A 56648-nucleotide genomic window follows, 5' to 3' on the forward strand; every position below is an offset into this window, starting at 1 on the left:
CTAATACAAAATACCAAACCAACCTGTGGCTTCTCAAACAAATCCTTGCAATTTTTGAAATTAGTTTTATTAAATCTTTTTATTTTTTACTTAAAGAGCCACCCAATTTGATATTTTATCATTTATGCTATACCTAGCTTTTGAACTCTGGGTAAAGTGTCTAATTTTGCAGGCTCACTAAAGTCTGCTTATGAAAAGCTTCTACACTGACTGAACCTCTAAAGACATATTTGACTGCTCGTGATAAGCCTCCTGTCCGGGTGGGAGGGTCCGAGGGGGCCATCGCCCCGCCCACATTACCATGACAACCAGCTGATCAGCGGCAATCTGATCCGCGATGGGAGGAGCCGCGGTCCAGGTGCTCCAGCCAACCGTGTTCTCAGCCGTTCATCAGAAGAAGACAGTGGCCCGGAGGAAAGTGTGCGTGTGGGGTATCGCGATCACAGACGGGTCATTGTTCTGATTTAACCGCTGCCTCCTCGCGATCACCTCGCCCTCAGTCTTCACTCGCATCCCATGGGCTTGGAAAACCCCGTGCTTCCGAGATACAGCTGAACTCCCTAGGCTCATAATGTTCAAGAAGAGCAAGAGCAAAGTTCTGGTGGATGAAGCGTCAGAGGAGGAGGAAGACGTGTCGTGGCATCACGAGCACGCGAGGAAGGTAAGCTGGGATGTTGCCCGTGGGCTCCAAACCTGAGAGATCAGATGTGTTCGAGTCGAATAGTTTGGCTGTGTCGCAGCCTGTAGCGTTACAGTAACTGTATTGTTTACAAAGCGGATGCGCTCCCGAGTCAGTAAATGATAAAGTCAGATTATAAAAACAGCAGCGAAATAATAATTATCTCCCCCTATAATTTAATCCCCTTATTAATGTGCCACCCTACTTTTGAAATCGCTCCTGTTTGACAGTATGAAGTTCTGGAGGTATTCAAGTATGAAGCATATGGATCATGCGATGAAGGGAAAATTGAAATATTTTGATTATGCAAGTAGAGGAAAAAAGACTTTAAAAAAATGAGAATATACATAGGAATGTGTGATTAAAAATATCTGCCTTTAAAAGCTTTTGGTGGTCATATTTTGGATATTTAAATGTAATTTACATTAACCAGATTTCCGTATCTAGATAAGGCCACATTTTGGTTTTATAAATTAGAATAGAATCAGATGGCCCGTTTTAATCCGAATTTGGGTCATGGAAACGCATTCCGAGAATGGCAGAATGTGATGAGTGTAGAGAACACAAGTGTGTTTTTGGAATATACACCATAGCTGAACGTTCTATTCTTTTTGCTTACGTCATCGGCTATTGATAAACCCATATCTGTTGACCAGTATGAATATGGGAGGAGAGAAATGGAAAATGAAAATATAGCAAAATGAGAGTATTTGTATTTATGCAGATATAGGAGAATGAGAATATAAATTGGAATATTACAATAAGAGAACTGAGGGACTGAGCACGTGATACAGTATCTGTGTTTACAATCTGTTTTGGGTTATATTTTAGTTATTTAATTGGCTTTTGGTTTTAGAAATTAAAATAGAATCAGCTGGCCTGTTTTAATCAGAAATTTCGGTCATGTAAACACCTTATTTGCATATGCATCATCTGCTTAAGTCATCGACCATTAATATCTGTTGAGCAATATGAGTGTGGAATGAAAGAATGGCAATGAAAATATATGTAAAATACCAGCAGAATTGGAGTCTACAAGAGTCTGAGAATGGCAGAATGTGAGGATCACATGAGAAGTGTATTTATTGGTTCCCACTGGAGTTCAGATCAGTCATGAGAAGTGAGTGCATGACATATCATACCATACTTTGAGTTTTATATGAATGTTTCTCTATTTTTCTGAGCCAGTGCTGCGATATTAATGATCATGTAGTTTGATTGTGGTGGATTAAATGTGGCTTTGCTGTGGCTGAGTTTAAATACAGATTCATGGCATTTCAGATCTAATGTTCTGTCAGCTGTATGACTGCAGGAGTCAGATAAGGTTTCTACAGCGTAACAGCAGGAGACGGTTGCTGATAAGCATTCTGTCTCTCCCCCTCACCCTTTTTTTTAAATGTATTTTAGAAACTTGCAGTAAAAAGTTAAAGATTCCCAGTTCCCACTGCGTTCTGTGGCAAGTGTGGTTTTAGACGGCCTTGATTGAATAAGAACACTCATGTTCTTATTTAATTAATTTATGCAAAAATTAAGATGATGGGATGACTATCACACGTACCAAAAATACCATGGAATTTTCAAAGTTTCATAGTATTTTATATACATTTTATAAATATTTGATAACATCTGATACCATCTCTGTACCATGGCATTGCAACACTAACGTAAGTAAAGGAAAAGGCTTCAAGGAACTCCATTGTACTTTTATATAAAGGAAAATAAAAATTTTAGTAGTATTAAACCATATGAATAACTAAAAACACATTATTACCAAGATAGTGGCAAAAAAAATTAACATTTCCAAAGATATTGCAATATCTTGGTATTTTAGTGTTTATACTGAATGTTTACCATTGGTATTTACACGCTTTTTAAAAAGTACTGGAAACCTACCATGGCACTATCATGTTATTCGGATGTGTACCATGGTTTTACCTTGGAGTACCATCATTCTATGATACTTACATTTTATTTGATAGCATCAAATATGCATGCGAGGTTCTTCAAAAAAACATCATGGTATTATCATAGTACCTGTCCACTAAAACACAGTATTACTGAGGTAAATATTCAAATAACCATTATTACCATTTCCAAACATATTGTACTTTGCAAAAAATACTGAAAATGGTTCTGAATTAGTATTTACACAGTATAAAAGTAAGGAAAATACCATCATAATTAGTATTGTTGGAACTACCGTGGAATACCATTATGCAACAAACCAGGGTACATTAACTTATGGACCTTAAAATATGTCAAAGTACCATAGCATTACCATTTGATACTGTACCATGTTCTATCACAGTAGTTTTTTTGTAGTTTATGCAAGGTACAGAGACTACCATTGTGTACTATCAAAGTACAAAAACATGATATGGCTGTTGTAAACTATTATTTCTATGGTAATTTGTTAGTGAAGCTTCTAGCTCATTCTAACAGTGGTACTAGGCTTGTGGATTGTGTGTTGGAGAGGGAAAGGAATGTTCTGATGTTGTTCGCTCTACAAAGGGATATTTCGGTGAGATCCGACCGCTTCCTTCAGCTGCTAGTCAGTTTGTTCACCCAGAACTTGGTATGTAGAGCAGGAAGCCCTACGGATGAGGACAAACGGACCTGCACTTACAATCAGATCCTCTCAGGACTTCAAATTTAGTAAAAAGTTTAGATTATCCTTTGATAAACAAGGTTTCCTCAAGATGAACATCCCTCTCTGGTTTATATGAAGCTGTTTCACGAGTGCCGGTTGTATTTGGTTGCCAGTAGGTAAACATCTTTATTCTGAGGTACAGTCTTGATGATATTTTGGTTAGTTCCTTCATAAATCAACTGATGGCAGAATAAATGGACTCCTATGACCCTGTGTTCTTCAGTCACCGGCTTGTTTTCAGTAAAGTCAGGTCTGAGCGTCTCTAATATGCCACAGTCATAGTCATAGAGGGTAAAAGACTTCAATTATCCCATATATTGCTCTTTGCTCAGTCTCAGCTTCACTCTTTCATTTATAAATGAGCACTCGAGAGAGTATTCGCACTGTAATCAGGCCAAGCGCTTTGGTAAGATGGGGTGGAGGTGTGTGGCAGTGAGGGGGAGTCGAAATGAAGGAGGTAGAGGGAGGAATGACATGGACACTGCAGAACAGAGGTTGATCTTTCTCTCTTTCTCTCTGTTTGTATGAATCATATTCTGCCTTCAAGCCATTTCAGAATAAAAGTGTTTCCTCTGGATTTGCTCTTTAAACCTTGTCTTATTGGCATAAGTGTTGGCCATAATCAAGGGGTATATATTTTACATTTTAAAACATTTTGAGTGTAAAATTATTTAAAATTTTTGAAATTAGTTGCTTCTGCTCACAAAGTCTGCCTTTATTTGATCGAAAAATACAGTAAAGCAGTAATAATATGGAATATTATTACAATTTAAAATAAAATAATGTTTTCTGTCTTAATATATATTAAAATGAATTTCAGCAGCCATTACTCCAGTTTTCAGTGTCACATGATCTTTCAGAAATCATTCTAATATACTGATTTGGTGCTCATAAAACATTTCTTATTCTTATTCTTATTATTATCATTGATGAAAACAGTTGTGCTGCTTAGTATTTTTGGGGAAACTGTGATAAAGTTTTTTGTTTTGAGGATTCTTTGATGAATAGCAGTTATTTGAATTAAAAACCTTTTGTAAGATTATGAACGTCTTTGCTCTCTATTTTGATTAATTTAATGCATCCTTGCTGAAAAAAAAAACTATGTATTAATAAATACAAAAATGAAATTTACTAACCCTAAACTTACAATTATTTTCATAATATTGTTAAGTGATTGACTTAAAAAAGTAGTCAGATATATTATTAAATATCCAGATAGTCATAATTAGGTTTTCATCATGAATGTGTGTTTGTATTTTGTGTACTGTTAATGAAGAATAATGATAAAACATTACCAAAATATACATCAGTTCATGAGAGTGAAAGTATTGTGATGACTACATTTCCCATAATTCCCTATGGTGGTAAAGCATCATTTACACACCTAATGTGCATGCTTTGCTCTTGGGTTTGTAGGGCAGTGAAAATGTGAAGTGAGTAAGAACTTTCCAAAAGGCGGCAGTGGTGCAGGTGGGGCAGGAAGGAAGGGGAAGAGGTCAGAACCTTAACAGGAAGTTGAATGCCAGAGCAGTTCTGATTGATCACCCAAAATAGACAGCATCAATGATTACATTAACACTAATAGATCGGATTATTAGAGGGACATCCATACAAGGAGTTTATAATTCCTAACCATATTTGTGTTTATGACAGAAAACAAGATTATTTTTAAGTCCCTCCTCAAATGTACAAGACCTTGTTAAAGTTAGCTTGCTAAAAATATTCCTTGCATTTGTGTGTGTGTGTGTGTGTGTGTGTGTGTGTATACATTATCAAGTGTGTGCGCATGTTCTCATTGTTTTGTTCTCCTTGGCCTTTGCTTTTCAGGATAAAGACTCTGAGGGAACAGAGGAAGTTCTGAGTCCCTCGACAAAGGTAAACACACACCTATACACACACGCATAACATTTTGTTGCTTTGAACAGAAATGCCAACATTTATTGACCGTGTCAGAAATAAAACCATTGCAGCATGGTTAGGATGTGACGCGAAAAGCCTGCTATGAAACACTGAGTTTCTGTTGTCTTTTCATTTTTGGTAGTTCTTAGTGAATGGACGGATTGAATGACAAGAAGTTAAACATGAAGAGAGGATGTGACGCATTCTTTCAGAACAATCTGGACAATAGCAAAAGCCGTCTTGAGACTAGCAAACATTCAGTGGCATGCTTTCCTTCAGTGGACTGCTGCTGTCATCTCATATTTTGAATTGTCAAATAAATATCTGAACTATTCTGTGAACAGTAGAATTAAACAGTTGTGAAATCAGGGGTTAACCTTTGTATTGTTAGCATGAGCAGCTGGTAGATAAATACCAAATATTTAGTTTATGTTATAGTGAGTGTTTATTTATTTATTTTCATTTATTTCAATTTTTTAATTGTATTTTTTTATTTGAATTTCCATTAGTTTTTCCCAAAGAGAAACTGATTTCAGGATTCCATAGAATCCCAAGTATTTAAGTGTTAGATGAACATACTATATAAAAAAATAAAATAAATATATATATATATATATATATATATATATATATATATATATATATATATATATATATATATATATATATATATATATATATATATATATATATTTGTAGCACCATTCCATGATTTTTTTATTTGCTAGTCATATGATTGTAGTTCATTCCTTCATAAAATATTTTTCTCTTGATTTTTAACTTTACCCCTTAAAATCAAAGGTTGTAATGTTGATACATTTTCGGTATGTTTATTGAGCTTGACAACATATAGAGATGTCTTCCCAAAGAAGATTTTATTATTATTATTATGCCCAGGAGTGAAAATGGCTAAAGTAATAGCTCTTTTTGTGAGTTTTGTGTTCTGAAAGTTACAGTATGTTTTCACAGCACAATGAACTCTTTTAATCCCAGTGGATCATGAGAAATCAGTTTTCCTTGATATGAACACTTTATAGAGGATAAGAGATAGAGAATTTCACAGTTAGCTTTGCAGAGAGCTTTCCTCCAGCGACGGCAGGAGCTCCGTCTCAAGTTAAAGCGACAGTTGTTTATTTCCACTGCGTGCTTTACCTAACCAAGCAGAGAGAGAGGAGGACAAGACAGATGGAGCGAGTGTTGTGCTTTATTTGAGGTCAAAGACGAGTCCGATAGTAACGTCTGTTTACCCGATGGAACGAATAATGTGCCCTAAGACTCCTAATGCTCATAGATGCTAAATAAATGTGCTGGTACACATTATAAGAACCGGTCCCGACATATCAAGCGTTTATGTGTTAGTGCATAATCAGATGGCATGTTTTAGCACAGCGGTGTGACCTAACACAAAGGTCTTTAGTTTTAGACAAGACAGAGACTGCCGAATAAAAATAACCACATGCTTTTACCTTTTTTTATGTTTGGTACATTTTAATTCTTCCAGACAAGCAGCACAACTACTGAATATCTGGATCATACACAAATGAATGCAATGTGACTTGTAGATCTTGATTGTAGATATTTCAGAATCAAACCAACTTTTTTAATTAACATAAACAATATTGTAGCTATTTTTATGCTACAATACAGTTTAAATCCTACTGTAAATTATAAACATGGGGGAAAAATTTAGAAATCTGACAGGGAATGTTTTGGAAACATTTAAGAAAGTAATCATTTTAGTCACATTTTAGTAAGTTGTTAAAATATTCTCCTTTGGATGTTTGAATGATTTAGATTTTTTGTTATTTTATGTTTTTTTTTTCAAAGAGGTTAATGATTTACCATATAAAATTTGAAACTTGTTTTTTAGATGCACAGCAAAACATTATGATAACCATAATGCAGAAAAAAACTCTTATTTCTGTAAAGAAATATAAAATAATAATAATTGAGTGCAACTATATATATATATATATATATATATAAAAAATTAATGCATTAAAATAATTGTCATTAAAAGTATATCATATGCAAAAGAAAAAATGTCTTAACCAACGTATTCTCTAAAAATAAATTTCATTTTGATTGTGGAGTCAAATATGGCCCAATATATGGTGTGATCAAATATTATTTACATTTTGTTTTCTATTTAAATCAAGGGAGAGCATTCTGTACGAGGCCAGGTCAGAAAAAAAGAAAAAACTTATAAAAGGGAGCAAGAAATTGTGTCAAAGGTTCTCTCCTGTATAATAAGCTGCAAAGCTGGGCCGGTATTTCAAATCCTGAGGGTCACACTGAACGCAGGCAGGAGGGAGTCTGAAGGAATGTGTCAGATTGCCAAATGACCCAAAACATGCGCACACACACACACACACTGCTCAGAGATCTGTCCATGCAGCCAGCTGTAATCAACATGGGCCTTTCCTGTTTTTACTGCATGATGCCTTCTGTCCATCAGAAACAGCTTTTTGCTCCTGCGTTCAAGATGAAGTGTGTCTTTGTGATTAGTTTTCTTAGTTTGTGCCAGGCCTAAGCCTGCAATCATCTCTTACCATCTGTATTTCTCTCTCACTGAGAGTCTTTCTGACACATAACACACTAACAGTTGTTTTACCGTGCGCAGAGCCCCGTTGTATAAATAAACAAGTGATTTCAGGATGGTTTCTGACTCTGTTTTTGACCTTTTGTAGGATTCAAAACTAAAGAAGGTTAAATCAAAGCGAGAAAAAGGAGACAAGAAGTTGTTTCCATCTCAGGACGATGAACACATCTTGCTGACAGGAGTCACGGTCTCTCACAGAAGAGGGTAAGCTTAAGCTAAATGAAGCATGTCTTGCAAGCCTTTAGAATTCCAATATGTATTTTTTAGATGATTACAATAATTTTAGATGATTATACCCAGTAAGTAGGGCTAGGTGGGACAACCAAAATCATATAATTTAAATGTATGAGTAATTTTATATTACAGTAGCAGTATGCCATAGTTATCTTTTCTGAAAGTTAACCTACATTTTGTTTTATACTTAATCATGTTTTGATTGCTTTTTTATTGTTGTAGTTATTATAAGTATTTGTATTTTTTTCATTACACCTTCCAAATGATAATATAGACATGGGTGAATTATTATTATATTGTTTTAAATTAATTATTATTATTTATTTTTTACTTCTAGTAATTTTAGTAGCTTAAATATGACCCGTTGGTGTTTAAATGATGTTTAAGAGATCGAATGTAAGTCATTTCAATGTTTTGAGATGATTATCTCACACACACGCACACACACACACACACACAAGTTCATGCCATTTTGGGCTGCTGAAACAAACAAAGCCATGTTGTAAGTGCAGCACAGGGCCGCAGTGTTTACAGTCTGTTTTTGGGGGAAATGAACCAATGGCTTGCTTATAGTTGACTCTGCATATTAAAGTTAGTTTAGGAAGAAGTATTTTAACACCAGAGATCCACACACTGCACCTTTGAGTGCCTAGAAAGGAACATATCCATACTTTCTGCCATAAAAATAGAGATAAATATATATTTACATAGCAATGGAATATCTCGCATATATGTTTTTGTACATAAATATAGTGTAACTTTAAATAAGCAAGTCAACCAGCAAGTAAGTGTCTGAAATGGACACCACACCCTGCGGCCCGGCCTCTGTCCTTCTGCTGAAGCATATGTGACTGCATTGTGCATTATGACACAAAACTAAACACCATAATATACGTACAGATAATAAATTCATATCTTTTCATATAAACAAAATAAATAAATATATGTGTATAAACTATATTGCCAAAGGTTTCGGGACACCCCCTTTTAATGAACAGGTTTGACTACTTTGGTATATTCCATGTGTACAAATCTGAAAGGTTTAGTTCACCCAAAAAAACAGTGGAATTTGGAATGTTGTTCCAAACCTAAGACCTTTGTTGGTCTTCGGAACACAAATTAAGATATTTTTGATAAAATCTGAGAGCTCTCTGACCCTCTGTGGATAAAAATGCAACTGCAATGTTCCCAGGTCTAGAAACGTAGCAAGGACATCAGTAAAATTATCCATGTGACATCAGTGGTTCAAATGTAATTTTACACAGCTAGGAGAATAATTTGTGTGCAAAGAAAATAATATTAATTTATTCAGCAATTAATTATAAATTAGAATTCTATTTTAATTATAAATGAATTATATATTATTATTATTTTAAAATTACTAGTAAAATTATTGTTGACCGATTATATATTATATAAATATATGCATATGTATTTGCAGAAATTTCTTGGAATTCGTTTAATTTGTTTAATTATATATATATATATATATATATAATTTTTTTTTTTTTTTTAAGTCATCCAAGCAGTACCAGAGGTATTAATACTTTTTATGGTAAAAGATTTTCACCTATAATAAATCAGGCTTCTTCATTGTCTCTAAGGTCTGCTAAGAAAAACTGGGAGGACGACAAGAGTAAAGTGCACCCAGAAAAAGACAAAGCACACTGTCTGTGGGACAGCATCACAATGACGATGAAGCAAATCACACCCACAAAGAAGATCGACAAGATTGAGGGCTGGGAACCTCCTCAGCTGAACGACGGATTGGAGGAGGAAAACAAGGAGCCAGAGAAGAAGAGGAGCGACTCGTCCCCGCTGTCCTCCCCTCTGACACTGTCTCTGCCTCATTCTCTGGGTCTGCCGTCCTGGGTCGGTTTGGGTTCGGAGGAGGACTCGTCTCGTTACGCTAGTCTGACTGAATCACAGACGGGTGGCCCTGCCCAGTGGGCGGCTCGGGCGCGAGATAAATTAGCAGCCGTTCGTCGCCGAAGTCCGGCCAGCCTATCAGAAAATAATTGGGAGGGGCTAAAATGATTTACATATTAATGTCTGTGAGGATGGCCAACCAACTCTAATTGGACAGCCCACCTATGTGAAGATGTGAAGAGTAGGACCCTCAGACCAAGAGTGCCTGCGTCAATGATTTATTGTCACTTTTTCATTTGATATAAAATGCGTGTCCAACTTTTGAATGGAGCTCCTTTGGAAAAATCACTGGATGTACTCAGTTAATAACCACCCATTACCTTTAAAGGCTATAAAAGACATTTAAACACTCAAAGGGAGAGTTCAACCAAAAACGAAAATCATTTATTCAATCTCATTCCAAACCTTTTTAATGTTCTTTAAACCTGTCACGTTGAACACAAAAGATGAAGAATAGCAGAATGTCCCAAGAACCATAAACCTCAGTCAGACGCCATATTGAATTTAATGCAGATGATGATGTGGCTGTGAGGGATAGACTTTGCAGTCTTTACAATGGTATGTACTGTATAAAGGTCCTAATCGCATTAATTTCACATCTTTCAGAACTGGTTTATTACGTTTTTGTCTACCAAAAGTTTTTCAGAAAGACATTTTGAAGGCTTTACAATCGGCATTTTTTTGTGCTACTTCTATCCCTCACAATCCCGTTTTTATCCCCGATAAAAAAATTAATATGGCACTATCCTGACCAATGTCTATTCGCTTGTTAAGTCCGACGTCACGTAGCAGCGCTTTCGTGTCCAAACGCTCTATCAGTTACCACGAGAAAACAACAAACAGTGCTAATATAAACTCACAATGTGATAGAATACTAGCGAAAAAGTTATAATCTTAACCTTTTACTCCATACCGAAGTCCCAGATGGGCAGAAAATGAAAATTTAAATATAAAAAAATATATATAAATATTATTTGTGTTTGGGACGCTGTGAGCACGGAGACTGTAGTGTATACCGTAAGTTTGAAAGCGTTTAGCTTAAATGATTAATATGAATTAACAGTGCTCATAAACGGCTGCTGAGGTCGTATTCTCAAGTGAAGCGAGTTGAGGCTTGGACCCAGAAACAGCGCTTCTTACGTCATCACTTAACAACCGAATTGTCCATTCAGTAGACATGGTAGCTGCTAAAATTACAATAAAGTATCATAATACATATTTTGTAAATTACAGAGAAACAGCAATAAGTCTCCATTCATCCTTCTCCAGTCATTGTATGAAAAGTCAGTCAGGACATCCTGCCAAACTTCTCTTTTTCACAGAATAAAATCAAACTGGTTTTGGTTGACATACGGGTGGACGACAGAACATTATTTTTTGTAGGGGAACGCTGTGTCTTTAAATCAATGTTTTATTAGTGCACCCTTCAGTACCCATCATCATAGACAGAGGAACTCACTCCTGACAAGAGAGCGATGCTTTGAATGAAGTGCTTGAATCTTCGATTCACTTGTGACTTGTGGTTAATTTATTCTGCTATGTAGTTGAAGGGTGAATGTGAAATGATGTAGAAATGCCTTCCACTGCTCAGTGTAGATTTACTGCCTGCTGTTTCACAATCATAATGCACTGTAATAACTCTATGCAATGATTTTCTTACTATAATCCTAAACATCATGCTTACAATTTAAGCCACTATTTAGTCACAAGAAGAATTACTGTGACTTGAGACATACAGGGAACAGCTATAAATTGAATATGTATGTGCTCGGTCCTGTCCTGTTGCTGGAGATTTTGAGCTTTAATCAAACAGATTATAGTTATTGGATTTATTTGGGAAAGACATAGTCTTCTAGGATTAAAACTAAATTCTGAAGCCGGTTGGATTGAGGATCCAGATTTCTTATGGTAACGATTACTGATACAAACCTTAATATTTGAATCCTTCCAAAGACCTCAAGAGCTGTGCCATTTTATCATCTTTGCTGTGCCTCGATTTAAAATTCATTTTGTAGTGTGATCACCACATGTTAATTACTTAACCCCCAATATGATAAAAATGACAATCCTCATTTACAAGTCCAGTTTTAAATGTATTTTCTAACCCTTTGGCTGATGCCATTGATCTGCCTAAGATCTTTGGTTTCTAGAGGAACATGCCTGAGTGTCTTATTGCTGATTTTAGAAGATTATTTATAATCGCATTCTGAAAGTACAGTGTGTTTGCTGCTCTTAGTTGTTCATAGTAGCTTTATATAATCGGTCTACCAGTGTGTTTAACTTTGAAAGATGATTACAAATTGTTAGTTTCAGATTTTGCTCTTTATATGTTGGGCCTTTGCAAGAATCTTATTATCTCGATACTACTGAATGATTTATTTTTTCTGTATTATGATTTTCAATGTAAATGATAAAATGTTGTTCCAAGGGTTCAGAGAAGTTGGTGAATCTGAATAAAAAGTTACTTTGTACTCAACCCTTTTTCCCCCCATAAAAAGTGTTAGTTCGGTAAGATTGTTTAAAATGTTTTTGAAAAACAATATCCACTTATTTTATTTAGAGCTATTTTGGACTGTTTTCCCAGTTAAATCAAGCACGGTTTGTTCAAATTTCTCTCCTGATTCAGACAACATGACATTTTCACTGAAGAAAGCAATATTTTGGATGAACAACTTGAATTTTAAACAACTTTTGACAACAAGACATTCATTGATGGACTGTATTGATGTGGACTATCATGATGTTTTTATCAGACTCCCGTTCTGACGGCACCCATTCAATCTGTTCTGATGAAGAAACAAACTCACTTACATCTCGGATGGCCTGTGGAGTTATAAATGTTAAGCAAATAATCATTTTTGGTGAACTATTTCCAGACCTTGGTCTCCATCAGCATTTTTTCTGGGCACCAAAAAAAAAAAAAAAAAAATCACAAGACCGAGGCAATTTCCCAAAAGTTTTAATTATTTTAGGTAACGATGTTTCTTGCAAAGGCTTGATAGTACCAAACACATCCTACATTTAACCCATTTCAGTGACATTTATATTACTGGAATAGTAAAGGAATATTACAAAGTTCAAAGAAAGGATATAAAATACATTTGTTCATAAATAGCAAAGCCTACATTAGATTTTACGTCTGCCCTCGCAACAGATTTGACAAAAGTGTATCGTAAAAAGTTGTTTTGTGCAGAAAATGTACACTTTAGTGTTAACGGATCAAATATACACGCACAGCATGACAAAAAACCACGAGAACCCACGTAAACATTAACGTACGACTACTTCTGACGTGCATTTCATTGGTATAGAAATGAAAACACATACATGAATAGACAAGATAACCTCTGCTTAGGATCTCCCACTTTTCGCTTCAGTTCTTCTTTCCCCTAAAGCAAGTTTGTTTTTCTTTTCTTTTCTTTTTTTTTAACAAACAATCCTTCACATATACTGTACCACCTCTTTGCTGTTCATCTTTCTGTGCTTAAAGAACAAATGAATGAAACAAAAAAAAGAGGACAATACAAAATAAACATTAATATTATGACATCTTTCCATAAGCCCTTAAAGTTTTGGTGAGGCAACAGAAAATTCAATTATTAGTTACATTTTCGGGTATTTGAACGTTGACTGTCTGGGCAACGTAAAAGAAACGCACATGGTTTGGAGCACAGAGTTGAAAAGTCGAAAACATTTGATCAGTTCAGAGTCTTGCTTAGAGGTGATGGTCAGATGTCCGAGAACATTCTGAATTTCAGAACTTGAAGAGGTCTATGAAGTGCTGAGGAGAGACGGGGGTGAGGCAGCTGTCTGGATCGTTCGCTGTGCAAGGATGTCCCGAGTCCTAAGATGGAAAGAGAGAATCAGTTTAAAGGGGGGGTGAAATGCTATTTCATGCATACTGAGTTTTTTTACACTGTTAAAGAGTTGGATTCCCATGCTAAACATTAAGTTGTACGTTTGAAGGAGTATTTATGTTCCAAACATACTCCTTCCGGTTTGTCACAAGTTTCGGAAAGTTTTTTTCGAGTATGGGTCTGTGTGACGTTAGATGGAGCAGAATTTCCTTATATGGGTCCTGAGGGCACTTCTCCCGGAAGAGCGCGCGCTCCCGTATAGCAGAGCACTGAGAGCACAGACATTCACTGATCAGAGCGAGAGCGTAATGTCACAAAAGAAGTGTGTTTTTGGTTGCCAGGGCAAGACAACCCTGCACAGATTACCAAAAACATTAAGGGACCAGTGGACGGAGTTTATTTTTACAGAGCATCAACGGAGTTGTGCAAGTTTTTTGTTTGTTCCCTGCATTTCGAAGATGCTTGTTTTACAAACAAGGCCCAGTTTGACGCCGGATTTGCACATCGTTTATTTCTTAAGGATGATGCAATCCCAACGAAAAAGGGTCACGATCGTGTGTTGGAACCGTAGGCGGTGAGTAAAACTGCTTAAAATATCCCTGCCTCCTTGTTAGTGCGTCCGCCTCCCATGCCGGAGACCCGGGTTCGAGCCCCGCTCGGAGCGAGTCGTTGCTGCTGCTGCTCTCGTTCAGTTTCAGCCTCGGGATCTGATTCTGGATCATAAATAAACGGCTGAATCTGACTGTTAGCCATGGTTTGTTTTGGATGATGTTTTTTTTTCCTCACGGTAATGTCACAACTTCCAAACGCTCTCAACGCAAAAGCCTACTCGCGCTCGTGATTCTTTAGCTCCGCCCACACGTTACGCCTCCAGCGGCTCGTGTTTTTCCGAAAAAAAATCGGCACTATTTTTCTCTTATAAATATAATAAAACTAAAGACTTTTTGGAGTTATGAAGGATGCAGTACTACTCTATAGGTACTCAAGATTAACAGGAGATTGAGTGAAAATGAGCATTTCACCCCCCCTTTAAAACATTTTCTGATTAAGTCGCTCTAACATTGGTTGGTTGCTAATGTCCTTTCTTCTCTCTTAAAAATAAACAGTTCCAGTGAAAAACCAGTTTGGGTTTCCCGAAGAGGATTTCAGTGAACAGTTCTTAAAATAACCTTTTTTTTCTTAGTGTGACAAACATCTTAATAGTCTAGAAGATGAGTTACCAGTGCTTGGTAAATTACTCACAAATTGTAGCCCATTACTGATTTGTACTTAGTAAAATTGTAGTAGATATTACATTGCACATTTTAGATCATGTATTTGGGCTACTTTTATATTATTTTTGACAAATTACTTTATATTATTTAACAGACACTGTAACAAAATCCAGATTACATATAACCAGTTACTATCTAGCACTGTAAATTACACACCGCAGTGTAATGCATGAGAGGTTTGTTTACATTCCTAATTAATAAATATTAGCAAGAATAATGGTCACTGTATGTATGTTCATGTGATTAGCATTAGTGTATAACGTTGTGGAACATACTGATGACATAAAAAAAGCAAATGGAAAAAAAGAACACATTTGGATACAAAGGTCCACACAAAAGACAGATGAAGTGCAGCTGATTTGAATGGACTGGAGTGCAAGACAGAATGATGGACAGAAACGGTGATGAGAAAAAGAAAAATATGACAAAACGCTGGCACACTCATATAAGATTTAGCATGTACCTTAAAGATCAAAGCCAGGTGTCTGTCCTTTAGGAGATAAGGGACCAGGAGGAGAACAGGAAAAAAATAAAAGGTCAAAGGGTACAGGTAGAGGGCTGATATTACGGAGTGTAAACAGAATAGAAATAACCCATTGAAATTCATCTTTTTCACCTGTGAGCCTTCCATTTCTCAACTTCTGTCATTTATGTTAATTCTATTCTTTTGAATACCCTACTGTTCAAACGTTTGGGGCAGCGTTTGTTGAACTTTTTTCAACAAGAGATGCATTCATTTGACCAAAAGTGACAGTACTGACAATGTTACAAAAGATTTCTATTTCAAATAAAGGCCTTTCGTTTGACCTTTGTATTCATCAAGGAATCCTGAAAACATATCACAACAGACATATTAAATGTTTTCAACACTGATAATACTGCAAAAAGTTTCTTGAGCAGCAAATCAGTATATAAGAAGGATTTCATTGCTTCAGTCACAAGGATTTGACACTTATGACTGAAGCAATGACTGATTTTGCTTTGACATCACATAAATAAATGGCATATGAAAATATAAATCAACCCTTATTTAAAAATTAATTTAAACTTTGCAAAATACTACTTCACTTTTTTGTGCCCAGTAAAAAGGCTTATAAAGACTGAGGCCTTAAAGGAATAGTTCACCAAAAAATGAACATTTGCTCAGTCTTGCTAAACATTTCAAAAACATTTAACAAATCTTACTGACCCCAAATGTTTTAACAGTATAAAATATACCGGTCCCCTATATTTTAAATAAAGATGACTGGAACAAACTGATGCTTGTATGGTGATAATTGTGGCTATAAAACCCACAAACTGCAATTATAGAAGATATTTGCACACACAAAAAAAATCATGCAAGTGTGGAAGCAATCAAGTGTGCACATACTGTACAGGGCTTCAACAAGAGAAGTGTTTGAGAAGAGCACTTAAATCTAAATAGTAACAACAAGGAGGGATGTCTTGCTGTTTATTTTCAGACCAGAATATCTGACATTTACATAAGGATTTCTTACATTCCAGAAGAGGATGCTACAGTGCTTGCAGAACTGCAGCGTGTCTCCGTACTGTTCTCTCTGAGGGTAGTACTTCTGAAGTGTGAAGAACATCAGCTTCCAGTCCACATGGCCCTTCTCTGACATTATCAAGTGCCTGCAGAACTGAACACACGAACAGAGTGCTCCGTGAGGAACGAGTCTGACTGCCATCTCGTGGTCAAATTAGGTCACTGTCCCAACTTTCACTTATTTTTAATCTCCAAACAGATTCATAATAAACAATCTCAGATAAATGATTATTATTAAGTGCTTCAACAGACAATCATATATGGGCAATTCTACAATTTGAAGCACAACTACTTGAAATATTGATATAGTATGAGGATTTGCGTGTGATGGTAAAGACTGTATCTCTACTTGATGAATCATCCCATTAGGCCTGTTTATGAGTGACTTCCTAAAGTCTTATTCCTCACCTGTTTCTCAGCAAAATGAAACTTGCAGAGTTTCTTCCACAGTTGCCGGTCCTCACTGAGCATGTGCAGTGTAGGTGTGGCTTCCCCCAGATTGATGATGTCACAGGCATCACTAAACTTATACAGGATGTTGCTTTGCATGTGCAAGGGGAGGTCACTCAGTGTCATGCCATTTGAAACTTGCTGCAACAAAAAAAGATTTTAACGCTACATGACGTACAATAATAATTTAATCATACAATTTATTATTATCATCCCACTCCTCACAACTAGATGAGTGTTGACTGTGAAACTGATCTGTGCATTTATACAAATTCATTTATTTGTATTTTTATTGGTGCTCATTCAGCAAACCCACTGACCCACTTTTTTCCCATGCCGATCTCTTAAGAAAATTAGGAAAAGACTACCTTTGGAATTTGTAAGTTGTTGAGCTGTTGCTGCCAGTTCAAGATGGTTTCTAAACGGCAGACCCAAATGTTGATGTTGCCAATCAGCACAGACTTCCCAACTTCTCGGATGAGGATGCAGAGTGTGGAGCTTAGATCCTGCAGCAACGCCTTGACCAGTCGTGGGTTCTGATGGTCATCCAGAACTGCTCGATTCAAAACAAACAAACAAACATACATGTATATTTGTATAAGCACATATATCAGGACAACATGTCTTCCACATGTTCTATGCAATTAGATAAAGTAAAAAAAAAAAGATCATCTCACCTTTTCTCACAATCTTCTCCAGGACATTGAAATAGTTTTTCTGAGCAGCTCCGCTCAAAGACGTCAGCTGGGATTTGGCAATCAACTGCAGAAGCTAAGAGAAGTAAACAAAGTGGATTAAGTGAGAGAGGATACAGAAGGAAAGCAGAGTACGTAAATCAAATAGAGAGAGGCATTCTTGCAATTGTTCAGCGAAGGGCGGAACTTTCTTACTTTGACCACATAGTCGAATCGCCTCACATCCTGAATGGCGCTGGAAAAGTCTAGACGATTGAAGGCCTCACCAAGCGTACAGTACCCATGCCTCTGCAACAACAAACACACGGTTCACATTTGACAAAAGATAGAAAACACTACCGATGGGAAACTGTGGTACTGTATATAAACAATGACATTAAATGTTCTATGACTCATGTTGTTTGTTTGCTTCTCTTCGAGTCTTGTACACGTTGATGCTATGACATTATTCATCTCACCTCTCGCGTACTCTCCTTCTGAACGTAGATCCACCTCTCCTGGAACAAAACTGAGAGAAACAAAAAAAATACATTTCATCTATATGCTAGAACTTTAAAAGGTGTGTGAGTCTCTCACTTATTCACCCCTGTATTGTTCCAGACGTGTATGGCATTCTTTTTTCTGTGGAACGTAAAAGAAGATATTTTGAAAAATGTTGGTGACCAAACAGTTTCAAGTTGGGAACTGCAACTGTGTGGTTGCCAAATGTCCTTCAAAACATGTTCTTTTGTGTTCCACAGAAGAAAGAAATGCACAGTTGTCTAGAAAAACTTTAGGGTGCTTACATTTACAGTACATTTATGCATTGCACAGCTCTCTAGAAAACTTGATTCTGATTGGACACTTGTAGCATTCTGTATTAAGGCCCACTGTCTAATGAAAACTTTTGTTTTGATAATTAAGTGTTATGTTATTATGCATAATGTGAAAATGCTTAATAATGAGTATTAATTACACGCCTATGGAAATATGTGGTATTTTGTGACAAAATGCACTACATAATTAAATCTGACTAGTCTTTTAATTTGGTATGATTGATTATTAATAATTACACAGCTCTAATGAAGAATTAATTCTGAGTGGTCAGCATTTTGTTGCATTTCATAATTCACAACATAATTGTCCATTCTCCCAAGAATCTCCGATTGACTGTGACATTTGAGATAACTGTAGTGATAATTAAGTGTGATGTAATGAAATATTATATCATTTTTACACTGTGACTTAGTGTTGTTGTTGAAGAAGTCTTTTTTTCTCTTCTTGGCAGCTACTTCACAGACATCTCCCACGAAGACATTCTCCTTGTCATTGTCCAATCTGTTAAGTTAATAAGGTAAAGTTTAGTATGACTATAACAAAATTTGCTTCAGACATTACATTTCCTTTTCAGCCATATTATCCAGAGTGACCTACAAATGGTATATGATGAAGTATATGGTTGCGTGATTAACAGATGACAACAAGCATGCAATTTAGACTGTTATCTGCTTGGAGCACTAACTAGTACACATAAACTTGACTAAAATGGCAATAAAACCTACAGCAGTGCGAAAAAACAAACCAATGCAGATTCTTTTTTAATTATTAATCCAAGTACTGCTAAATGAGTTCTGAAGATCTGAAGACGTTTTAGCTTACACAGATCAGTGTTCGGTCTATTGTCGAGTGAAATTTAACCCAGAGATCACATGTGATGCAGAGGAACACTAAAACTATCCAAACACCTACTTGCGTCTTCACACATCCAGACAGTTTCAAGTGTTCACGTTTCCTTGTAGTCTGTCTGACCGACCTCAGGTTTGTTTCCATGACTGCATGGTGTTTTTAGCTCAATTGTCTGAATACATTTAAAACCAGTTCACAGCTGGCTATTATTCTATGCTCCTCCAGACAATAACCACAGACGCTGAAAATAACACACTAGCTCTAAACACGGATACCTGACTTCCCACATGCCACATACACACTTCCTTTTTAGATGGTTCCTCAATGCTTTTCTGAGGTAGTGTAGCCTTGTGGTTAAAGATCGGAGGTGGTAACTGAAAGGTTATAGGTTTGAACCACAAAACTATCACCCTAGAACAGTCGCTACATTACACTGAAATATTTCAAAGCATTTCTTACTCTTCCAAGGAAAGTTCATTGAGGTTGTCTCCCAGTTTGTGGTTGAAATACTCAAAGCGTTTCCAGCCGTCCTCAGTTTTGATCCAGCTCCAGCCTGGTGATCTCCAATCTTGGCCCAAGAACGGCATCTTCTTCCACCTGCTCCAGAAATCTGAATACAAGAGACTCTTATCTCAAACCAATATAACACAACAAAGGCTTATCACATATCACGTGATGAAACAATATCATCCTGATCTGATCAGACAACACACAATAACAGCCATTCAAGGCTTAAGAGCCTTATTTAATCTTGATGTAAAACATCATCTTTGTAAAAATAAAAATGACGCATTTTAATGTTAATTTGTAAATTGTAGATGAGCTCTGGCTTCTTGAACAACTAAAGACAATAAATTTGCTCAGATGCAAACCTTGCCAAGAACCTTATCTTTTTAAGCGTCGACAAAACACTAAAGACAGCTCAAATATCTACTCCTATCGTTGTTTAACTTGCAAACTCCTCTATTTGTATTCATAATAAACGTATATTTAACTTTACTTACTGCGAGTCCTTTGTTATGGTGATAATTTTCTGCTTTTCTTTTGATATTGACGGAAGTAAACATTCAGAAAAGCGGAATGTAAGTCACGCCCCTCGTCGATTGTGATTGGCCGCCGTGTTTGTATTTATTTTGTTGCTACCCTGAATTCCCAAGCTGATTGGTTCTCTGCCCTGTCGATCACTGACCGATTTATTCCGAGCTCTCTGCTGCTGCAGTTTCTTACACGTGACACAGACGCTGCACATGTTGTCATGTTTTGATTTTGTGATGGGGGAAGGGAAATGTGGAGAATGAATGATGGAATAAACTGAAGTAAACATTACACTGTTAGGCTTTATATAGAAGGAATAAATAGGTTTATTTGTAAACCCCTCAGCCAGCAGTAAGTACAATGCTTTGTGAGATAAAAAAACAAACAAACTAATAATAATAATATTAATAATAATAAACAGATGACAAAAGACAATGAACTGCAGCTTACATTTTTTTAAAGTACATTTGTAATTGTATTAGTCTTTTTTCTAATGTATTCTTGTATTTTATTTTATTATAGCCTATTGCATTTTAATACTTATTACATAATATTGTATTTTTAATTTTAGATTCATATTTTAGTTTTTAATTTATTTGATTTACTATTTTGTGTGCATAGATGAAGTACATAAGATGAAGTCTTACCTAAAAAAATTTTTTTACCTTTGTCCTAAAAACAGTTAATCTAAAACCTATTTTTATTATACTGTCTAGTTAACCTTTATCTGAATGTGTGTCACTGTGGTTTCATTGTCTTCACTCAACAGTTATTACCAAATATGGCAATATTGGATAGATTTTATGTTTATTTGAAGGACACCATCCAAATCAATTTCCTAACAAGGTCTCTAACGATCTGCTACAAAAAACATTATTTGGTCATTTGACTTAGAATAGATAGTTCACCCAAAAATGAAAATTCTGTCGTCATTTCCTCAACCTCAATTTCTTCCTATCGTGCATCTGTTGAACACAACAGAAGATGTTTTAAGGAATGCCGGTAACCAAACAGTTGACCAAACAGGTCCCCATTGACTTTTATAGTATTTTTTTCTTCCATATGGAAGTCAATGTTTACCATCAACTGTTTGGTTACCAACATTCTTCAAAATATCTTCTTTTGTGTTCCAACAGAAGAAAGAAACTCATATGAGTTTGGAACAGGTGGAGGGTATGCAAATTATGAGATTTTTTCATTTTTAGGTGAACTGAGTCTATAAGCCTTGTGTCAGTTTCCTTATGTGATATCTGACTCATATTTGTGTCAGGTAAAGCCCCACCTAGATGAAAGTCCACACCAGGCTGCAGGGTATTAGAAGACATGTCATTTAAACCAGAGAGAAAACCAAGCAGAAAATGACATACTGTGCACATAAAGGCATGTGTGTGTGGTGCCAATAAATTATTATTTTCCAGTAAGTCTTCATGAACCCTGATTAATTTGTAATTTTTATCATCTGAATAGAATGGACATCAGCTAAATTGTTTATTACTTCATAATTTTTGTAAAAGAGACAAATGCCAACAACAGTCATGCATGCTGCTCTTTTGTTTTTGACATGTTTAGAAAAACTTGTCGGTTTGTATATGTAAAACAAAATAAATCTGACATGCATCCACAGCTGGAAGCCAAAAACCTTGCATTTCCATAAATAAAAAAAAGTAGTGTAAAGGCCATGAACACTCCCTCTACAAGATCTAACCTGCCACAGTCTGCATTTGAGAGGCCAGAGTATATATATATAAAACAAGAGCTAACCCAACAGATTTACACATTCTAATGTAAACTGCATACACTCTTAGATAACAGTAAAAGTGCTAGAATGGTAAGAAAATGTTTTATTGACTGGTACATGATCATAGCATTTTTGCATATAGAGTGTCAGGTTGTTTGACTCAACAATGCATACACTTTATTAAGTTACTTGAAATACCATTTTATATTTGCAAGGCATATTGAGTCAGAGAAGATATGACTAGACAGTCAGCAGTCAAACAGAATAAACACAGACACCTCATCTTTGAACTAAAGTGACAGTGGCACAAATTAAATACACCCACATTGGGTGTGAATGTACTTGCTTTTTGTTCACCGTTTCCGTTGTTGCAAAACAATGGACAGAAGTGCTTGTTGGAAGCCATATCTTTCCATATCTCAGGGCCAGAAGCTACCCTCAGCATTCCATTGCTGACAGGCTTGATGGCCTGTTTGGCTTGAACGTCATTTGTCTCTGTAAACTATACTTTATCCATAGATTCCAGGATCAAGTTCCAGGATCAAGTACTGTCATGTACAAAAGGCTTAGCCAAAACAGCGAAACCAGTACAGCAGTTTGAGGTCCTAAAACCAGCAAGATAATTAGCCATTTTTCAACCATGTGCTCTCTTTGGAATTTCCTATGGGTTTTTAGAATGGTGGTTTTGGATTTATGAGTAAAGTACGGTCTGTACTTAGCATTCCCTTAAGAAATATTAATGTCAACATAAATTGCACACTAACAAGCTGCTAAATAAAGACTAAAACTACCAGAAGGACATGTATGCCTGACGGAACTGTTGTTGTGCCTAAATAGAAATTTGTACCAGATGCTTTCAGGTGTAAGGTTTAAATGTATGCAATTATACAACAAAACATTAACCACAGACATACTCATAAATCTTAAACCACCATTCTAAAACCTCATAAGAAATTGATCAATTAGCCAGTTAGTTGAATATGAAGGAAATGAACATGTCAGCCAACTAGATGTCTTCAAGATGTTTATGATTTAGAATGTATTTAAAACTGACATTTTACAGACGTCTGTCAGATGTTGTACACAGCAGCTTTCCAGATCAAGTGATCTTTTACAGACATCTTGCAGACGCACGTGCTATAAGGTGGCGGGTCATTTTATGCGTGCTACTGGCCAAACCAACGCTTTTAACATGACCCAAATCAATCCAGATCTCGAAGAGTCTTCCCCGACTCCGCCGCATTTCTGCAACTGTAAAGCCACTTGATGATCCGAGCGTTGCGCTCGACCACCGACGACCCCTGACGCACAGTCTCCTGCAGCTCATCCTCCTGCAGGCCGTCGCTGCTCCTCGAGAACCCGTCATCTGAAGTCGAGGCACTGATGCTCCGGATCTTGGAGCCGAGGTCTTCTGAGCGCGCGGAGAAGTTCTCAGTGCCCAGGGACTCGATGACGTCACCATCGAGCCCGCAGTATTTGAAGAACGCGTCGAAGTCCGCGAAGTTTTTTGAGTAGCGCGAGCTGATGTCAGAGCTGGAGCGCGCCACCCCCCTGCGGCTCCTGCGCTCCTGCTCCTGGGTTTCAGTGACTTTCCTGTGAGGAGGTCCTTTCGGCTCACCGTTTATCTCACCTGAGTGGTCGTTTGAGGCGGGTAAAGTTACCCGAGTGGCTTTTCGTGTGGCGCATTCACCACCGCGCGCCTCCGAAAACGTGTTTGTCTTGTCTTTAATAGTGAATAGCGACTTTTTAATTAATCTCCTACTCCCACCAGGCGATCCTCTTAAGAGTTCACACTTTTGTCTGTATAGTAAAATCGAGTCTCGTTTCTTCGAGCTGCTCCTTCTCGCCACATTACTATCGCCTTCAGGCGACCGTGTATCCTCAACATCAACGTTAGCGGTGTTTTTAATGGAACCGTGTCCGTTCGAAGACCCTTGGCTGCTCACGGAGGTAGACCCAACGCTGATGACAGATACCTGAGTGGAACCGACCACTTGTTGGCTTTTCACATATTGAGGTTTACTGGCTGCTAGCCTCTCCACCGCACTGACGCGTCCTTTATTCGCCTCGCTTTCTCGCTCCATCTGTCTCCTCAGAAACTCGGGACCCTTCACAAGAATGCGCGACGCGTCCACGTCGGCCGGGCCTTGCACTTTCTTCAGCATTATGCAGGTTAGATTAGTATTTCGTGTTAAGTCCACAACAGTTGTGTTGCTTAATCTTTTGAGGGGTCCGATAGTGAGTAGATAGTAGATGAGAACGCACTGACGTAACGTTACACCTTTACCTGTTCACACTCCTCATCAACTCCACCCAAAAACAGGTCAAGACAACAGTCTCCAGAGATGTGTAGGCAGTGAGGAAGATGTGGAAACGTAGATTGTGACTTAACCTCTTCAAAATAGGTTTTTCAAATACTTTTATATCTCTATAGAATATTTTAATAAAAATGTTTTTAGAATCAACTCTCATGTCATGTTCCAGTCGTTTTCACCCTATATGGTTTTATAATGTTATACTAAAACTAAAGTTAAAATAATGGGAAAAACCCTTAAGATAGCATGTAGAAAGAACGCATCTAAAGGAAGCAGAATAACATAAGTGGACTTTGAACGATTATGTAATTGTTGCATCCATAATTGTAAACAAATTTGATTAATTGTGCAGCCCTAGTATATATGTATATATATATATTAAGTAAAGGAATTTCAGCACAGCACAAAGATTTAAACAATGAAGCCATTAAAATCGATAGTTCACCAAAAAAAAAACAAAATTATGTCATCATTTACTCACACTTCTGTTGTTCCAAACCTGTCAGACCTTTGTTCATCTTCGAAAAACAAATCTGAGAGCTTTCTGTCCATGCATAGACAGGTATCTTTTAAAAATGATTTTATTCTTGACCCGTTTTTTTTTTCTTAACATCTGTTTATGCATTGTGTGGTCTGATCCAATATTTCTCCCTGTGTGCAGGGTTGTCGTGTCAATCAAAGTTATTAAAAAATGCAACACATCTTTTCACATCTGACCTGCTAATTTTTAGTTTTTTGGTATCCTTGTGCATATGGGACTATCCGGTAATTTCACAAGTGTTATCATGTGTCTGCACTTAATAAAAAGCAAACACATGCACTACACACAAACTTTAATCGGCTTCCACTTGTGCAGTTTTTCTCAGTCTCTTTGGTGCATTTCTTGAATCATTCTTACTATTTGCAAAGAAGTATGCGCATTTCTCAAAACAATTCGTCCAAAAAGCACCACACAATGGACTACATGCAAATGCCTGTAACTTACTCAAAATCTTTAGTTCATCTCTCAAAAGCAAGTATTTATGCCCCAAATCATTGCCATCAGAATGAAAAGTCTTTGTGTCTTTGTTCACAAACAAGATAGTCAAAATGCTTAGTCGTGTTGTCAATTTAACCTGATTTAAAGTATTAGTATTACCTGATGTAAACTAGGGCAACATTTTGGATGACAGTTACTGTACTGAAATGCAGAAACCTGCACTTCTTATGTATGCCATATATCCATTTCAAAAGTACACATTTACACATTACTGTATGTGAGATAATGATTGAAAGAGACTGCATAGGGTTCACAGTTCAGTTTTTTTAGTGGTCTGATGAAAACAAAAAACAAAAAAAACACTTACACCTTCATTGAGATACAGAAAAAAATGAGGCAAAAATACAAAGTTACGTATATGCTTTCCAACTGAAGATTCATGAGATGAACCTTTGAGCTATTTCAGAGAAATGGTTTATCATTGATTGATCTACATTCTCTTTATTAGTCAAGATTCATTTGTACAATTCTTGCCAAATTTACCAAAAATCTAATAATAATGTGTAAAAAAAGTGCTTGACAGTCTATGACATCTAGATTAACCATTTTGCATTTAATGACTTACACTGAACTAAAGACTAGATGTTTTGAGGGGTAAGACTATTGCACAGAAAACTATATAATACATTTTGAGCAACATGACTTTAGCAATTGATAATGTATAGGAAACCACAGATAAAGTTATATAATTGCATGTAAGTACAAACTGGTTCAAAATAATGAGAATCTGCTTTTCATATGTGTATGAATGACTAGATGATGTGGAGGTTGTACAAGTAGTTGTGAGAATTTCATTTCTGAATTGAGAAATGCACTAAAGCGACTGAGAAAAACTGTAAAAGCATTCAACTGATTTAGATTTATGGCAGAGACATTGGGAGGGGATTTAGAGGAATGCAGGATCTCCATGAATCCAGTAGATGGCAGCACACTTGAGCAGGTGATGCACTGTTTGTTTATGAGAGAGATAGAGTGCATGATGAGCAGTTACTTCATAACCTCCAATCCATCATATACCTCATTTCTGAGCAGTAAAATCATTTAGAATTGCTTTGACTTTTATAAGCCATCGGTCATATGATTTTTATTTGGTGAACAATACAACAAAACAACTCCAGCCAGTAAGAAACCAACCCACCCAGAGTACCCTAGCAACCACATAGCAACCCCATAACAACAACATCCTGGCAAAACTTTTTTCCAGACTGGATTCCTGTGGAGTGTTTGTGCATTGCGCAATGTGCAAAATGCACTAAACTGCAGAAAGCAACTGACCACTTAGCGTAACCCAGAATTCATTTCTTCACTCAACCCAGAGTCAGAACCAGGAATTTGTGCGGATATAATTTATGTGACTTAAAGTGCCTGCTCTGCAGTTAGCTGGAAAATATCCAAGGCAATAGCAGAACGCTAAAACCAATATATGACTTCTCTGACCTCAGAGCCTCTAGAATTGTACGTAGATCCAGATGAGATAGGGTGAGACTCATTATCATGTCAGTCTGGACCGAAATATGCAAACATCTTTACATTTTCTGCACCCCACTTATGAATCTTAATAACTATAATTGTATATCAGCACACTTATATTGGTATGGAACTGTAAGCTCAATCCAAATCCTAAAAAGGCCACAATGAGCTTTTCTCCAAAATGCTCTCTTCATCATGAATTATTATAACATGTGAAACCACAGCATGACAAATTACTACCAAAGCTGTAACCTTCCATTAACCTTGTTTACACATCTCACAAAACAAATGGTTGTGATGTGCCCGTTCCATACATTTGAATGATCACTTAAAGTCTTTCTGAACAAATGTTTGAGTGATTCCAGACATGATCTCTGATAGGAAACAGCAATGTGATTACACAACCTTCAAGATTAATCATATAGGTCTGGAGTGAGGTATGAGGTATGATTATGTCAGACTCTCTGCATAACTTCTACTTGATTAGCAAGGGTATTTAGGTCTTGAATAATGCGACACATCTTTTTTAAAGACCTTGATCTAAGATTTAAAGGAATAGTTCCCCTAAAATTAAAAATGTTCTGATAATATATTCACACTCAGTCCATTCAAGATGAGTTTGTTTCTTCAACGGGAAACAGATCAGGATAATGTTTTTGCATTGCATCACTTGCTCACCAATGGATTCCTCTGCATTGAATGGGTGCCATCAGAATGAGAGTCCAACAGACTCCAGTCCATCTGCAAAAACAAATCCATCATTAAGGTATTTTAACTTTAAACTGTCACTTATGGGCACAATAAAAGTGCATAATCTACAATAGAACTTTCTCCAGTACAAAAAAAAAAAAAATCCCTGTTGTCTTCTTACTGAAATATTCCTTACTAGAACTATTATCTTGGAATGCCTGAGGGTGAGTAAATTTCCAGCAAATTTGAATTTTTGGACTATTAGAAAGGTTTAAATTATGAAACAAGTTTATAATTCACTCAAATCTGAGAAGCTTATTCTGCCAGCAGCATATTGTGTCCGTATGCAAGGCTGAGAATGTTAATGTGAAGACATACTTAATGAAAGTTCCCAGATTTGCTCATTACTGAAAAGTAAACCAAGAAGATTTGTGTGCGGAGCAGCTGCAAACCAGCTGAATTTCAATTTGTGAATACAGCATGTAAGAGCTCCACGCAGTTCAATCAGGATAGATCAATCTCTGGCTCAAGCACTGATAGTAAAGGTCAAAGAAAAAAAGTAGTTGTGCTGCGTAACCCAGTTAGTCAAAACCAATAGAATGACTATGTCAATGGATATTAGTTTTGTTGTCGTAGAGAGAAGATGTGCTGGATCTCTCAGTGAGTTGGATTCATACATCACCTCCCTTAAAGTTTGGCACAGCTTGAGCCACTGACCCTAGAATATGGCTTGGGTTTCATTATATCGCTTACTGGTCATTTTCTTGGACAGTGTTACGCATGAAAGCCGAAAGAGGATGATGAAGCTGATAAACCTTTTAGTATCTGATAGGTGGAGTGAAATGATTTGCCTACAAATGCTGACATGTTTCTATGGAAGTCATCAAATAGTCAACATGCATATGAATATGTTTTTGCACAGACACTACCTTTCAGACATTTGGGATTGGAACGATTTAAAAAAAAAAAAAGTTTTTGGAAGACGCCTTTTATGCTTACAAAGACTGAATTTATGTGATCAAAAATACATTAAAAACCGTAATATTGTGAAATATTATTGCATTTTATGATAAAGGTTTTCTATTTTACTATATTTGAAAATGTAATATATTTCTGTTACAAATAACAATGACAAACAAATATGTCGGCAGCTTTATCACCCTGTAGCCCAAGACAGGTTGTCGACTGAAGCCAAGCAGGATTGAGCCTGGTCAATACCTGGATGAGAGACCTCCTGGGAAACCCAGGTGCTGCTGACAGAGGTGCTAGTGAGGCCAGCAGGGGGTGCTCACGCTGTGGGCTGTGTGGGTCCTAACGTCCCAGTATAGTGATGGGGACACTATACAGTCCTTTGAATGAGACGTTTAACAAAGGTCCTGACTCTCTGTGGTCATTAAAAATTCCAGGATGTCCTTTGAAAAACATTAGGGGTGTAACCCCGGCTTCCTGGCCAAATTCACCCATTGGCCTCTGAGCATCATGGAGTCCTAATCATCCCCATTTCTGCTGATTGACTTCATCCCTCTGTCTGCTCTCCACCGATAAGCTAGTGTGTGCTGGCCATTCTGGTGCACTATGGCTGCCGTTACATCATCCAGGGGGATGCTGCACACTGGTGGTGGATGAGGAGCAATACCCCCCACCACAAAAGTGTCTACCAAATGAATGTATTTCAGCACCACCATAGATTTACGATGCATTTAATTTAGATCCTGTGTTAATTTCATTGGAATAACCCCATGTAGGCTCTATGAGATCCCTTTGTTGACTTTGTCAATATGCACATATTTATTGTGCAGTAAATTCACTCATCAGGTGCACACTATTACTACACTGAATAGTGGCATGCATGCATGGGAGGTGGAGGTGGGGTATATGAGCCACTGCCGCATTAAGTGACAATGCTAAAGTGCCCTTTCAGCCTTATCGAGGCGCCCATACAATGCGATTTCTACCAAGGGTTATCCCACCTGCCCTGGGAGCGTGATTTCTCTCCTGCCCTTGCAGAAGTCTGTGCATGCCTGACACTGAAGTATAATCTGGTTTCATAACAGAGCAAGTATGTCTAAGCAGACCAGGCAGCTGACTGAAAAATATTGCAATCTAAACTTGTTCTAAATATGGTCTGGAAAACAGCACTTTACCACAACCTGACCACCTAGATCTGTATATGCTCTTCCACTCTTAAAGAGGATAGTGATATCAATTAAAGCCCCCAAGAAGCCCATGGTTTACAGTGAATTTATAACAGCTAGTGTTCAGCAAGATGTGAAGCAAAGACACGAAGACCCCTTAGCTGTTATAAAATCACTGTAAACCACGGCTTTATGGGGCTTATTGCTTTTATAAAACGGTTATTCAATATATGTAGTAAGGTTTCACAGAATAAAAGAGCAAATAAAGTGTAATGATATTAATTTAAAAAAAGTATTCTTCCAGCAAACAATGCTTGATTTATTTATTTATATTGTAACTATTTATTTTATCCGCTGTTTACTCTATGTATGCTATTAAAATCAAACATAGACAAGGTGAATCTTGTTTAATCTAGCTGCTACCTTGATGAATTTGGAACAGGCGGTAATTTAGACAACCCTTAGTGGTGGCTCGGGGACCTAGATTAGTGACCAATATGGCGACTCCCAGTGGAAGGTCTGTGTTATTCGTGTGCTTGGGTAAGAAAGTTTATGAAATATCATCAGACCTTCTTTGATTTGATTGTGAGGTTTAAACGGGATGTTTGATAAGGCAACATTATAGCTGTAAGAAACGGACATGACTGGTTCAGTCAATGTTCGCTGTTTCACTGGCCTCATTCAATGAATAAAAGATGTCATCGTGAGTTCACTCGCCGGCATGCTGCAGTCACACGCATATCTCATCCGTTCATACATTAATGAACACAATAATATTGGCGGTAGTGACATGGACTATAAACTGTATATATTTTTTTCTATAATTGATCAACCATATGTTTATTCGCTGAGTACTAGTTTGGCCTTTTTCACTTTCACTTTAACGGATAACGTTAAACTAACCCCGTTTAGAGAGCTTTCTTATTTTTATAATGGCATTAGGATATGTTTTGATATCATTTTGCATTAGATGTTATATTTTATTGTCTGTGGATTAGTTTTTTTTTGTTGTTGTTGTTTTCAGCATGTAGTAAAACAATAAAGCCATAATCATAAGAGTGTGTAAAATGTATAAATATACACTATCTGTAAAAAGTTTGGGGTCATGCTTACAGTAAAAAATATCTATGTCTGTGTTCTTTTCAAGTTTCTATTCAGCAAACAATCCTGTAAAAAAAATAAATGTATCACAGTTTAACAAAAAATACAATTAAAAATAGTTTTCAAAATTGATAATAATAAGAAATCATACACCAGCAATGTTACACTGATGGTGGTGTGTACTGTGTATATACATTTACAAAATGTATAAAGTAAACAAGAAAAAAATAAGAGTGTAATAAGTCAGTCTTAAAATATAGAGAACGTGCTTTGCTTCGCTGTTTGTCAAGTTTAAAAAAAAGATATTGTGTATGTTTTGTATAATATATTATGCCATTTACTCAGAGAAAGACAGAATAATTAGGTGTCATATAATCCTTGTCTACTAAAATAATACATTGCTTCTCCCCTTTCCTCAAAACCCAGGGAATATCTGCAGATCCCCAATCGCTGAGGCTGTTTTCCGGAAAATGGCCACAGACAATGGGGCGGTGGACAAGGTAAGTCACTGCATGTGATGCTACTTTTACTGAATGATGCATACATTAGCGTTTTCTCCAGGCTTACTAAAACTCATAAATAACTCACATGTGCTTCACTGAATTGTGAAATCAGTGCACTGTGCATCACATTATGGACGAAAGTAATTGACTGGTCTTAAAGTTTGATAATAATATTAAGTGTTATAGCAGGTATATAACAAATCTGCATTCCAGTGCCAAAGTACTAAATATTTTGAAATACTTTTAGCCTCGCACCTCATCTACCCTTTGGTTGAGAGTATCAGTCTCAAGATCATGTTACACATGCTCATGAGGAGATTTGATATTTCTAAGGTTGCACAAGAGTTAAACATGAAATCGTAAAAAAAAATTCTGCTGTTCAAAAGGTTTGACAAGAACAATAAAAATCCAAACCTTATCCTCATGAGCCAAAATACAAAGAAACGGTGTCAGATTTATTCCAGCCTTAAACTTTAAGGCCAGAAGTATTTCAATATAAATGCTTGGCCAACACGGTCCCATTGTACATGCTTAACTTGCATTTTTGTGGTAGTAGCAAACCGCTATATCATAACATATAGTTCCAAGTTCTTGAATAAATATTTATGTGTACTGCTGTGATCATCATAATGCTTTATGTATGTGTGTCTTCAGTGGAGAATAGACAGTGCCGCCACATCCACCTATGAGATCGGAAACCCCCCGGATCACCGCGGCCAGGCCTGCATGAAGCGACACGGCGTGTCTATGAGGCACGTGGCGCGGCAGGTACGGTGGGGTCCTGATTAGAACTCGACGCTAGAACCGTGTTCTCTGTGTGTTACAGTGGGTTATAGACTCTGGTGCCACCTCAGATTGGAATACTGGCAGCTCTCCTGATGCCCGTGGTCTGGCCTGCCTCAGGAAACATGGCATAGAGACAGATCACAGGGCACGACAGGTACTGCAGATGTGGGATTTTGTGTGTTATAGAAAGAGTGCAAGAAGTCGCTCGTATGGAAACTTCAAACATACACAAATAAAAGCAGTTTTGGCAGGAGAGCTTGTGTGAGCATTATCTAATCACAATTTACAGCCAAAGGCAATTCATCTTTGTCAGCCACCATAGACATTTTATATTTTTCTGTTTTTTTAACTTCTTTCCTATAAATTGATTTTGAAAGGCATCCACTGTGTATCTGCTGTTGACCTATATTCTCCATCTCCCTCTGCGTTTTCTGCTATTTTTCATCTTTGTTTGTACATTTCCTGAGGAAAATTCTCCACAGAGTTTGTTGTTTTCAATTGGCTTCTAAATAGTGTATGATCTGTATTTTGGTAAAAAAAACAGTTGCTCCACAATGCATCATCAACGGATCCTTCATTGCACATACATAAATCAAAAATACATCATTTCTTTCCATGAAAGCCATACTGGTGCAGGACAGGAAATGTAACCGTCCCACAAAAAAACATAGCAGCTTTTTCTTTGTTAAATTCTGTTGGATAGCTAACTATAACGATAGCTATATTATATTTGTTCACCGTGAGCGCCCACTGCTGTTATGTTGTTTTAGGTTGCTCAAGCACTTTAAAGTTTTTGGATTCTGATTGGCTGTAGATGTTTTTTATTGTTCATCACCTGGAAAGTCATTCCAACTATGTCGCTTCTTATAGCTGTGCTATGGATTTTCCTATTTTCAGAGATTTAGAACAATTGTTAAAACGTTATAGTTATCGTCACTGTGAAAGTGCCTTTAGTAGTGATTGTTTAGCAGATTATATAGTCATGCCATTAGGTGGTGAAAAATGATTCTCTTTATAAGTATAAAAGTAAAAGTCCTTGAATCATTGACTCAAAACACTGATTTGGTCAGGTACGTGACGAATACTTTCAGTTTGTGAAGAACTGTACAACAAAAACAGTACAAGAACAGACAAAGGCTGCGTTTACACTTGGCATTAACATGCGAACTGTATCTGGATTTGGTCCACATACACATTGAATAGATAAGAGTAAACTCACTTCTGATCGGATTGTTATCTGTTATCTGTGTCCAGGTCCAGAGGTAGTTGAGGACGCATTGTGATCGGATCTCAGTGTAATGTAAACGCAATCCGGCCACCGTTTCTGTATTCGCAGATGGACGTCACGCAAAACCCCACCCCCTCTCTTGCAAACTGTCACTGGGCCATTCTCAGCAGATTTATTTAAATATTGCTCGGGAAAGACAGTTCCGATCGGTTATCCATATAGAAAAGTCAGTTGATGTTGCCAAGTGTAAACGTGTCGTGTTCTGATTGACTAGTGATCCGATCTGCTTGATCGCGTGTTAATGCCAAGTGTAAACGCACCCAAAGTAGCTTAACTCAAAATAGTGTTCCCAAAAATGTGAAAGGGTGTCGAATTACTAGAATCACTGTTCATTAAATGTGCATATGAGAACATGCTTGGAAAAAGGTATTTGCTACTTTGTTCTGATTTTTTTTTCTGAGAAGCCAGAATTTTGAGAAGAAAAGTCAGAATTGTAAGATACAAACTCGCAATTATATATGTTAAAAAAAAATTGACTAATCTCAATAGTAATCTTAATTTCATGAAGGAAACCAAAAAACTGAATGAATTACAAAATGTAAACTCGGAATCGCAATAAAAAAGTTCAGAGTTCTAAGATGTTGTAAATAAACATATTCATGATGTCTGAACTGGTTTTATTTCCTAGAAAGTGCTTTCCTCTGATGTGAACAGCTACAGACATACAGCAGGTTCACTAAATCTGACAAGGCCACATTAGAGGTTACGGTAATCCATAACCCCCTCTATTTCATACACAATGGCTTCAGTGTTATCCATATTCACGCTGATGTCTAATCTCCTAGGAAAAATCTGCTTGGTCTGATGTGAACAGTTGCACACATAGAGCAAGATCAACAAATCTGACAAGGCTGCATTAGTGGTTATTGAAATCATTACAGTTTGACAATTACTCTTATACATGCAATACTCAACCACTACACATTGTATTTATGATATAAAAGCATAGGCATTGGCCGACTTATTCACTGGTGACCCTGCCTAAATCTACAGCTGTTTTTTCGGAGCAATATGCTTTCTAGGATATAAAATAAAGAAGTGTAGATATCACTAGTATTCATTTTGATAACACTAAAGCCATTGTGTGGGAAATAGAGCAGAATAACAGATTTTGGTAAACTTAAGCAATATGCATGCTAGGTTATAAAATGAATGAAAAATGAGTGAATTTAGGTAACCTTTAAAGTACAAATAATCAAAATTGACTATATTTAATTTGTTAACGCACATTGCTATTTTTGTTGTGAGCATTTCATCCGTGCAAGTCAATCCACAAAAAAAATTGTTTGCCTTCGTTTACCTATTTTTAATACAAATCTGAGAATGCTCCTCCCCTCTAAAATGAAAGGCCTTCTGTGATGACGTCGGTTTGACCTAAGGCATGAGCCTAAGCTCGCCCCTCAACTGTCAGGGCCTCGTAAGCGTTGACAGCATGTGGAGGAAAACACTCCTAACTCTCACAAATGGAGAGGAGGTGCGTGTTAGGATGTGGTTGTCCCAAAACCCTATTTTCAATCCCCAAAGCACCCTGGTTGCAGTCAAAATGGCTCGATTTTTTGCATTTCAAGAAAGGAGGAAAAAAAATTACAAATCTTCTCACTGGAATGAGACTGCTGACGGTGTGTCAGGTGGTGAGTAGTCCTCAACAACTGACTGTAAACTTGTGTTCAAATTTGCCTCCATTTCTAAATGAAATGCCTACTTTACTACATCCAATCAGTTCATGGAAGAAAAACAAACCAAACCCTCTGCTTTCCTCATTCAATATTACGTTTCTCTCGAAAGTATGCAAAATACGGAAGACGCAAACTTCTGGTTCATGCAGACTTTAAGCAATTTTATGTGAAATAGAAAGGGGTTAACAGATTTTTGGTAACCTTTAATGCGGCCTTATATGTTTATAGCTCTTTAAATCAAACAAAAATTATTTAATATTTAAAATGCATAAGTGAGAAGTTTAGACATCAACTGAGTTAATATAAGGAACATTACAGAAAGTCCATCCAAAACAATAATAATAATGAATTAAATTATTAATTAAAACTCGATAACATCTAAGGCTGGATTGTTTAATTATTATATTGTACAACCCCAAATCAGAAAAATTGGGACCTTTCTTAAATGCAATAAAATCAAGAATCTGTCATTTGATAGCACTCGTACAGCTTGTCTAAAAATATTATTTCATGAAGTAAATGAACCTGTTTTACCACACCACTTTGACAATTTTCAACACTTTCTATTGTTCCTTGTTTTTGTTAAGAAAATCCCAACCTGTCTGGCACTAGCTTCGTTGAAACTTGTCAAATGTTAAGTTGGCTGCTGCATCACCTTGCCTGAAATATACATGGTTTGGCCTATTACTATCAGATTAAGAGAAACTCCTAACTCGCGTGCTTTCCACCCACATTTTCCAGCCGTCAGTCAGATATTCCAGTCATGTGGGCAGGCTTTAGTTCGGCCTTTAGAGGTCAGGTTCACACGAGGCTGTACAAAGCTGAGCTCACACTAAAGACATCTTTGTCCTGTTGACCTCACACAAATCACAGCCCCCAATTATACAAGAAAACACGTGTAGCCAAGGCAGGCGTTTATTGTCCCCCCTAACTTATGTGTTGTTCATGATTTCCAGTTTTTGTGCTTTGTTGTTTTTGTAAATTGAAAACATATATTACTATTATGACTGTCTCTGTGCAGTAATGTCCCAAATGAATCATGTGCTCTTGCTCAATATATGCACAAACTTACTTGAAGCCACAGATGTGCTTTGATCCGTTTCTTAACTCTGTCTTGAGTGAGGGGAGCGAATGTTTTAACAGACAAAGACGGCACATCTACTCACTCTCTGGTCCTTTGCTCATGTTCCCTGGAATTTGTCCAAGCCAGCGCTGTGCTCTTTTGGCGGCAGATTTGCCTCTTTCGGTGAAAAGTAGGGTGGATGTGGGCCGAAACCACTGGCCCATGCTTTACAGGTCACTGCAGGACAATGTGAATGAAGTGTTACATGTGTTATTCATTCAGTCTTTCTGTTTGTTAGGTCACCAAAGACGACTTCATGACTTTTGATCACATCCTCTGCATGGACGAAAGCAACTTGAGGTACGTGCAGGGGTTCAGTTGGTGCTTTAGAGGTGAGAAAAAAACCATAATTCTGGTTATTCTGGTGCCTTTTGTAAGCTATAACATCCTCGCCCAACCCAAAAAAACACATTACCTTAAAATTTGTATTATACAGTATATTGTGATATATTAAAAAGTAGAGGTCGACCGATATATCGCCAAGGCCGACAAGTTTTTCTGCATGGCCGATGTGTTCAAGGTGGGACTTTTATTATGGCGGACTTGAGAAAGACGGCACCTGAGCTAGTCTCATCCTCAGACGTCATGCACATGGACTGTTGGCTAAACGTCTGATGCATATGGGACACAAAAGTGGAAACACTTCAGGAGTGTCGAAGTCGTCATCTGTTTGGTTGAATTCTACAAGATTTCCACGAGACGTGTGTCGCGTTTTTTAATGTTCCGCCTGGAAACAAAGATACCGTAGCACCAAACACCCTCACGAAAGAAGAAATCCACCGTGTTTACAACTATGATAACGAGCGCTTATCACGATCTAAACACTGGATTTTCAAAAGTATGTGAAATATTTAAAGTTCGTGGCATAGAATCTTTAAAATACATCCGAGAGTTTGTTATTGTGGTGACATTTCCACTCTTTGAAACGTGACGATGTACAAAACAAACTGATTGGTTGTTTGACCTGTCGGTCAAACGGCCTCATGGGTGGGGCTTGGCCAATGAATGCTACAATGAATTCCAGCTCTTCAGTCTACGTGAGACTATGCCTGAGCTCACTCGGCTTCCATTCTCCCTATTGTTCACTGTCATCATTAACAGTTCTGTCTAATACAAATAGAATGTTTAAACAAAGGAATTAATGTAAACAAAAAGTATTGCAACGATTGCTATTATATTATTAGTACTAGAAAGGCAAACATTATAATATTTTCTCGTTTGCTGTCAGCATTAATAAAATATGCATTCATATAATTTAAACAAATCTTTGAATGGCTAATGAATATTTAATTTCCCAAACCTTGGTAACTTAGTTGAATCCAGATGTGAGATCTTGTAAAGTGTGCATTTTTATCCAGCATGATTGCGTGTTCTCTGTGCGACGGTCTGTCCGTGTGAATTGAATCCTTTAAACATTAAACTTGTGATTTCAAATTATGGTGCACTTTATTCATTTGCCCACTGTCATATTCATGTCATTTTCACTGTGTGCTATATGTAAAATGAGGGTTACCCTGGCTTTATTTGAAAAATATGACTCCTAGTGCACACAAAATTCCAAGAATATGGAGTGCCCTGTTGGTTACAGTTTCTACTTTTTAATTATATTTTTAATGAATACTTACGAAAAATACTTTGTCATCTAAAGTATGTTTATTTTACACATTTATTTTTGTATCCATTGTGAAATGATTTCGAATTTCTCATATATATATATATATATATATACCAAAACTGAAAATTCTGTAATTAATTTTTAAAATTGCGATATCACTTCAACAGACTACTGTTTTTTTTTCTGTATTTTTGATCAAATAAATGCAGCCCTGATAGCATTAGAAAGAAGCATAAGAAACTTCCGTCAAACATTAAAAATCTTACCATCCCAAACTTTTAAATGGCTGATAGATAAATGCTGCCTTTCAAAGAAAAAACAAACAAACTTTTGTTCAGCTAGGACACAATAAATTTATCAAAAGTGACAGTAAACACATTTTTACATTGACACATAAGATTTCTGTTTCAAATAAATGTTGTTCTGGTAAACTTTTTATTCATCAAATCGTCCTGCAAAGGGATATCATGGTTTCCTCTAAAATATAAAACGGCACAAAAATCAATCTTCAAAATTTATAAGAATAAGAAATGTTTTGAGAAGCAAATCAGCATCACTAGAACAAATTGCATTTTAAAATCTATTAAAATGGAAAAGTTATTATTTAATTGTAGATATATTTCACAATAATACTGTTTCACAGTGAGTATGTATTAATTATTTCATTCATTTATTTAACATTTTCAAAATGTGTTCCATTTATTTTTACATTGATACTTGATATTACTTGCTTCCTATAAACGTCCTCAAAGGAGATCTTTTTAGAGGATGTTTGATGAGAATTTAAGAAAAGTGGGCTTGCTTCTCATTGTGTTTACTAGTGCAAAAGCTATGAGCAGCAATGAGGCCCTTGACATTTGCTGAGTGTAGGAATCGACTCCCAGTTTACTCCTTAGCCTTAGTCTTTCTGACATGAGAATGATGATTGATGTCGAGCGAAACTGATTGAATGAATTATGCATTAAATAAATCTGTCAACTCCGCAGAATGCATCAAACATTCTGATTCTGATATGGATAAGACGCTGAAATAAAGGGGGCAGGAGGGTCTTTTGTTCTACCGGATGGGGTGGGGGGGTATTTTCAGGATCACATGTTCCTGCTAGATCCGGTGCTTTTTAAGAAGATTACTGAGTTCTTTAGATTCCTTGTCTTTGCTCTGTGATTCTAGGTCTCGCATGGCAGACTGATGTAATATCATATCACAGTCATGTTTATGTCTTGGGTTAATCGGGGTTAGAAATATACATGTGAGGTCACCAATTGTTTTTTTTTTTTTTGCATCTGTGTTGTGATGTTATGTGTTTATGTATGTGTATGGGTGTTAATTGTTTGAGGTCTGAGCTGGTAATCCTTCAGGTCATAGGTTTAAACCTGGAAGAGATGATCCCTGAACTGAAGAGTTAATGAGACCCCCTCTTGATTAAGGTGCCGAACCCTGGGCACAAGCATGTGTTGAAAGTGTCTGAAGGTCCTTGAAATTCCTGTTTGGGTCTGAGTTGGAATTAAGAGGTCTAATATATGGTCAAGCAGAAATAAGTCTTTAATATGTGTTCGATAAGTACTAGTTAATAAACAGCCAAGTATGCATGCAAGGTAATAGTTAGAATTGGTCCTGAAAAATGTTGCTATTTATCTCTTTAAATAATTTTTTCACACTGATATTCTCTCCTGGCTCAGTCAAACCACGACTTATCTGAAGATATGTAGTTTTGTACATCCTTGGTAGTTATTGTTTGTTTTTAATATCCTTGTTGTTCATGATCAGCCACACCAGCTGTCACTACCTAGGCACTGTTATGTGTGTTGTCATAATTTTTTTTTTCAGCTGCTTGGTGTGTGTTGCAACTTCTTGCTCCTGGGATAATGTTGCAGAAAGAACAGTCAGATCTTAAGATTCATTGCTGCTTAAAACATATTCCTGAATTAGTCTGGAAGAACATAAGGGAATCACACCATTGACATGAATCAGATTATGATTCAGTCCATTGGCTGCACAAGATCTGAAGTGTGTGTGTGTGTGTGTCTGGTTTTCTTACAGAGATCTGAACAAGAAGGCAAGCAGCGTGAAAAACAGCAAAGCCAAGATTGAGCTGCTCGGCTCCTACGATCCTGAAAAACAGCTGATTATCCAAGACCCGTACTATGTAAGTGTACACACATGCACACAGCAGGACCAGCCTCAATCCCTGGTCGTTTATTGCCAAATACTCAATCAAAGTGGCAAAAGGCCCGAAATAAAATTTATATGATGTATTTGGGCTCATGTCACACTCACTATTCCAGCTCCGTCCAACTCCAGCTGTTACCTAGTGTGGGAACCGCTTTAGATCTATCTTGCTTCGGTAGATTATTTCGATGTTTCCCACAATAATCACTCCCTTTTAACATTTATTCTTGTATGATTCACGATGATTCATATTTTCAGGTTTTGGCTATTACTTATTTGGATGTTGAAATGCTTCTATCCAAGCTTAATCTGACAACATCTTTTTTTTTTTTTTTTTGACAAATCTGACTTTGACAGTCAGCATTAACTTGACCAATGGTGTGAGTTTCTGGGCGGTACCAATGATTTGTACACCAGTCGTCATTATCGTTGCATTTAATGCTAGTAGTACAGAAATAATACACATTTCACATTTAGGATTACAGTCTTGTGGTTAAGGGTTGTGATTTTGTCGAGAAAACTTTTTGGGGAATGCTGCAAGCTGCTTAATTGGTTGTGGTGTGCTTGGATAAAGACTTAATCATATACTTAGCCAATAAATCATGTCCTCTGTCCGGGGTCTCTGCAGAAGAACTGAGAATCTGATGCGTTGTGTGGTCGTGGCCCCCGACTGATGTTTGAGAATGAAGATTCCTCGGTGGATATCTGTGTGTGTTTAAGGCGTACTCCTTTTTCAGAGTTTCTTCAGCTGTCAACACGCATTTGATATGAATGCCTTGTGGGTGAGGACAGCTTTTAATGGAAAAAAGGAACATTTTGTCCTTGTGTCATTCAAAGCAGGTCCGACTCCAGGCATGGATGATTGTCTTGCCCACCCAAACAGAATTAGATAGATTATTTTTTTTGTGCATAGATTAAAACTTATCTGACTGTATTTTGAGATGTTTAAGATCTAGCATGAGACTCGTCAAACAATCATAAAATAACTCCAGAAAATCGCAGCTTATTTATTTTATTAGCTGAATGTAAGGCGCTGAATTGACATGGAGGCTTCAGTTCGAGAAAGAAAAGCAGTGGCTGACAATGAGCGAAAATGGGCGGAAATATTTGCGTGCTATCACGGGGAATTTGTGAGTTATGAGGAGTTTAATACACAAATATGTATCATAGCCTATCACTGAAATGACCTGATCAGTTTTGATGAGTTACAATTTTAAATTGAAAGCTGAAATCGGTAAAAGATTGAGATTTTACTTTTTGCCGTATTTCCCATCCCTAGCTTTAGCACTCCTTCTGTTGTTATTGCATGGAAAATAGTCCAGTACAATTCCTTTTGTGTTTCATGGAGTGTTTGGAACACGAAGGGCAGTAAATTATCCCAAAATTGCACCCTATAACAATTAGGTCAAAAGCTCTGGATGAATCTGTGTGTGCGTTGTGGTCTTTCAACGTCTGTTAATGTGAAGCCAATTTAAGAGTATTATTTAGAGTTTTAAACAGAGGTGCTTTAGTGTCACAAAGTGTCACTAACGCTCAATTGTGATAGAACGGTTGATTTAGCCAACTTGTAAAACCACAAAACTGATGTTTGGCAGGGAGCAGTGCCGATTATGAGAGGGAGGGACTGGGTGAGTGTGTTGAGAAATAGAAACTGGAAAGAACCTGACAGGCCACCCCAACTGAGATCATTAGCATTCCTCCTCCAGGAAGTGTCAGGTCGTCCCGCTCACACCACCAGCTCTTCTAAGACACATCTGTGAAGATCAGAAAACTCGCTTTTATGTGAGAGGGTGTCTTAACTCTTAAAGACTGATTGAAGACACATTCTGAAGATGTTTCCTAGGCTGAAGGCTTCCAGCACATGTGGGTCACAGCCACATTGAGATCGTTGAAGATAATCGTGGAAGGTGTAAAGTTGGATGTTTCTTAATGAGAGAATACCAGCTGGCTGAAGTAGGTAGGCCTTTGTGCCACCACAGAATAGGAAACCGGACAGTTCGTCAGCCAGATGCTTTTGTGGTGATGATCACTCTTCAGATAGCTGAGATTTCCTGTTTAGTCCCTCAGGATTCAAGTGTTAGAGGAAGTGTGGTCCTTTGAGTGCAGTTTCTTTTGATGGAGGTGGTTCATTGTGTGTCCAAAGATGAGATCCATGACAATATAGCACAGCAACTTCTCAAAATGAGCATATAGAAGAACCTGATGGTTACATTTTTTTATTAACAAAAATGAAACCATTAAACATCATTTTTGGTGACTGAAATAAAAATATAAATGGAGGATTGAATATAAAAATGAGCCAATTCAGAATATGAATAAATACTGTATTAGCATGTAAATAATATTAAAATAACATTGGTGTGAAACCTTTATTAGTTTTTTTTAGTGTGATCTTTATTAATATTGCAGTCTGTAGAAATGTATCTATTTTTACAATGCTCATAGTTCTGAAAAAACGAACAAAGCTTTTACGGGTTTGGAATTACATGAGGGTAAGGGATTAATGACAAATTTGGTGGTGTATCGCTTTTAGACTGTTCCACGCCATCCAAAAACGCATCATTCAACACACGCCCCCACAAATCTAAGTTACTGTACTAGTATATATTACTAATACTAGATAAAGCACATCATTTTGAAAAGCGGAGAGTGCTCTGATTGGCCAGCTATCTGTGCTTGTGTTTGGCCGATTACCTTAATCGTGTGATGGAATGTAATGCTGCTTACCATATATGGAAGCACACCACATCTCAATAGCTGTGTTTCCACTGTCGGGCCAAAAGCGGGGGTGCTAGGGTCAGTCGCGTTTTCGCTGTCACTTCTGGTTCTTGATTGTGCCTCTTCGGTGCTTCCTCGGGGCCAATGGCTCGGGTTTTTTAGCCTGAAGAAAACCTTGGGCCAAAGCAGGCCAGCTGGAGCTAGAGGAGTGGTTATGAACAAATGTGGAGTTTCTCCGCGTCTGGAGAGCATCAGCGCCACGGATCATTTCATAAAGCTAACATAACACCAGCATTAGTGAGTTGAGCTTAAAACACACTCTTAGTCAGCAGCGAGTGTTGTAAATAACTTGATCTGATGTGGATTATAATTAGTATACAAGGCAGAAATATTTTTAAAAAATGCAAAAGACTGTGCATGCTAAGAATTAACGTTACCATAGTAAACACGTTAAATGCCACCACTTGAAGAAATCAGACAATCTCTATCACAATCGTGTATTTATTTAGTAACATATTTTATCTGTCATAAGTCTCATCTTGAGAGTTTAGCTCCATGTAGCCTTTGTCATAAAAATATAATAATGTTTTTTGTTCGGGAGCTTTTATAAAATATAGAAATTATTCTTTCTAAATGTGATGTATATAGGCTACTGTGACTACAAATAAACAGAAACAGATATCAGTCTAACGCTTTATTTCTGTCTGACTCATTTTCTATCCTGATAAATTAAATCATTTTGATCAATGTATCACTTATTCTATAGTAAAACATCGATGCTTTTGTATTTAAATATTTAACAAAGCATGCAAACAAATAGCTGCTTTTATCGTGTTCGTTTTGTGATCACGCTAGTTCCAGTGACTTATTTGTTATTAATTTTCTGATAACTTCTCTTTGTTGGTGAAATGATGGGGTTGCGTGACGTTGTTTCTGAGAGGCTTGTAAAGGGCGGGTTTTAGTGAAGCGCAGCTGAGCTTCAGGCCCGACGGTGGAAACGCCACCTCGGTGGCCTCGGTGCTACAGGCTATTAGCCCCGCTCGGCCCGTTTGAAGGACTGGCTCGCACTGGCCTGACAGTGGAAAAATGGCTAATGACGGCAAAAACAATACAGTGAGAATAAAAAAGTTACGCCACCTTTGTGTAAACATTTGGGTTGTGTTATGCAAATCTTCCAACAAAGTAACTTAGTTATGTTTAGTCACACGGACAATGCTTTTATGGGTTTGGAATAACATGGGGGTACCGTGTCCATCTTTGGAACAAAATTTAAGATATTTTGGATGAAAATCGGGAGGCTTGTGACTGTCCCATTAACTGCCAAGTAAATTACACTGTCAGTGTCCAAAGTATGAAAGACATTGCCAGAATAGTTCATCTGCCATCAGTGGTTCAACTGTAATGTCATGAAACGACGAGAATACCTTTTCAAAAACAAAAATAACGACTTTATTCAACAATTCATCTCCTCTATATCTAGAATATGAGCTGAATGCAGGCAGCTTACGCTCTTCTGTGTCAGCAGTGCACAAGTATATGTTTTCTATGTGTATTTTCGCTTTGATTTGGATGAAAACAGCCCTTTAGTCAAAAATGTATCCTTTAAAACTCATCTTTGATCATAAAAATTACATATTTAAAAAATAATGTCTAATTTTTTTTAAATAATGCCTAAAAATAGCTTGAATGCAACTCTACACCCTGCCTCATTAACTAAACGTAGATCTATGAATATTCAAATTAGCCCCGCCCCCACTCAGTCACACAGCAGCCATCCATGAGCCAGCAAGTAAATGCAATGCAATGGCAAGTGGAAATATTGGTTTAATTAAGCCATATGTATTCGAACCAGAAATACCTTTCGATTTGTTAGAATTTACATGCAGGAAAATGTCAACATAAGAGGAAAAGCCAGCAAACAACACGGAGACAACACAACTATGGAGAGACGACTGCGCGGGCTGGTTTTGTCCCTGGCCATAATCTATTACATTGTTTGTATACACCACAATATGCAAACAATATATTTCTATAATGAAGCGCGAATGCGGCTTGAAAACAACCTTCTAATGCACTGCAAACGGCGAGCAGGAATCGCTCGTAACTTCAAGCGGAAGCGTGCATTAATTCTTTTTAACTCTGACATGCTCATTGTCATCAAACCAAATATCTATGAGGCTCCGCCATTCATCACTACTCCATGTTTGTCCACAAGCTACCATGCTAAAGCGCAAACTGTCAACAAACACTTCCTCATCCTATAATGCACAGCACAGCTGACTACAGCAGCTGGTTTAGTCCAAAAATGATCAGTACTTTTTGTAGTGGGTCTGTTCGGGGTCGGATCACATTCTCACCACAAAAGAACCACTCCAGAGTTCGTTTAAAAGCGTACCGAGACCACCTCTTCAAGCAGGTCTCGGTACGCTTGTTTGGTCCGCTTTTGGTGCGCACCCCAGTGCGATTGCTGCTTTCTCACCTGCCCAAACGAACCACACCAAAGGGGGAACGTTTCTGTGACTGTGAGAAAATACTCCGCAATGGTGTTGATAAATGGATTGTTGCATGGTTTGTCTAAAAGAATGTTTAAGACAAATAAACAAGATAAAAAACTTGATTTTCACCACAGGGGGACTTTAACTTTTGTATAGAACATCTCATTGGGTTTGAGACTTTAGTCTTTGCAACTTTATGGATCTTATCTATGCACAAACAGCTTGTAACACTCCAAAGAGAAAGGAAAACTTGAAATCGCATCATATGATTCAATTCAGTGTATTATGTGCAGTTTCCCTTACATTACATGTGAAAGTTGCTAGCAATTTCTGTGTGAAAACTGTTTAAAAGTAAGTGATTGGCTGAATTTATTTTGCTGCACAGCGATTATGATTCTAAATTCTATTTAAAACATTTAGTTTTTAGTGTTGGCGTTTTGTTTAGAAAGAATAATATAGAATTAAATCTGCTTGCATCTCTACTGGCAATATTAATATAATCTGGCAGCCATAGTTCATTGGTATTGCTTTAGCACAAATTAGACTGACAGTGTATTGTCTGGGTTCAATAATACTAATGTGCATAAACATTTTAAAGAAAAATTAAGACATATTATATAAAATTAGTTGATTTAGTAAATTATGGCAAAGTCTGCTCTTTACTTAACCAATTATCAAATCATTTCAGCTCTACTCTCTTTTGGTCATTCTTATGTGTCGCTTGCTGCTATGCTTGGCCAGATCATTGCTGTTTACAGTTACATTTTAATGGCTCCTGTTTGTTTTCACTTGCAGGGGAGTGATAAAGACTTTGAGACGGTGTATGAACAGTGTGTGAGGTGCTGCAGAGCCTTCCTGGAGCAGCACTCATAACACACACACACACCGCGACCATCCGCTGAAACCTGCAACGCCTCATCATGGATGCTCGAATGTAAATATTCATTTGAAATAAGTGTCTTCATAAGCAAAACACACAAACCAAACAGCGTATAGAGAAGCACTTTGTCTTTAATTGTGAAATGCGCTGTAATGAAATGTCATAGGATGCTTGTTTGAGCAGCTGTAGACTGCCTTTGTCGACCATTCTCTCTGAAGAGAGTAAATTCACCAAAATAAACCGTCTGAAAATGCTGAAATAACGTTTGCCTTTCCTCTTCTTAATTTTTAGCAAAATTCAAGTACATATTTATGTCTTTTCCCCTCATGTCTTTGAATAGGACTGTGGTTGTGCCAGGTGTTTTGATGACTTTTCCTCTAGTCCTTTCCTCTCCCGGTCATTCACTTGATGTTTTCAGGAACCCTCTGGAGAATTTTCCTCATCGCTAAGATATTTATCAACAGAAGTTGATCGTTATCTTTGGTGTGGTTACACACAAAAAAAATTCAGTACCTCTGAAGCATCCAAAGCATCCACCATGAGCGATAAGAGATCTTAAACTCCCTAAAAAATATATTTTCTGATGCCAAGATAAGCTGTTAAACTAGATAGACTACGTTTTATGCTTCAGAAGATTAACCTTAAAAAATTTTTGTCTATTTATACAACGTTCAAGACCACAGTGTGTAAACAATCATAATTTATTTAAATATATTTTCTTTTAAATATACACATCCCGTCGTACGTCAGACGCTTATGTTTGTTATACAGATTTTTTTTTTTTTAAAGTCTCATTTGTACAACATTTACATATCAAAATATACTGAATATATTCCACAGTCAGACACTCACAGTCTCACACAAAAACAAAAAAGCTTTTCACGGATTTACCTCAAAAGTCTACCTGTTTGCTGGCAAACAGAAGCGAAAGGAAACATTCATGCAGATAACTGGTTTTCAGTTCTAGCACAGAGAAAAGCAAATCTCTCTCTTGTCGCAGTGAACGAAGACAATTTGTGGTCACGGCTCTGAATTGTAACCCCATCGAGGCATGTCAAACGAAACATCAGCACTGACTGTGACGAGTCTTGATATCTGATGAGAACAAAACACAAAACCATGGCAATCCCTTTTATCGTGATGAAACGATGGAAAATGGTTTTGTTTTTTGGCAGAGAGGTTCATAACCCAATGCGCCAGATGCGTTTTCTGTTTTCTTTCTCTGTCATCCTGTGTTTTAACATTGGCTCCATGCTGAGTCCAGCAGACCATCCTTGGGCAAGTGCATCCCTTTATATTCTGTCCGTTTACTGCTATATCAATTCTTTCCCACATCTATTCTCCGGAGAGGCAGAGCAGTGTTCTGGACGCGATGTGCTGATTATGTGGAATGTTGCGTGTTGGTTTAAATTCTCTTCTCTTGTCCAAAGGCACTTTGACTGCTGTTTTATTTTTTCTGGGTCACTTTGGTTTGGCTTCAACCTGCTTGATAAAGGAAGTGAAGTTTAGTGCTGTTTCAGACTTGGCTGTGTGTGTATACATGTGTGCACTTGGATGCATCTGAAATTTTCCCATCTGTAATAAATTGGGAAGCAGGGTTTGTTACATGCTCTACCCTCCAAAGTGCTCTTAGAAAGAAAAAAAAAGCGTTGAAATGTAAAGGATTGCCTTAAGGTTTGCTTAAATCACATCTGTAATAGCTTGGATAAGTTATCTAATCCTGGAATGTGTTCTGTCATAAAACGTTTAAGTGCATGTGTCCTCTCTGAATCTGCAGAATAAATCAGTTTTGTTTTGCTTTCGTAATTTACCTACATATTTAATATCTTTCTGTGTCATAATCCAGTGTTCCCACAATTTCTGGCAAATTAATGTGTAAGTAGATAAATATACGCACACAATAAATAAATATATATATATATATATATAAATAAATGTTATAGTTTATACATGTGTGTGTGTGTGTGTGTGTGTGTATAATTTTTTTTATTTAAACCAATGCTTTTAAAATCAATGTTGTTTATACATAATTAGTAATCTAATAATTAACATTTTGCAGATTGTCTTCAAAAAATGTGTAAGTAAAAAAAAGAAATTTAATAATTAAATGTAAACTTTTGACCACAACTGTATAAATTAAGTAAAAATAAAGAAATATAAAAATATATGATGTTTTTTATGATTTAGAAATGTATACTTTCCATGAATTTTTCAGTTCTTTTAATTTTAATGACTTTTCCAATCCTGCATTCTCCCTCTCGTCTCCAATATCTTATTGTTTTACCTTCATTCAAAGAGAAAAATATTTAAAAAAAAGTTGCTTACCTGGTAAAGTTAACCCTCTTGACATCTCGGACTCCCTGCCAGTCGCGTCAGAAGTCGCGCGCATCTTTTGTAGTCTGAGGACAGGAGTAAAGTTGGATGAGTTAAGGGATAATCAGCTGGATGAATCCTGAATTTGTAGCCTATACTGTTTTTGTGTTAAAACTCCCTGTGCAGGGGTAAATCAGGGGCACCTAGCCGACATGAGACTGTCATGAATATAAAGACAGTTTGCAGAGGTTTGTGGTGCATGTGGGCAGAGATGTGATCTATATGTGGGGTCTAGAGAGATGGGAATGCTTGGCTGTACTCACATGCAGGGCTGGTGCAGTCTCTGGTGTGATTATAAAGCCTGTAGACGTGCTTCCTGCATTTTGGACTGAAATAAAGAGGACCTGGTGAAAGAAAACCAGCCAGGTTAAAACTCTCAAACGCCATTTTTGTTTCAAGGTCACGGAAAATTCAAACGTCTCTCACCTGTTAAGATCCTGATAACCTTCTTTTTCTTTTCCACGTCTCTGGGAAAGATTTCTACGAAAGGAAGGAAACATTCAAAGGTCAAACCCTGGATATCCAACGGTCCTTCAAGCTTCTGAAGCACTGACAAATCACCAGCAATGAATGAAGTGGCTTAGACCCCAAAACAAGCTTTCTGTACACATTATGATCACTTTGGTTTTTTTTTAATTCTACAAAATCTTATGTAGGCCAGAGATTACTTGACCTAGCTGGGAATCGCTGTGCACCAATACCACATTTCTGACTCGCCACACAACAGGTGCAATGCAAAACTATTTCACCTAATGCTTCGAGAGTTAAGACCTTGGCTGGTGCCCTAGTAAGTAAGTCACATCCCTCTTAAATATAGATCAAAGAAAAGGTAGGCACACTCTCACTGCATCAGATGAGCTTTTCTCTGACCTAAAATGTATAAAGTCTAAAGTTCCACAACCAAAAAATGACATTTTGGCTTAACTATTTTTTTTTTTTTTTTTACTTATTTTACTATGCATTATATTAACACTGATCCATGTACATCTGTGCATAAATGCAATGCTTACTTAAAATTGTTTCCCCGGTGTTCGTTTTGAGGTGAGTTTCCTCTTTCTTTTGCGCGCTTGGGTCGTCGGCGCTGTTTTCCGCCAGTCTCATGATGTCTTTTATCCTTCTGAACGTTTTCTCGACCTTGTTCACGCTGGCGTCGCTTTGTGCAGCAGTGCAGATTAACATGACGAGCCCCATTACTAGAACCGGAGCCCGCAGCGCGCGCATCGCTCCCGCAACCAGAGTGCGCGCAAGTCCCGCACTGCCCAAGTCCTGGATCACGCAGTCTGCGGAAGAAGTGACCGGGTTTATAAGATGCAATAGTCCACTTTATGTTAAAAATAAACTTTAGGAGGCTTTTACGATTTCTTAAAAAAAAAAAAAAAAAAAGAGCAATTAACGCTTTCCCTACCATTCAGCATGGACACACCTACTCTAGGCTAGGTCTTCAAAACTATTCAAACTATCTCTCCACATATTTTCTTCATTAAGAGATGTGGTGATTTAAACACCACTGAATGATTTCACATGAATGCAGGGCACTTGTTGGCTGATTCCTTCACTAACGTGGTCCAACTCATTCATTTAAAAATCAATCAATTAAAAATCAATCAAACGTTAGCTTTATTGATATGTAGACACTTTTTACATTAGTCCACAAGTCCATTTTTATCCTCGACAGCAATAACACTACATGAAGAGCACATTAAGAAGTCAAAAAGGGGAAAGAAACCCCAAGCTCACAAGTTACAGATTTCAACACAAACTGTGCTCACATTTGCATTATTAAAGTCTCAATATGAACTCAATAATTTATTAAATTCTTTTCAGACCAAATAACCTGAGATGCTCATGGATTTTATAGTCCACATTTTTACTCTGTTTACATGTTAATGTATTTTTATTGAGAAATCAATAAAACATGCGATAACCTATAAATTACTACTTTTAAACTATGTAAGAGACAGATATGTACTGGATGGGAAATATAAATTCAGTTGTGTATGTCCAAACTTTGACTCCTAGCGTGTGGTTAGACTACAAGACTAAACTACCAAGCGGTGTCCCATAGTCGCGCATTGATTATGCTGCTAATTTACAATCTACTTTGTGTGTGAAGAAAAAATAAATAAAAAAGCTTAGCAATTTAAGAGTGGTGTGATAAAAATGTTCAAAAAAAATCATCATAAGTCATAAATGCCTCTAGTAAACCTACCTGAGGACCCTGGTGTTGCTGCGTTTCTTTCCCTCAATCGACACAGCCTGAGGCGATTGAGCGCGCGTTGTGTTTTATTGAGTCTCGAGCGTCCGGTGTCTATATAACCCCACGCGAGGCTCGCGAGATAGAGCGCTATCCTTTAAAGCGAATCGTCCTTTAAAACGCTCAAGCGTGGGAAGTTTGAGAAGTCAGACTCCCTTCTGATGTCTCCGTGACTTGAGAAAACTCCAGTGAAAGCTCCTCGAAGACACGCGTCGCTCGTTTTGAACGTCTCCAGACATCCGCCGTCGATTCTCGCCAATTTATTGAGGTTCTCAGACGGAAGGAGTCGTCCCTCGAGGGCTTACATCGCCGTGTCTTTAATTAGAAACTCGTTGCACATACGCCGCACATCTTCATATTCCCGTTTCTCACATGCAGCATCCCATGGACTTTTTTTTTCTTGCCCACTATCTCATTAGAGCACTTAGAAAGCTGTGCTTGCAGGAAGAGATGCAGCTATACCAGGAACTGTCCCACTATTCTACAGACTGGAACTCCTATGGTGCCTGAAAGTCAGGTTTTTCCCCTCACACACCACCATAAGATCACTATTTCATCCCCTTGTGTCTCTAGAGGATTGATTCGAGTTACAGATCGATGCCTGGAAGTGGCTACAGCTGATGTAATTATTCTGTGTAATGGTAATGATAGTACAAGAGAAACAGTCAGCCCAACAGACCAGAGAAAAGTGAGTTCGGATTAGTTTATGTTTGCTTTCGTTCATACCACTCCCTCAAAGCAAAAAGAACATGGAGCAATCTGGCTCCTATCCCGCTCACGAATGGTGATCTGCATGGGCGGACACAATGCTAAAGGCAAAGGTAGGCAGCCGTCTAGGGTCCCTTAAAGTCAATTAGACCAACACCTAGCACCATAAGTGTATACTGTCTAACACTAAATTAAACCTGGACATTGAGGAGAACATGGAAACGAGGAGTGCCCTGCTTGCACGTGGCTTCTGAATCGTTGTGCTTTTTATAACAACATAACATTATCCAGTTATAAAGTTTGTCTTCTACTGTTTGGGAATGTTTACATGGAAACAGCTTAATGTGTGTGGTTATCTTATCAGTGAAGTGAAGTGCCCATAAAGGCAGGTACACCTGATAAAGAGATTACACTGCAGATCCCATAAAACCCTTTTCTTTGTAGTGAAACCTATATTGGTCAGCTTAGTGGTTGAAGAGTGGTATCTTAAAGGTTGCATGGGTTCATTCCATTCAAAAAGACATTTAATGCCATAGTTCACTCATAAATGAAAGCTAATTCTCCTCATTTACCCACTGCCCTGACCTACTCACCCCAATGTCGTTTTGAACCTATGTGACCCTATATATCAGGGGTCACCAGACTTGATCCTGGAGGGCCAGTGTCCTGCAGAGTTTAGCTCCAACTTGCCTCAACACACCTGCCTGGAAGTTTCAAGTATACCTAGTTCTGCTGTGTTTAAGTCCTCCTGGGATGTTTGTACTTACAAGTTGCCAACTGATGGCAGGTGTGTAAAAGTCACTTTGGTCGAAACACAATGGAAATTTAACTTTTCTGCAAAAAATTCAATATTTTTTTAACTCTACAAAAGGATGAATAAACAATGTGCATCATTGTGTTTTTGCTAATTACTGTTTTTATTCAATTTATGAAGGTGATGTCAAGTAAACCATTCTATATTCTATGGTAATTATACAGTAATATGCTATTTTGTATATGTAACCATTTTATTGTACATTACAAAATAGTAAGCAATTTATTAATTAGGAAAAATTTGCCATCAATACATACACTGAATATCTATAATATTTAACTGCGTCCATTGCATAAGACACGTTTTCTCACTGACACACCCCCAACTTAGAAACTCTGGGCTCAAAGAAAGTTTAGTTTCCTACTCGTAATACAAACTTTGTGGTGGTGTTCATGTTCATGTTCAACTCATGTTCGTGTTCAAGTTGTAAACACGATGTATCCGACATGACTTGAATGCACCAAAAGACATTGATCAGGTGTGTTTAATTAGGTTTAGAACTACACTTGCAGAACACTGGCCCTCCAGGACTGAGTCTGGTGACCCCTGCTATATATAATGTGAAACAAAAATAAAGAGAGATTTAGCAGAATGTTGATGTTGATAGAAACTTTATAAAACAGCTTCAAATAAATGAAAAATTAGTAACTTAGGGACCGGAATTGATGAAAATTATGCATATTTTAGACTCAACTCTTCTTTATCTGTGCTATTAAATAAAAAAATAAACCACGAAAAGGAATGTAAATATCTATAAATGTATAATTCAAATATACCACTCAAAGGTTTCCCCCATAAATCTTTGAAGTGTTTTAAAGGGCAAGCACCAGGCCTCATTAGAATATATTTAACTTTAAGCAAACAAAGCATGTAATAGAAAAATGACTTCATCTTAAAGGGCAAGTTCGCCAATTTTTAACCAGATTTGTATTGTTACAATATTGGTTAGGATAAATTAACAGTGTGTATTGTTTTTCTATGTGACTTGCACCAAGATCTCCTTTATTTTTAATCATTTGAAAAAATTTAAGTCCCATCTTGCCAGTGGTGGATTACCCCTTTAATTGAAATGATGGCGTTCTTACATGATGATACTTTGCATAAATTTGTTTGCACTGCAGTGTACCAAAAATGTATTTTTTCTTGATCTGAAATGTCACATAATCATCAGTATTAAATGGGCAAACCTCATTAAAGCATTTGGAATAATAAGGCCTAATCGATGAAAAGTCCTCAATCTCGCCACAGAGATTTTCAGCATTTCAGTTCTCTCCATTTTATCCTCATTCACCTTTTGGAGTCTTTCTCAGACTTCCCATCTGGTTTGTCTGTCCATTTCCCTTTGTCCTCTCGGCTCTGAAATAGACAAGAGCATCTTCTGCTAGCATTTGGATGCCGAAGTGACCACTTGGGGAATCTTTAAGTCCAATAAATTACTTTTATTGTGTTCTTTTATTTCGTGTTGGCTGAACTTCTTGGTGAAGTCCATAGAAATGTACTTTTCTGCAATAAACATGGCTCTGCTGGTAAAGCCAACATAAATTTTAGTTTCTAAATGGCTGCCATATTAACAGCTGATGTTTTGAAGTAAGAAATACATGACAAGTTATCCATCCATTCTTATTTTTTACTTAAATTTTCTTTAAGGAAGACCGTTTCATGTAGACAATGCCCAAAGCTGGCCTTGCAGACACTTTTGAAAATCGGCTTTTATTTTAGGCTTTGTTCACTTAGGCCTACACCTCTTGGAAACTCTTTGAAAAAGCATTTACAAGACAAATTAGGCTATATTTAGGTTAAATGGATGTTGGTGAGGATGTGTGGGTTTTTGTTTGCTAATTTGTTTATATCCTCAATGAGAGCCTTTTTGTAACCAAGGTAAAGTACACTGGCATCAAAACAATACTTGTCCCTAGAACCAGATGGATTATTCAATTCTATTGCATTTGATTGATTCTATAATTAACTGGAAACTGTCTAAAATGGAATCAAATATGGAAGCCCATTTCCACTACGGAATAAAAAAAAAAAAGGTAATTGCAACTTTTTATCTCACAATTGGGCCTTTTGTTCTTGCAATTCTGAGAAATAAAGTCAGAATTGTAGCGGAAAAAGTCAGAATTGTGAGAACAAAAATCTAAATATATAAAGTATATAAAGTTTATATCTCACAATTCTGACTTTATTTCAAAAGTGCAAATTAATAAAGTATATCAAAAGTATATGTCATAATTGCAAGATATAACCCATAACTGTGAGATACAAACTCACAATTCTAAGAAAAAGTCAGAATTGCAACATGCAATATCAGAATTGTAAGATAAATTCAGAATTGTGAGATAGATTAAAAAAAAGCAGAAATTGCAAGATATAACTATGAGATAAAAAGTTGAAAATACCTTTTTTATATTTTATTTCATGGCAGAAAATAGCTACCATAGTAAAATATTGAGGATATATTTAAAAAATCAAACTTAAATACAACTGCATGCACTTTTATAATCCAGCAGATAGACAGATTGAAGGATTGTTGAATGATGTCACACTGTCAGTTCGGCCTTTATCTGTGAATTGTCTTCATGCAGATGTGTGGTGCCGAGTGACAAAATGAAAGACAAGCTCTTTGCAGTTGCAACAGGGTTTTTTTTTTTTTTGTATCATAGTTCAAACAACATTGCCAAATGGTTTGTTTAAGAGTTTGTGTGCGTGTATGTGTGCACGGTTTCCAGTGGGACTTAGTGGCTGGGGAAGGCGAAACACATTCCCCATCAAAAAGAAAATAGCTATGATATGAAATGATGGAGCCGAGTGTAGAGGTCTTGTTTGCATGCACTCGCTGAGCAGCAGCCACTCCGTGCATGGGAAGCTTCTGGACGTGTCAGTGATGTTTCTCTCTCTTTCTGAAAAGACTGTAAAGGGTAAGTTAGGACAACAGCTACAAGCCAAAATCAGCAAGCAAGAGAAACGAGTAACAGATAGCCACCTGTGGGGGAGAGGTGTTGAAGATGAGCAGATTTCAGGCATATCAGTCTCCTTCTCACTGTCTGTCCATCTCTCACATTATATCTGACATCAGGAACAGGGCCTGATATGATTAAAAACATGAATGAATTATTGTTGTGTTATCACCAAATTCTGGGACATTTATCAGTTTTGGTCAGTGCTATAAACTATACAGTCTGCATTCGCCTGTTTTGGTCTCGAGTCTGACTTTAAATTTGAGGTGTATTTTTTTCCCCCATTGTTTCTGGATTGCTTCCTGTGTACTATTCCTATTTCCCCGTTTCTCTGTCTGCCTTAGTTCTCCTTGTTTGTTACCAGTGTTGGGGAAGTAATGCATTACAATATTGCGTTACTCCATAAAAGAAGTAACTAATTGTGTTACTTGGTTGCCGAAAGTAATGCGTTACATTCGTTTTGAACAAACAGGAAACTAATGAACAGGAGAACAAAGTAACTTGCATTATTTGAAAAAGTAACTCTTTATATTTTTTTTTAAGATATTTTCTTGTTAATATCAAAGTAATGAGTTACTTTACTAGTTACTTGTAAAAACTAATCTGATTACATGACTCACATTACCTCTAACACTGTTTGTTACCACCTTGTTAATCGCCATAGCTACTAATCACCCACACTAATCACTTTGTTTCCTTTATTCATTTATCAGCTGTTGTTTGCTATAGATACTCAAATTCCATTGTTCCTGAACTGTTTCTGCTCGGTGTCTTCCTGGATAAAATAATGTTGTTGGCTTTATTTTATTCAGTGAATAAACCTTTCTCTACTTGGACCATCTCCCTTTTGTCCTAGCATTACATTAAGCTTGTGCATTTTTTAAATATCCCAAATATTTAACAACATGTTGAGTGATCCTCTAGGTTCAGCTGAATGCTGATTATGGAACACCAAGATTTAAGATGTTGTGCAAGAATAAAAACATTGAGCTGCAGGAATGTTAGTCAACGCATAACCAGTATAATGAAGAAGAATGAAGAGAACACATATCAAAATCCCAGATGCTGTCAGAGGAAAACATGCAGGAATCCAGCAAACTGGGTCATTGCTCTTCAGCAAGCAAATGCTTTCTTATATAGTGTACATACACCCATCTTCTTTTGCAAACGCTACAGTATACACATATGGAGCCGTGTACATCTTGATCATTTTTTATGTTTTCTTTTGGTTCTGTGGTTCTTTTGTGCCATTTAGATTTTAAAGAGTGTATTTTTGTAATTTA

At 37.1% G+C, this 56648-nt stretch overlaps 4 protein-coding genes and 1 long non-coding RNA gene across 7 annotated transcripts; 2 read left to right on the forward strand and 3 right to left on the reverse strand.

Annotated features, from left to right (window-relative positions):
- The first annotated feature begins 347 nt into the window (after nt 1-347).
- LOC113041551 (testis development-related protein-like) lies at nt 348-10588 on the forward strand. The gene is made up of 4 exons (XM_026200152.1): nt 348-661; nt 5157-5204; nt 7919-8034; nt 9669-10588. Exons 1-4 carry the CDS (start codon nt 572-574, stop codon nt 10099-10101), a joined length of 687 nt encoding a protein of 228 aa, XP_026055937.1. The 5' UTR covers nt 348-571; the 3' UTR covers nt 10102-10588.
- A 2347-nt stretch (nt 10589-12935) lies between these two features.
- Nucleotides 12936-20586, reverse strand: LOC113041552 (F-box only protein 25-like). 2 transcript variants are annotated; one of them, XM_026200153.1, is made up of 11 exons: nt 20488-20586; nt 19943-20093; nt 19035-19135; nt 18277-18326; nt 18014-18106; nt 17801-17894; nt 17492-17676; nt 17082-17264; nt 16624-16767; nt 15588-15614; nt 12936-13837 (listed from the first exon to the last, which is right to left on the reverse strand). In XM_026200153.1, the coding sequence occupies exons 2-11, from the start codon at nt 20068-20070 to the stop codon at nt 13748-13750; spliced, it is 1095 nt and encodes a 364-aa protein (XP_026055938.1). In that variant the 5' UTR covers nt 20071-20093; nt 20488-20586; the 3' UTR covers nt 12936-13747. The 2 variants fall into 2 exon arrangements, with proteins under 2 accessions (XP_026055938.1, XP_026055939.1); XM_026200154.1 differs by lacking the exon at nt 15588-15614.
- Nucleotides 20587-22356: 1770 nt separating this feature from the next.
- LOC113041553 (protein FAM110C-like) lies at nt 22357-24503 on the reverse strand. The gene has a single exon (XM_026200155.1). The coding sequence runs from the start codon at nt 24419-24421 to the stop codon at nt 23459-23461; it is 963 nt and encodes a 320-aa protein (XP_026055940.1). The 5' UTR covers nt 24422-24503; the 3' UTR covers nt 22357-23458.
- A 5852-nt stretch (nt 24504-30355) lies between these two features.
- Nucleotides 30356-46521, forward strand: LOC113041554 (low molecular weight phosphotyrosine protein phosphatase-like). 2 transcript variants are annotated; one of them, XM_026200156.1, is made up of 6 exons: nt 30356-30445; nt 31433-31506; nt 32164-32277; nt 36621-36682; nt 40038-40143; nt 46175-46521. In XM_026200156.1, the coding sequence occupies exons 1-6, from the start codon at nt 30403-30405 to the stop codon at nt 46250-46252; spliced, it is 477 nt and encodes a 158-aa protein (XP_026055941.1). In that variant the 5' UTR covers nt 30356-30402; the 3' UTR covers nt 46253-46521. The 2 variants fall into 2 exon arrangements, with proteins under 2 accessions (XP_026055941.1, XP_026055942.1); XM_026200157.1 differs by lacking the exon at nt 32164-32277 and adding an exon at nt 32336-32449.
- A 296-nt stretch (nt 46522-46817) lies between these two features.
- On the reverse strand, nt 46818-51603 carry LOC113041555 (uncharacterized). The gene is made up of 6 exons (XR_003275416.1): nt 50842-51603; nt 49643-49912; nt 49059-49112; nt 48896-48976; nt 48585-48658; nt 46818-47744 (listed from the first exon to the last, which is right to left on the reverse strand). It is a non-coding gene; the product is annotated as an uncharacterized LOC113041555 (long non-coding RNA).
- Between the last annotated feature and the right edge of the window lie 5045 nt (nt 51604-56648).

Source organism: Carassius auratus, chromosome 23 (genome assembly GCF_003368295.1).
Source record: "Carassius auratus strain Wakin chromosome 23, ASM336829v1, whole genome shotgun sequence".
Lineage (NCBI taxonomy): Eukaryota > Metazoa > Chordata > Actinopteri > Cypriniformes > Cyprinidae > Carassius > Carassius auratus.

Bases quoted from the DNA above. Each gene is read 5' to 3' on its own strand.
- LOC113041553 (XM_026200155.1), bottom strand. From the start codon at position 24,421: ATGCTGAAGAAAGTGCAAGGCCCGGCCGACGTGGACGCGTCGCGCATT.
- LOC113041554 (XM_026200156.1), top strand. From the start codon at position 30,403: ATGGCGACTCCCAGTGGAAGGTCTGTGTTATTCGTGTGCTTGG. The intron at 32,278-36,620 runs GTACGGTGGGGT...TCTGTTTGTTAG, and splicing joins TGAGGCACGTGGCGCGGCAG to GTCACCAAAGACGACTTCAT. The intron at 40,144-46,174 runs GTAAGTGTACAC...TTTCACTTGCAG, and splicing joins TTATCCAAGACCCGTACTAT to GGGAGTGATAAAGACTTTGA.
- LOC113041551 (XM_026200152.1), top strand. From the start codon at position 572: ATGTTCAAGAAGAGCAAGAGCAAAGTTCTGGTGGATGAAGCGTCAGAG. The intron at 5,205-7,918 runs GTAAACACACAC...GACCTTTTGTAG, and splicing joins TTCTGAGTCCCTCGACAAAG to GATTCAAAACTAAAGAAGGT. The intron at 8,035-9,668 runs GTAAGCTTAAGC...ATTGTCTCTAAG, and splicing joins ACGGTCTCTCACAGAAGAGG to GTCTGCTAAGAAAAACTGGG.
- LOC113041552 (XM_026200153.1), bottom strand. From the start codon at position 20,070: ATGCCGTTCTTGGGCCAAGATTGGAGATCACCAGGCTGGAGCTGGATC. The intron at 15,615-16,623 runs GTAAGAAATCCT...TATCTCCTAAAG, and splicing joins GTAGCATCCTCTTCTGGAAT to GACAGACACCTGGCTTTGAT. The intron at 13,838-15,587 runs GTACATGCTAAA...TTTCCATCTTAG, and splicing joins ACCTGGCTTTGATCTTTAAG to GACTCGGGACATCCTTGCAC.